At 38.4% G+C, this 72,089-nt stretch overlaps 2 protein-coding genes across 2 annotated transcripts; one reads left to right on the top strand and one right to left on the bottom strand.

Moving 5' to 3' along the window:
• Positions 1-13,239: 13,239 nt before the first annotated feature.
• On the top strand, positions 13,240-27,072 carry Pus10 (Pseudouridine synthase 10). Its single transcript, XM_083121056.1, has 8 exons — positions 13,240-13,620; positions 14,564-14,683; positions 15,507-15,811; positions 17,890-18,101; positions 19,467-19,592; positions 20,072-20,261; positions 21,360-21,720; positions 26,921-27,072. The coding sequence occupies exons 1-8, from the start codon at positions 13,483-13,485 to the stop codon at positions 26,966-26,968; spliced, it is 1,500 nt and encodes a 499-aa protein (XP_082977182.1). The 5' UTR covers positions 13,240-13,482; the 3' UTR covers positions 26,969-27,072.
• A 135-nt stretch (positions 27,073-27,207) lies between these two features.
• Positions 27,208-61,352, bottom strand: LOC145986724 (lysocardiolipin acyltransferase 1-like). Its single transcript, XM_083121057.1, has 6 exons — positions 60,848-61,352; positions 42,201-42,405; positions 39,224-39,336; positions 38,012-38,162; positions 37,006-37,123; positions 27,208-36,175 (listed from the first exon to the last, which is right to left on the bottom strand). The coding sequence occupies exons 1-6, from the start codon at positions 61,019-61,021 to the stop codon at positions 35,806-35,808; spliced, it is 1,131 nt and encodes a 376-aa protein (XP_082977183.1). The 5' UTR covers positions 61,022-61,352; the 3' UTR covers positions 27,208-35,805.
• Positions 61,353-72,089: the final 10,737 nt, after the last annotated feature.

Below are 72,089 nucleotides of genomic sequence, written 5' to 3'. Positions count from 1 at the left end.
GGAGTGACCACCCCCTGTCCCCGGGGGTCCCCCCCTGTCCCCGGGCTCGTGTTCCCGGTTAAGTTAGGTTAAGTTGTCTAATGTCTATGTCTATGTGTAATGTCTATGTCTATATGTAATGTCTATGTCCATGTCTCTGTCTTTGTAGTTTTTTTTGTCCTAAGTTTTTTTTTTAACGCAGGACTTGGAAAAAATTTTCGATTGATGAAAAAAAAATGGTTCCATGACGACCTATGTTTATTTTGGTATAGGTGGACAGTAGGGTGTTTCATTTTGTAAGGCAAAAAATAAAATGTAAAATTTTTGCAGACTTTGATTACGCCCCGAGTCTCAGTGATGTAAAAGATATATATGCCAAATTTCAAGAAGATTGGATAATATTTAGAGGTTGCACACTTTGATCAGTTTTGTAAAAGTAGGCAAAAAATACGATTTTTCAATGTTAATTACTTTTATTGGGGAAACTAGAAATCACAAACTTAAAATAATATTAAAACTAGACACTAAGATTAATAGGTAGTATGATAGGCAATACATGTGTTATATTAATCAACTTTGAACGATGCAATCCCTTCTTTTGTTCGCTTGGTGACGACTTTTCTGTGATGCTCGACTGCCCTCAACAAGAATTGTTTTTCTTGTTCGTCCCTGACCGATTCGTTAAACATTTTTAATCAGAGCAATTCCTCTTTCTGCGGTATCATTGGCCACCTTAAGAGCGTTCCCATGGCTTCTTAGAGAATCACTGCAGTATTCTGTCACGTCGTGGATCCCAAACAATTCAAAGAACTTTTGTTTTATTAGTAACGAAATGGCTCAGGTCTTTTCCTTCAAAAATTAGGTTTTTACCCTCTAATCGTTTCATTTCCTTTTTCTTTGCAGGTTTGGTTTCTAAATTTTTAGTCATATTTTCCTTATCAGCCTGAGTAATACGTTCGTCCAAAAAAGCCAATCCTACGTTTGTTTCTGACGGATACCAAAGGTGTCTCTTAGCAACTGTGAGAGCACTTTTTTGACGTCTGCATCTGGGTAAGTGCTCAGAAGCTGTAGCATATCCAAATCATTCTTTGGAGCCCATCGACTTACAATTGCTTCGTGCCAAAAGCGAACATATATGAGGCTGACAAAATGTGTAACCCGTTTCATTCCTTTCAATTCTCGTTGAGGAATATTCAACTATTTAGTGAGGAGGACAATTTTAAGTGCATATATTGCCTTTGCCATCCACCTTGCTTGATGCAGAGCCCCTGGGATCCTGAAACTGAAGTCGTTTTGAGACCAACTTCCTAGGTACAGGAGTGAGAGTTGTAATAACTCTTTGTAGTCTTCTCTTGGATGATTTTCGTCTTTTAGGACATTTTGGATGTAGTTAACCATTTTCACTTGTTTGTTCTTCTAGAAAGCCTTGAACGGAACTTTCTTCATCCATTCTACTATCCCAATGCAAGACCAAATGAGGAGGATTTTCAAAGAGTGACTCTTCGATTTTCTTTGCCATTTTACTTCTATTGATCACCCGAGCTCGGTAAACGGTAGCTGGAGATACGGAAATTTTTTAAACATCGTGGCCAAGGATCTTTGCAGTTGCTATAAATGAAGTACTTGCTTGTCGAATAGAGAGCTGTTCTCGATCCCAAGTATACGTGAGTGTCTGATCAAGAGGTTTTAATCTAGGACTTGAACGTAATTTTTTCGTTGCTGGAGGCGAAAACTCGGCCTCGTCACTAGGTGCTGATGATGATGGAGATGAGTCTTCCAGTATAACTGTCTTATTGATGTCAGCGATAGCTTTGTAATGTTTTTTCTTATATGAATCATTTTTGTCTTCTTTTGTACACTTAGTTCTTATTTTCGAGGCGAAAACCTTGTCTACTCCACTCATTGACGAACTCATACGATCTTCTCTTTGTGACCTAAGAAATTCTTTATCTTCTTGTGATACGCTAGTCATGTCCATCACATTTTGCCGGGAAATGTCAAATAACTAGACGAGGTCACCTTTCCAAATCTGCCGTTTCACATTTGCTTATCCGTGTTTCTCGATTTCTCTTTACCCAGATTTTGGTATTCTTTGTACAGCTTCTGTATACCAGCATGGATATTCTCCTCCGTCTTAACAGAGATATTAGCTTTCCTCCACACTTCCTGTAGTTTAGTACTGGTAGATTTAGCAGAATCCGAAAGTGTTTCTTTCATTTCCTTGTGATGGTAAATAAAAACTAAAAGTACTTGTTCCTTTGAAGGGAGCCGAGCTACTAAAAACTCTCCACTAGGCACCTTTTCTAGCAGTCAAATTCCTCTTTCAGTTCCCATTTTAAAGTTCAATTACCTGCACAAGATGAAAGAAATACATGAGAAGCCCATTAGTTCAAAGCACTTCAATATTAGCAATTTCACTAGTTTGAGATAAAAGTGATCAATGTGTGCAACCCCTAAATATTATCCAATCTTCTTGAAATTTGGCATATATATCTTTTACATCACTCAGACTCGGGGCGTAAGCAAAGTCATATGAATATCACATCTTTGGAAAAATGAAACACCCTAGTGGACAGAGGACACCGAGACTCGACCGACACACTAAACCCGACCTCTCTACTATTCGTTCAAAAGTTACGAGTGATCAAAGTTTTTGGGAGGGGGTGGGCTAACTTCTTACCCCTTGACCCCAGGACCACCAAAACTTGGTATACGTATTCTACACCTCCAAAATCGACAGGGGGCATCTAACGATGCTGTATGGGGGTGTTTTTCGATATATTTTTTCGATAACTCTTACCATTTTCGAGATATTTGCAATTTAAGATTTTTTTAACGCTGGACTTAGAAAATTTTCGGAACATTTTTTTTTTGTTCCATGACGACCTATGTTTATTTTGGTATGGGAGGACAGAGGACACCGAGACTCGACCGACACACTAAACCCAACCTCTCTACGCGTACTCTACGTCACCAAAAAAGGTTAAAGGTTCCAAATAACAATAGTTAGAGTTTCCCCAATCTAGTAAAGTGGATTGGTTGAAATCTCCAAGGCGTATTTTGCATTATTTTTTTCAAATATGAACACGTTAAAACTGAACTGTCTCGGATTTTTGAGTTTTGTATTCGCCCTGAGAAAATTCTATATAAAATAACATACCTGAAAATTGTATTCACAGTAGATTGAATTCTTGAGTTTTTGTATTCGCACACAAGAAATTCTATATAAATAACATACCTGAAATTCTATTTACAGTAGATTGAATTTTTGAGTTTTGTAATCACTCCAAGAAATTCTATATAAAATAACATACCTGAAAATTGTATCGCTATATACTAGACTTTTTGATTTCTGTGATTTTGGAGAAAGCAATGGCATCCACCACCAGTTTCAATCGTAAAAATGATAAAACTGAATGTGTTACTTGTGGGAAGCTAATCTCAAGAAACAATTTATCGGTACACAGGGCAAGATGTAGCGAAACAGGTTCGAGAATTAATCGTTCGTTACCTTCTAAGTCTTGTGCTCGATGCGGAAAGATGATCAGCATTGCACATTTAAGTAAACACCTCAAAATTTGCAAACCATCGACCGGACAAGCATCGAAAAGGAAAATCGATAATTCAGAAACGGAAGCTTCCACTTCCAAGCAAATTAAATTATCCAATGAACCCAAACCAATTAGATCTGCATTCAACGACCAACTCCAGGATTTTTCAATTAAGTCAGAACCAGGCCGTGACATCCTTAGTTTCTTGGATGAAACGAAAACATCTGTACTAAATATTTTAAAAGATAAACTTGAAAACAACTCTATAAAAGTATACGTTGTTCTGTTTTCTGAATACGAGAAAGTTGATGGCACAACGAGAATTTTTTATCATCGTACAAAAAACCAGACACTTTATTTTGCTGACGTCGAAAATTTGGACAACTTCTATTATAAAGTTACCAATGAGCTGGTTAAGAAACATGACGATTTCGAGGCTAAAGGGTCGGGATGGTCTCTATGTGGAAGTCCTCACACGTTAACTGTTTACGTGAACCAATTCTCGCCTCTTCGTGCATCCAGCTACGTTCCTCTTCCACCGAACATTCAACACAAGAGGGCTGTGTTAAATATACAGAACAGCGATAAAAAGTGTTTTCTCTGGTGTGTGTTGGCAGAACTTCACCCGATTCATTGGTCAAATCATCCAGAACGGGTTTATCATTACAAGCAATACGAGACCGAGTTTGAAAGTGTAATGTCTGGCATTGAATACCCGGTGACATTGTCGGTTATAACAAAGTTCGAAAATCGTGCAGGAAAACGTATCGCTATTAATGTATATTCCTTCACGTCAGATAAATATCTCGTGCATCCCGTCAGGATAAGCGATATCGACGATGACGATGCTTGTGTAATAAATCTCCTTCTCATTTCCAACGAGGATGTCTATCATTACACGCTAATTCGTTCAATGTCTCGATTACTAGGAAGCCAAACAACCAAGCATGAACATTGCATCGAAGTTTGCCCGAGATGCCTAACCACGTTCGACGATCAAAAACAACTCAATTATCGAAAATACACCGGACGTCAAACTGCTGTCGATAAACTTGCCGAACATAAAATTTATTGCGGTGACAACAGACCGGCTAGAATGTTGATGCCCGAAACGAACGAAGTCGAAGAATTCAAAATGCACAAGGCATTGTTAGAACATCCCGCAATCATCGTCGCAGATTTCGAGTCTTTCCTGAAACCACTCTCCTACTGCGAACCGGATCCTGAAATTTCCTCCACAACGCCGTACCAGCTTCATCAACCTAATAGTTTCGGCTATGTTGTTGTGCGACGTGATAAAATAAATGAAGCATATATATACCGCGGACCAAATGTAATCGAACACTTCCTGGAAAAAATGGTGGAGGAGGTTGAGGTAATTGGTAGCGTACTGCTTACATCAAAACCGATGGCACCTTTAACTGAAAATGAACTTCAAAATTACAATTCCACTGAGGTGTGTCCGGTATGTGATCAAAGTTTCACTGATGAGAACAAAAAAATATTCCACCACGATCATTTCAGCGGAAACTAAATAGGTGGAATTTGCAACACGTGCAACCTCAAAATCCAAAAACCAAAATTCGTCCCCATATTCTTTCACAATGGCTCTAATTACGACTTTCATCCCTTAATCAGGAAACTCGGATACGACGCTCAAAAAATAGATATTCTTGCTCAAAACGAAGAACGATACATCTCCATAAGTAAGAAAGTTATGATTCCCGAGACTAAAAATACCATCGAGATGAGGTTTCTGGATTCGTACAGATTTCTCTCTGCCAGCCTGGACGCTCTTGCCAGCAAACTTTTAGACGAACAATTCAAAATTACAAAAGCTAGTTTTCCCAACGTAGACATAGAACTCGTTAGACGTAAAGGGATTTATCCTTACGAATATGTTAGTGATAATTCTAAATTTAACGACGACGCTCTTCCACCTCCAAGAGAATTTTACAGCAGACTCAGAGAGAAAGGAATCACGGACGAAGAATACCAACACGCGCAACTCATGTGGGAGAAATTAGAATGTAGGACACTCGGAGACTACCACGATGCATACTTAAAATTAGACGTGACGATACTCGCGGATGTTTTTCAAGCGTTCAGGAAAACGGCAACGAATATTTACAAATTAGATCCAGCGTATTTCTACAGCCTACCGGGATTAGCGTGGTCGGCAATGTTATTCCAGACAAAGGTCAAGCTGGAACTGATATCGGACGTTGACATGTTGCTATTTATCGAAAGAGGGATACGAGGTGGAATGGTGCAATGCGTACAGAGACATGCAAAAGCAAATAACGTTCACATGAAAGAAGATTACGATTCAAATCGAGCATCGAATTACATCTTCTACGCCGACGTTAATAATCTCTACGGACATGCCATGGTTCAGAAACTTCCTTACGGGGGATTCGAATGGTTAGATCCCACTTCGATATACATTATTCATTTCGACGATAGCGAGTGTGGTTTCTTCGCAGAGGTAGATCTCCAATTCTCCGACCACCTGCACGACACGTTTTCGGATTTGCCTCCGACTCCCGAAATCAAATGTCCACCCGACTCGGTTCAAGACAAGCTTTTGTTAACATTGGACCCTAAACAGAGATACGTCGTCCACTACAAGAATCTCCGGTTTTTGATTGGGAAGGGTGTTCAGATAGTAAATGTTAGAAGAATACTAAAGTTTAAACATTCCACGTGGTTAAGACCTTACATAGAAACTAACACACAACATAGAACAGCTGCCACTTCCGATTTAGACAAGGACTTTTTTAAATTAATGAACAATGCGGTGTACGGAAAGACCATGGAGAATGTTAGAAAGCACGTAGACGTGAAATTAATTTCCGATAAGAATAAATGTCGGAAGTGGATAGCCGATCCTAGATTCAAGTCGAGAAAAATTTACAACGAGAATTTGGCACTTTTCAATCTAGATATAAAATTGATGAAATTCAGAAAACCAATTTACGTTGGCGCAACGGTTCTCGACTTGTCGAAACTTTACATGTTCGAATTTCATTATGACGTGATGAAACCCTTCTACAATGATAAAATATCACTTTTGTACACGGACACCGACAGCTTTATTTACAGCATACAAACACCTAACCTATACGAAGACATAAAAAATCCTTCCATGCTTGAGTATTTCGATACTTCTGCGTATCTTCAACCCAACAGATTTGGAATTCCATCTCGTAACAAAAAAGTCCTAGGTAAACTGAAAGATGAATGTAACGGTGATATTATTGTCGAGTTCGCGGGTTTGCGTTCGAAGATGTATGCCATGAGAACAGAGAGTAGCGTCACAAAGAAAGCAAAAGGTGTGGGCAAAAATTCGGTGGAGAACAAACTCACCTTCAACGATTACATCGATTGCCTTTACTCACAATCGACGATACTAAGTATAGAACAAAGAATCCAAAGCGTAGACCACGTGATTACAACAAACAAAGTTAGGAAAGTAGCATTAGATCCGCATGACGATAAAAGATGCATTTTGTCTTGTGGAATCCACACGTTGCCTTGGGGACACTATCGTTTAGAAATTAGTAAAAATTGTAGGCAATGCAAATGAAAAAATAAACTTAAATAACTATAAATAAAATAAAAAAATCTTTAACTGTCTCAAATTATCACATACTCAATAAATAACTAGCAAGGACAATGAATCTCTTTGGTTTCCGAAAGCAAACAATGGAGACTGTACACCGCACGGCAGATCATGAATTTCTACCTTCCATGTTATCTAAACTCAACGGCCTGTTGATCAATCAATTTTCGGAACGCTGCTCTTCTTGCTGGAACAGTGACGATTTCGGATTCGCGACGATCGACATGACGAGGAAACCCAACGACGGAAAATACAGAAACAAAATCAACGACTTTCTAAACGTTGCAACGTTGTGAGAAACGTCTGCTGTAAAATTCTCTTGGAGGTGGAAGAGCGTCGTCGTTAAATTTAGAATTATCACTAACATATTCGTAAGGATAAATCCCTTTACGTCTAACGAGTTCTATGTCTACGTTGGGAAAACTAGCTTTTGTAATTTTGAATTGTTCGTCTAAAAGTTTGCTGGCAAGAGCGTCCAGGCTGGCAGAGAGAAATCTGTACGAATCCAGAAACCTCATCTCGATGGTATTTTTAGTCTCGGGAATCATAACTTTCTTACTTATGGAGATGTATCGTTCTTCGTTTTGAGCAAGAATATCTATTTTTTGAGCGTCGTATCCGAGTTTCCTGATTAAGGGATGAAAGTCGTAATTAGAGCCATTGTGAAAGAATATGGGGACGAATTTTGGTTTTTGGATTTTGAGGTTGCATGCATTACAGATTCCGCTTATGAAGCGACCGTCCGTATGCGAATGGTGAAACACTTTACGATTGTCGTCCGTGAAGTGGTTATCGCACACAGGACACTTGACGGTGTCATAGTAATTTTGAAGTTCGATAGCAGATAACGGAAGCATCGGTTTCGATGTTTGCAGCATGCATCCAATTTTCCCAACCTCCTCGATCATCTTTTCGAAGAAGCGTTCGATTGCATCGGGTCCTCGGTATACGTACGGTTCGTCTATTTTATCCTGTCGCACGACAACGTAACCGAAGCTGGTAAGGTGTGGTGGAAGAAACTTCGGGATCCGGATCGCAGTACGAGAGTGGTTTGAGGAACGCCTCGAAATCAGCAACGATGATGGCCGGATGTTCCAACAACGCCTTGTGCATCCTGAATTCTTCCACTTCGTTCTTTTCGGGCATCAACATTCGAACCGGTCTGTTGTTGCCGCAATAAATTTTATGTTGAGCAAGTTTATCGATAGCAATCTGACGTCCGGTGTATTTTCGATAATCGGATTGTTGTCGATCGTTGAACGTGGTTAGACATCTCGGGCAAACTTCGATGTTGTTTGCATACTTGGTTGATTGACTTCTGACCAAGCGTGATAGTGAACGAATTAGTGTGTAGTGATGAACACTGTCGTTTGAAATAAGAAGAAGATTAATCACACGAGCATCGTCATCGTCGACATCGCTTATCCTGACGGGATGCACGACATGTTTATCCAACGTATAGGAATACACGTTGATGATTAAGCGTTTTCCTTCTGCATCTCGTGCTCGTGTTTCGAATTTTGATATATCAGAAATGGTCACCGGGTATTCGATGCCAGACATTGCATTTTCCAGTTCAGGTTCATGCTGCTTGTAATGATAAACCTGTTCTGGATTATTTGACCAATGAATCGGGTGAAGTTCCGCCAACACACACCAGAGAAAACACTTGTTATCGCTGTTCTGTATATTTAACACAGCCCTCTTGTGTTGAATGTTCGGTGGAAGAGGAACGTAGCTGGAAGCTCGAAGAGGCGAGAATCGGTTCACGTAAACGGTTAACGTGTGAGGACTTCCACACAGAGACCATCCCGACCCTTTAGCCTCGAAATCGTCGTGTTTCTTAACCAGTTCATTTGAAAGATCGGAATAAAATTCGTCCAAATTATCGACGTCTGCCAAATGAAGAGCCTGGTTTTTTGTTCGATGATAAAAGACTCTTGTTGTACCATCGACTTTTTCGTATTCGGAAAATAGATCAACGTATACTTTTATGGAATTATTTTCCAATTTATTTTTTAGAATATTTATCACGGATGTTTTCGTTTCACGCAAGAAACTAAGAATGTCGCAGCCTGGTTCCGAAGTAAAAGAGAAATCCTGAATATGACGGTTAAATGCAGATCTAATTGGTTTGCGTTCATCCGATAATTTAATTTGCTTGGAAGTGGAAGCTTCGGTTCCTGGATCATCGATTTTTCTTTTCAATGTTCCTTGTTCGGTCGATGGTTTGCAAATTTTTAGGTGTTTACTTAAATTTGGAATGCTGATCATCTTTCCGCATCGAGCACAAGGCTTAGAAGGTAAGGAACGATTAATTCTCGAACCTGTTTCGCTACATCTTGCCCTGTGCTTGCTAATATTAGTTTTAGATATTAATTTTTCGCAAGTAACACATTCGATCAAACTGGTGGATTCCATTATGCTTTCTCAGATCACACAAACCAAAAAAATAATTTCCAGGTATGTTATTTTATATGGAATTTCTCGGGGTGATTACAAAACTCAAAAATTCAATGTACTGTGAATACAATTTTCAGGTATGTTATTTTATATAGAATTTCTTGGGGTGATTACAAAACTCAAAAAAAATTCAATCTATACTGTGAATAGAATTTCAGGTATGTTATTTTATATAGAATTTCTCGGGGGAATACAAAAATCAGATCGTCACGAGCATCGTGTGGCCCACGGCGAAGGCTTACTTGGAGTTCGTGGAAAGGCACGCGACTCAATTCGATCTGGGGAGGAAGCTGGATCTCTCTGCTCCCAGCTGGCTAGTTTCAAAAGCGACTGCATCAACGCTCTGGCTTGGCGTCACGTTTTCGAGAAAGTTTTCGGAAAGGATCCGGCCAAGTACCTGCGAACGATTTTTCCGAACACCGTCTGCGACGGCCACGTTCTCAACGAATTCACGTGGACGACCCAGCATCGTTTCCACACGCATTACTTTCTCGGCTGGGGTCTGATCTATCGATTCTGCTGCATCATCCCGACGTTCTTCATCATACACTGCAACATCAATTACCTGGTGTTGCATTATACTGTTTTGGAAAACAAGTTGAACGTCCTGAAAGATTTGTACCAGGACGTCACCGAAACTGACGCGTTCAAAACTCAATTTCTGCGCCTCCTGAGGACGGAAAAGAGAATATCGAATCAGTACAAAACCTTCGAACGGACGATCCTGCCCGATAATTTTCGTTTCCACCAGATCGTGGAGGGTGGCAGCGAGCAGCAGCAGCAGCACCACCAAGTGTGGTCGTGGGCCGCGTACATCGATTCTCTCAACCTGGACGCGAGCAAAGAACGCTATTTTCCCAAAAAGGATTCCGCGTTCGTTCGGGAGCGTATCGAGCGCGTGAACTGGGTGAAGGTCCCCGCACCGTGGGTCGAAGTCGTGCGAACGCTTTTTTCTTATTTTCACATGAAAGATCGCAATTTCGGAGCCAGGCAATTATTTGGAACCGAGGCGAACAACAACACCGTGAAAGCGGTCGTTTCCCCGAAGTTGGGATTCAGCTTGATCCTCGACCAGATCGACCCGCAGGAGAACGAAGCGTGCCTGCTCCATTTCATCCCGGGCAACAACATTCGCATCGAATTCTCCTGCTGCGACGTACCGGACTCGTGCTGCGAATTTTGCCACACGATGTGTTTCCTGCAAACGCTGACCAACACAACCCCGACGCTCATTTCTTCGGATTTGAAAGTTATACTCGTAGGCACCGAACCTTCCTCGTTGCAACCCATCACGAACAATTACAGAGTATGCCAAAAATGCCGCGCCTGGTTTAGGTCGTCGTCCGACGTCGATGCTGCAAATAAAAGAAAATGATAGGTCACTGAAGATCGTAAAAAAAAAAATCGTAAGATAGGTTAAGTTATATCACGTAAGATCGTGATCGAGTAAGATGTTGGCAACATTGCGAGAAAATAAGGCTTGTGTCTTACAAGAGCAAACCATTAAGTCGAGCCCCACTTTCGGTTGGTGAACTCTCTCTCCATTTGGGTCTACTACAGTTCGGTGTGCAAATAAAAGGAATACATGATAGGTTAAGTTATATCACTGAAGATCGTAAAAAAAAATCGTAAGATAGGTTAAGTTATATCACATAAGATCGTGATCGAGTGAGGTGTTGGCAACACTGCGAGAAAATGAGGCTTATGCCTTACAAGAAAAAAACCATTAAGGCGAGCCTCACCGAGCCTCACTTTCGGTTGGTGAACTCTCTCTCCATTTGGGTCTACTAAAAAAACAATTATTATTTTTGTTTGTTTGCTTGCATCACACAATACAGGCACGCGCGCATATGTGTGTGTGCGACAGAGAGAGGTTTACAAAAGGTCACGATATATAAACATGGCCCCGGACTTGGAAAAAAATTACGATAAGGTGCATTCATCCTTCAAGGATGAGAGAGTGCATTTACTCATCACGCTGTGTCAGCGCAATAAATGAGGCGCGGAACGTGGAAAGAAAATGAGTTTTTTTTAAGTTTTTTGATGCTGTTTTCATCGCTGTGAAACATCGTCAGCGCAATAAATGAGGCGCGGAACGTGGAGAGAAGGCGAGTTTTTTTTTTTTTTTGAGGTTTTGGTGAACCCCAAATGAGTAAAGTGAGTTTTTGATATTTGGTGCTGTTTTCTACGCTGTGAAACATCGTCAGCGCAATAAATGAGGCGTGGAACGTGGAGAGAAAGTGAGTTTTTTATTTTTTTTGAACCCCAATTAATGTTGGTCAACCGGCTTGATTACACTACTAGTAGGTCAAAGCATGTAGAGGCTCTCGTGTAGTTTAGCACGTAATAATAAAAAAAAAGGATAGGTTAAGTTATATCACGTAAGATCGTGATATACCTACCAAGTGTGAGTGGGAAAAAAAGGGAAATTTTACTAAAACATAGCTAAACGCTAAAACATCGACAAAAAATTGTCAAAATATGTTAAAAACTGATATTCGATTGATAAAAAAAAAGGCTACAAATGCACTCGTACCAAGTATGAGGTGGGAAAAAAGGGAAATTTCACTAAAACATCGCTAAACGCTAAAACATCGACAAAAAATTGTCAAAATATGTCAAAAACTGATATTCGATTGGTAAAAAACAGAGGCTACAAATGCACTCGTACCAAGTATTACTTTGAAACAATACACTTACACTACTTTTGGAAGTCTGGTTTTCCCCTTAAACTGAACGCAGAGAAACGCGAAAAATTGCAGGGGTCATTTTCTCAGGGTGTAGTTTTTAAAATTGATTTAAAAAAATTGAGTGGAAATGTCCATTTTCGAAAGACGTAAAATGTTTTCATTTGATTTGATGAAGTGCCGACTGCAGAGCATACTCCCTCGTGTTTGTGTCCAATCCTTTCGCTTTACTTCCTAAATCCACTGATTTTTCCGTATCGGGTCTGTCTGAAAACGATGCATAGATAGATACCTGAGAACATAGTTTGTTTCCAATCTCATGTTGAAACCAAAAGTCACACAAATATTGTCGCCTTTTCCGAAGACACTGCCTTTACACCTTTGAAATCAATGTCATTCTTTTCAAAACCGGAAGTGTAGTCCCCGCCAGCGCCAAGCAAGCTCAGAAATGTAAATATCAGGTGAATAGCGCCCATATGACTCAAAAATTTCAAGCGATCCGTTTTGTATCCGAAGCTCGGTGACGATCGGTATTCCACTTGTTTACATTGGAAAATTGCCCAAACCGGAAGTTTTTGCCCGCCATCTATAATCGAATTGCCTGATCGATTATTTTTCCGTGACGTCACAGTGTCCGTTTTCCCGGTGACCTCGGACCGTAAGGTTGCTCCGGTATTGTGCGATAAATGAGACAATTTTCTCAGAACTTAGATTCTTCACCTGACTATGTTAATTGTCCTTTACCGGGCGGTAACAACAATGAAGAGGAAGTTAATCTCCGAAGAAGAAATAAACATATTATTTTCAAGAAAGACTAAACACAGTCGTTTAACATAAATTAAGAAGGAATTATTTACTATGTATGATGTGGTACTACCATTGGGACGATTCGTAACGTTTTTGCATTGATTATAACTTAGAGGTTTGACGATATGTCATTTTGTGCACCTATAATGTAATTACTACACATGGAATAATTTTCGGTTTTTTATTAGATTATATTTGATTCAGGTTACATACATACGATAATGCTCACGTTAGTGAATGGTTTTAATCACCTTTAAATATATTTTGTTGTTACTTTTTGCCTCTCACAGGAACTCGCTTGCTTTCGACGCTGGACTGGACAATTATTTAAGCCATGTATTTGCTGTTCTATGTATTTATTTAACTGAATATGACAGCTTTAAAAACAAGGAATAACTCTGTATTTGACACTTTGAATGCAGAAGGGTGCTGTCCAAGATGTTGTTTGAGATACTTGGCTGAAAGAGATTCACATGTATATAGGAATTTGAATCAATGTTTAAATGAGGTAATGCAAACCATAGGTTAGGTAGTCGTGATACTAGTGGGAAAATATATTATTGTAAATATATATGTAAATACTTTAAGGTGTTAGAATGTAATAATATACCTTTCGTGCATGTAAAGCCGTGGTAGAAGTTCCATTAACTTGCAAATATCGCCTAGCAAAATACAGGAGGCTGACATGTAGCCTTGCACTTGAAGCAAGGCAAAGTTCCATGATTTATATAATTGTATTTAAAATATGGACGGTCTGAATATATATTATGGAGATTACGTGCCTTCATTAGTGTTTATTATATCTAATTAGATGGGATGTATAACAAATATACACAATAAATAAGAGTTTTTCGGTAATCCAGGTCAAATTTTCAGAATACACCACTGCCTGTAACACAAAACAAATAAAAATATTGGCCACTGTACTTTCAGCTGTATAATTTAACAATACAGGGAATTTGTCCAATTTGTTTGAAATTTGGGATACTTAAAATTTGGCGCTCACGTATAAATTTGGCGCTTATTTGGGGGCAGGTGAATCTGGCCAATTTCTAACATGCCTTTAATAGGGACTGTATTGAGAAAGCCAGGGAGCCGGAGCGGAGTGGAGGCGGGGCCGCGTTAGCAGTTGGGGGTGGTAGGTCAATTGCCCCAGGGGTGGAGACCGGAATCGGTGGGAAATTTGGAAATCGAGGATGTAGAAATAAGAACTTAATTTAGATTATTTTACTATTTCCACATGTGAGCACCAAATTTTAACTGTAGATTCGTGATTAGGGGGCCAAAATTAATGAGTATGATGAATTTCAAACAAAATGGAGACATTCCCGGTATTGTAAAATCGATCCCTTTCAGCAATAATATTATTTATTTTCATTGCCAAACCATTCTGTACTGTATGCAAATTTACAATTTTAATGTGTGATATTCATTCATTACATTTCTTTCAGAGAGGTTGGATATGTGAGAGGGACGAAGAGTTTCCACCAACCAAGCTACAGAAAAGCAATCCATGCATACTTTGCTTAGGATTATTACAAGATCATTCACAAGAAGATGCCATACAAAAGGTACTAGCAGGTTATTTTAAGTAACATATTTGGTAAAATTTTGATCTCCGGGAAACTTATTTCTTCAATTTTACAGGAGAAAGTACTTACTGAACTGAGTTTCTGTAGACTTTTGAAAGGTCGTGGAAGTGTTTTTTCCCATCGTTTAATTTATTTGGCCGGTAAATCATGTATTTTTCAAGATTAATGTCTCTCCAATGCACAAAAGCTGTTACCTCTATGTCCTTCCACTATGTCAACCAAATGTTGCGTGTGTGTGATAATGTATCCCCCGGTCAGTGTTTCCAACCATGCCGTTCTTTTGCAAGAACATGACAATTTTAACTATGTTTGCGTAACCTAACCTAACCTTGCCGTGCATGATTCGTGGGGCTACCCATGCTTGGTTTGTGGGGTTTTCGAACCCGGACAAAAATACGAAATCAGGAACATGAAAGTAGGTATTTTTCTGTGAAGAAGGTTGGAAACACTGCATGCCCACTAATGATAGACAACGCTAGTCAAGATTTGCCCACCATATTGTGTATAACGCAAGCGAAAATGAACGAACAATAATTACTCGATATGTGGAAAATTGAATTTTTTTTCGTGAAAAGCGAAATCCCACCTTCAAGAATCCTTAGCAATGCAGAATATGTAAGTAGAAATGTGAAAATAACAAAATTAACGAATTTGAGACGTTTCCCGGAGATTGGAATTTTTAATACAATTTTATGTAATTTTTTGAGTAGCTGTTGTACTAATAGCCTAGTATACAACTTTAATGTGTGAACTTTTGTAGTTTGTGTAATAATAATTGAATATTTTCATTCATTTAATACAGATTGGTGAAGATGTTTTGGAATGTGGATATGATTGTGATAGCTTTACCTGTGCTGTATCTTTGCCCATTGCCATCCAGTTGCGAGAACACTCAGTTTGGCTGTACCTTGTCGATACATTCCCAGATGAATATTCTGAACTGAAGGCAGAGGAGCATGTGGTCTCCATAAAAGAAGTGTGGAAGTGGGTTGTGGCACCAAAAATTTCACGAGTTTTCAAGAAGGAATTTGACTCCGGGGTGGGAAGTGACTTATTTGTTAACATAAATGTGTTGTATGAGGACGATGAAAAGGAGTGTTCCTGCCTGTAAGTGTGAGTATTTTTCATGCCTTTTGGTATGATCGATACTGAATTCTTTCTTGGACTTTGCTTTTTGTAGAGTTTGTGATTTGTTTGTAAGAGCACTGTATTACACAGGAATTTGAGCAAAATTAATTTCCAATTATATTTTATGCTCTTTGGAAATGTGTAAATTTTTTTTGTTCTTGCCTTGGAAAATCTGTTATACTTGTCCCAAGAACCGTAATGAGTTTTAAAAAATCTTGGATATATAAATCACCTATAGCTTTTCTTGTATGTACGCATTGCTTGCATTATAGAATTATTTTCCTGTAGTTTACGGTTATAAATTTTTTCCTGAGAGCATAAAGACTATGTTCTAATAATGAGAATATCAAAAATGAAGAAGAAAGGCTTTTTAATATAGCAAAAGAAAATGGCTTTCACACTAACAGAATAAACCAAATCAAAAAAACAAGTCGCAAGAAAACTAAAGGAAAAGAGAAATACAGACAAAAATGAAAAATCTGTTGAAAAGAAATTTGTGCATTCCATTCCACAAGGGATTCTCACATAAAATTGCCAAAATTTTTAGAAGCTTTAATTTCAAAATTGTTTTTAGATCACCAAGAAGTTTGGAATGTACATTTAATGAATTCAAAATGAGAAACTCTCTACCAGATGTGGAAACCACAGGAATATATAATATAAGTTGTTCATGTTCAAAGGATTATGTGGGACAAACAGCAAGGAAAATGGCAATAAGATGGCAGGAACACGATTTGGACATTATAAATCTAAACCCAAGAACAGGTTTGTCAACTTATATCATCGAAGAGAAGCATTTGATTAAAAAGAGAAGGGTTTTAAAAAGATTAACGGGAAACACAGAGTTGAATGTCTGGGAAGCTTCGTTCATTGCAGAAGAACACTGGAATAAATTAAATAATGAAAGTGGTAACATAGATCCAGTATGGAGTTTTCTTTTTCACAAATGGAGTAAGCCACCATCTTTAAAATTTAATGTAACAGAAAACATCAAGAGACTTTGTGAAAACAATGACGAATTTGAATTACCTGATGATATTTGGGATTCATAATTAAAAAAATCTGAAATAAAAATAAAACAAACTGCTTTTATCACAGTTAAGTTGCTATATTACAACAATGTAACATTGACAACATCCATTATATAAGGGATTCTTTTTGTTTAAAAAATTAGTAACCATTGTTATAACTGTATCTTTAGTCAAAATGAAAATAAATGTCTGATGAAAGGAGCGTGTGTTCTCCTGAAACGTCACAAAGAAAACTGTTTTCTTATGCTTGTAATAACCGTAAACTACAGGAAAATAAATATAAATCACCTGTTTTGTTTCAAGATGTAGGCTACCCATTCTCTTATATATTTTTAAAACAATGTTAAAGGAATATTTTTCGTTTCAAATACTTTGGCGGGACACTCACATAAAATATCCATGCCCAGGTTGGGATTTGAACCCAGGACCCCTGTCATCATAGCTGTGCTAACAACATTGGAGCTGGTGCAGAGGCGTTTAGCTGCTTGATGTGCATTGTGTTTCAATTATTGCATATCATATTGCGTAAAACAAAGTGAACAAATTGTGATGGACAATTTGCATGGTAATATTCATTTGATTTTGATTTGATTTGATTAAGTTTATTTTACTTCGCGTTTTGTGCCTCTTGGCTACTTTGCGAAGATGGGAATGAGTGATGAAATGATGAAATTGATGAATGGACATTCACAAACAACCAAGCCCGACCGGGATTCGAACCCGGGACCCTTGGCGTCGCAGCGCGATGTGCTAACCACTCGGCCACAGGGTCGGGCGGTAATATTCATGTATCCCACCCTATGGCAAATATGATATAAGGCAAATTGTCCATCATGTTTATGGACTTTGTTTTATACAATTGAAAGAAAAGTGTTAAAAAGTAATAGAATGAAAATAGTAGTGTACAATTACCTATTAATACCTTTACCAACTAGTGTGCAAGGCACAGTCGCACTTCCATTTTCATGAAATGTTTTCCAAGTCTATCATATGTGTACTTCAAGAATCTTCTTATGTGTTTTGCAGACTGGAAATGCATGCTGAAATATTCCAGATACGGAAACAACAGAAAAGGAAGTACAGTGGAGGATTGTATACCAGAAAGGCTGTGGAGACGGTGCTTCAATCGACCAAAGCCGATAAGTTCAAGAAGCATTATGCATCTCCACCCGTGGTTCCAAATTTGGGAATTGTGTATGACAAGGTCACCTGCAATCACAACTCCATATTTGTGGCAGGTAGGAAGCTAATGTACAAGGTTATTACAAATGATCTTTCCGATTACAAACTTGAATAACTCACGTTTAATAACACTCAGATACATGAAAGTGGTACCAATGGAAAGGGAAACTCAAAAAGTTTTGTATTACATTTGGTTCACAACATCACATCACATGTGCTCAATGTAAGCTCCCTGTGTCACGCGACACATCCTGCCATACACATTGTAACATGGGATGATCTCTTGTGATGCGAACACGAAGACCCTGGATGATAGGTGGTAAAGGTGGCTGATGCACGTGTTGTTTGACAAAACCCCAGAGAAAAAAGTCACAGGGTGTAAGGTCGGAAGAACGTGGAGGCCAACCCAAACGTTCACTATCATCACGACCAGCAAGCCCATCCATCTCTTTGGTAGTCGCCTATTCAGTTCACGTCTGACATCTAAGTGGAAATGGGGTGGTGCCCCATCCTGTTGAAAAATTAAACCTTCGATATCCTGTTCCAGTTGTGTAAGAAGCTATGTCCGTAACATTTGTACGTACGAAATCCCCGTGATTGTGTTCTCGTCGAAAAAGAAAGGGCCATACACCTTTTCATGGCTGATAGCGAAAAAAACATTCAGCTTGGGAGAGTCGCGTACATGCTCCACATATCCTCTAGGATTTTCCAGACCCCAGTTCCTGACATTATTTTTGTGTACTTTGCCCGACAAGTGAAGGTGGCTTGGCTTCATCACTGAACACCAATGATTCCGTGAAACCATAAGTTTCCATTTCGATTTGCATGTCCTCTCAGAAAGACAGTCTCTTGGCTTTGTTGACCGGTTTCAGTGCCTGCAGCAATTGCAGACGGTAAGGATGGAACCTCAAACGTTTGCCTAAAATCTTCCACAGAGTGGTTGCGAGATGTCTAATTCTCTGCTGGCTGTGGTGGTGGATTTCTGTGAACTTCGTACTAAACTCTCTCTCACATGCTCCACAGTGCCTCGCTTACTGGTGGACAGCGAGTTGACTTTCGCTTGCAGATGCTTTAAGTCATGCACAGTGATAACAGATTGGCAGACGTGAAAATCCAGCACGAAAAAAGCCTACCTGTCTTCGTTGGCAGCCATTTTCTCTCCTATCTCCCCTAACGACGAAATCAATAACGATGTGACAGTTGTACCAACCACTGAAACTTTTTGAGTTTCCCTTTCCATTGATACAACTTTCATGTATCTGAGTGTTATTAACTTGTTGTACTTACGTTTAGATGAGTATCATTCTCACAATCCTAGTCTCCCTAGAGAGTTGCAAAAGCAACATAACATTTCCAAAATATCTTATCCTTTCCCTGTAATAAAATCCATTTTTGTCTGATAGTCGTATTCTCTTTTTCAGGTCGATACAATAAGTACTCCCGCTTCCTAAGTCAAACTCCTTGGGTGATAGATGGAGAGCGACGAATGGAAACATCTGTTCAAGACCTTATATTCGACAAGATTGTTCCTTTTAGCAGAGCAGATGGTGAGTAATTTGAATAAGTATGCAGGATGTATTGTTTTTCGTAAGTAACAATAATAAGTAATTTCCCTTCCCTTCCCTGCAACTAAGTTAGAAATGTGACAGTTCCTTACGCCACATGCCGCAGACATTTTATTGAACCACAATGCAAAACACATTAAAAATCTGTCCAAGCTTTTGACTCCATCTCTGAATCATCATCAGGCTGGTCGACTAGAGTCAAAAGCTTGGACAGATTTTTAATGTGTTCTTTATTATGATGTTTATATGTTTTGTGTTTTGGTTCACCTAAAAATGATTAAGAATGTTGATGCAATACCGTTAAGATTCATCCTTCCTTGTGTGTCTTGTAACAAAGGACAGTAACTTGCATTAAAAAATCCAGTATCTTTTGATTAGTGTTGACAATACAGTGTGTAAATATTTCGATAAAATGTACATTTTATTCCACTTGCACAGTTATTTATAATCTTTCTCCCCAGGTGCGAAATTTTCTGCTTCCGGAAGAGAAGATGTGGATGTAAGAACTCTTGGTAAAGGCCGGCCATTCGTTGTTGAATTGCTCAATCCACATAAGACAAAAATGAGTAAGGAAGAAATCCAAAATTTACAACAAACTATTAATGAAAGTACAGAGGATATTGAAGTAAGACATCTTCAGAAAGTGCCAAGGTAGGTTTGTTTATTTGGCTGAAACTGTAGATTGTTTCCTGAAATTTTGGGAAAGACTCGGCTGCTTTTAAACCTTTTAGCTGCATTTCCTTCCTTTGCTCCTTAACAATGTGCATGGAACCTCTTAATTTCTATGTTATTTTTTCCAGCATATTAATTTGCTACCACCTTTTTACATTCCCTGAAACATGAATAGAAATTTATATCATGGATTTTTTTATATTTTGGAGCACAATTATGGAAATTTCAGGTCACAAGTGAATTTGTTATTTTGATGATTTTAGGCCATAAAAATCCTAGGGCTAGTAACTAACTAACTAACTCTCTAGCCTTCTTAAACCTGAAGGTTCATGGCTGCAGCAACACAGGCCTTCCATCTGTCCCTATCTTGAGCAAGATCTATATACTCGTTTCCATCCCTACCAATTTCATTTAGGTCCATCTCAACATTGTCCCTCCATCTTCATCTTGGCCTTCCTAGTGGTCTCTTACCATCAGGTTTCCCAACAAGAATCCTGTGAACTCCTCTTTCCTCTCCCATTCGTGCCACATGGCCTGCCCACGTAAGTCTTCTTGATTTAATTATTCTAATAATATCTGGACATGAATACAAATTATGTAGTTCTAAATTATGTAACCTTCTCCACTCACCTGTCTCCTCATCCCTTTTAGGTCCAAATATTTTCCTAAGGATCTTATTTTCAAATACTCTCAATTTATGATCCTCTTTCAATGTAAGGGACCAAGGACCTAGGGCTAGTAATAATTAATAATCATGACATTCGCTTTTACCACATAATATTGGCATAAAAGTAATGAAATGTGTGTATTAAATATTAACCAAAATATTTTAACTTTGCAAAAGTGCTAACTTTGGTGGGGAGCACAGTCAAAAAGTTTCCATCCCATAAAAATAACTTCAAGGATTATTTCGTAAATAATTATTACATTTGTGAAATCACAAATACTTGGCTTCTCAGGTTTCAGGAGGTTAACAAGAGCACTTAACTTGTAAATATTAACAAACCCACCATGATTGAACTGATGTCACTTTATTTCTAGTTTGTATTCCCATGCTTGTATATTAATCCCTTGCAGAGAAGATCTCTGTAATTTGAAAGCCGGAGAAGCACTGAAGACCAAAACCTACACAGCCCTCTGTGTATCCATGACTCCCGTGCCTCATGAAAAGTTAAGCAAACTTGAGCAAGTGAAAGACCTGGTGCTCCAACAGAAAACACCAATCCGTGTACTCCACAGGCGACCCCTGGCTGTCCGGGAAAGGGTCATACACAATATGTGTGCGGAGAAAGTGGATGTTGTGCATTTCAAGCTGCGCGTGAACACTCAAGCTGGCACTTACGTCAAGGAGTTTGTTCATGGTGATTTTGGACGCACAAGACCAAATTTAGGAGAGCTGCTTGAAGCAGAAGTCGATATTGTAGCCTTGGATGTTGAAGTAAGTTGATGTTTACAAATCAATTATAGTTTTACTTACATAATGCAGGTTTCTATTTTAAGTAATTCTTTTTCTGGTTAAAATACATTCAAACCCATACACAGTGAACTGTCGATTTCTTTTTTAGACAAATAATTAGTTTACATTTAGGTTATCACGTTCCAATATAAGTATTATTATATTATTATAGGGCTCATATTTAGGACATATTCTGGTGGAACCGGAAGTTGGGGCCCTGCAGAGTTGCCAGGTCCCCATCGAAGAAGAAGCGGTGCGTAGAACGAAAAAAATACTGTTTCGTCACCAGGCTCGTCGTAAACTGTGAGTGTGTAGGATGACTTGGGAGGGGGGGGCGGGAGGGTGGGTGAGGGTTGGGCATTAAGGCTCGTCGTAAACTGTGTGTGTAGGATGAAGTGGGAGGGGGGGCGGGAGCTGGGTGAGGGTTGGGCATTACTGGGTGGCCTTGTTCAGGCCAGGTGGAGTGGTTGCACTCATGGCCGATATATAGGCCCTCTCCCATCTTTTGCGAACAGAGGTGTTGGCTGGTTGGGGTAGGAGATGGATGATCGCTACCCGGAAGCAGTCGTTGAAACTGATGTTGTGGTGGTTGGTGTGGACGGCGACAGTGAAGTCCAGGTTGTGGGTGGAGGAGCGGTGGTTATTGATGCGGAGGTTGAGGGCCGTTGATGTTTCCCCCAGGTAAAAATCACCACAGATGTTGCAGGTGAGGATGTAGATAAGGTTTGAGGCATGGCAGGTCCCTTTGGGATGGAGGGTAAATTTGCCAGTGACCGTGTGCACCTGGAGGGTGTGAGAAGTGATGAGGATGGGGCAGGTCTTGCACCTGGGGCGGTTGCATTGATGGGCAGGGGGGTGTTGGATGTGTGGTGAAGGAGTGTTGTGGACCAGGATGTTTTGGAGGTTGGGGGGGCGTTTGAAAACTACTCTGGGTTTGTCGGGAAATATGTTTTTGGTTTCGGGATCACTGTGGAGAATTGGGAGAAGAGAGTGCAGTGTGTGCCTGATTTTGTTGAGGTGGGGATGGTATTGGGTGATGAGTGCAGGTGGGTTGGTGGCAGCAGGTTTCTTGGTGGTGGTGGTATGTGAGGCAGCTCGCGATATTTGCTTGGTGACCAGGATGGAGGGATATCCACGGTTAACCAGGGCCTGGTGTAGGCGGAGGTTATAATTCTGGCGGGAGGTGGGTGAAGTGTTCAGGCACTGTCCCCTGAGGGCCAGAGAGAATGGAATGGCTTTTTTGGTGTGGACGCCCAAAAGCTACACCGCCCATTCCATTGCCAGTGACCTTAACACTAAACACCTCCAAAAACTCTTCAATCTCTGCCGTCAAGCTTTTCAGACTGGCTGCACCCTTCCCCTTCCACTGCTGCCCAATTTCAGTCCCACACCAACATGCCCGCTATTACCCGACCCCCCTCTACCATTGCCCACCCCTCCCACACCACCACAGACCCCCCCCTGAAAACCAAAACTGCACTCCCACACATCGCACCTTGGAAAACAACCAGTCCACGGACAAACCCACCCCTACCAGATCCATGACCACCAATGACCCTAACCCACTCAAAAACAACCAGACTGTACTCAATTTATCCAGCCATAAACTGAGCACGGATGAAATAGCTGTTTTATCCAAAGGCCTCACCTTCTCCCCCACAACTCCCCCCAACCAATTCCGTCTACTTTTTGACATACACACATTTGCTCGCAACCTCCGATGGCAACATTTCTGGGCCAAAAATCCCTCACTCCAAACTACTACCAGTGAAACCCATCCGAGCCTCCTTCAATTTAGCCCCCCCTCCTCCCAAGATCCACCCCCCCTGCCCACCAACCACCCCTTGGAAAGATACATCACTGCCGTCATTTCCACCACCTCTGACAGCTCATTCTTAAATAACTTTCACAACCAACCGAACCTCAACCCTCCCCAACAGAAAGCTCTCAGAGACCTCCGCAACAACCACAACATCAAAATCCTCCCAGCCGACAAGGGGTCCACCACGGTGGTCTTGAACTCTCAAGACTACCTGGCGGAAGCCAACCGCCAGCTGGCTGACCCCTCCACCTACAAACCCACCACAGTTGACCTATCCGCCGAACACCTCACCAAAATCCGGGACTTCATCCACACCCGCGGCCCCCCTGAGGGCCTAACAGCTCGTACCACCGCCATGTTAATACCCGACAATCCCCGCACCCCCACCTTCTATCTATTGCCCAAAATCCACAAACCTGGCAACCCTGGTAGACCCATTGTGTCCAGCTACAACTCACCTACAGAACGAATCTCAGCCTTTGTTGACTCCCATCTCCAGCCTCTTGTGAAAGCTCTGCCCTCCTACCTCCGTGACACCAACCACTTCCTCCAGAAAATCAGCACCCTCCCACCATTGCCCCCAAATACCATCCTTGCCACCATTGATGTCACTTCCCTCTACACAAACATACCTCACTCCCATGGCCTCCGCTCCATAGAATTCTATCTCAATAGCAGACCCAAACCTCACAACCCCAGCACCAACTTCCTGACCCACCTAGCCCACCTTGTCCTCACTTGTAACAACTTCACCTTTGAAAACCAAAATTTCCTACAGATCCGAGGTACAGCCATGGGTACCAGAATGGCCCCATCCTATGCAAACCTCTTCATGGGCAAACTTGAGCAAGAGTTTTTGGCTACCCAACCCCTCCAACCCCTCCTCTGGCTCCGCTTCATCGACGACATCTTCATGCTCTGGACACATGGAGAACCATCCTTGTCAGCTTTCCTGGTCCAACTTAACCACTTCCATTCCCTCAAATTCACCTGGAGGCACTCCCCCAACCAGATCACCTTCCTGGATGTGGACGTGGACATCGAGGGAGGACACCTGACTACCTCCATCCACATAAAACCCACCAACCACATGCAATACCTACACTTCTCCAGCTCCCACCCGTTCCACACCAAAAAAGCAATTCCATTCTCTCTGGCCCTCAGGGGACAGCGCCTGAACACTTCACCCACCTCCTGCCAGAATTATAACCTCCGCCTACACCAGGCCCTGGTTAACCGTGGATATCCCTCCATCCTGGTCACCAAGCAAATATCGCGAGCTGCCTCACATACCACCACCACCAAGAAACCTGCTGCCACCAACCCACCTGCACTCATCACCCAATACCATCCCCACCTCAACAAAATCAGGCACACACTGCACTCTCTTCTCCCAATTCTCCACAGTGATCCCGAAACCAAAAACATATTTCCCGACAAACCCAGAGTAGTTTTCAAATGCCCCCCCAACCTCCAAAACATCCTGGTCCACAACACTCCTTCACCACACATCCAACACCCCCCTGCCCATAAATGCAACCGCCCCAGGTGCAAGACCTGCCCCATCCTCATCACTTCTCACACCCTCCAGGTGCACACGGCCACTGGCAAATTTACCCTCCATCCCAAAGGGACCTGCCATGCCTCAAACCTTATCTACATCCTCACCTGCAACATCTGTGGTGATTTTTACCTGGGGGAAACATCAACGGCCCTCAACCTCCACATCAATAACCACCGCTCCTCCACCCACAACCTGGACTTCACTGTCGCCGTCCACACCAACCACCACAACATCAGTTTCAACGACTGCTTCCGGGTAGCGATCATCCATCTCCTACCCCAACCAGCCAACACCTCTGTTCGCAAAAGATGGGAGAGGGCCTATATATCGGCCATGAGTGCAACCACTCCACCTGGCCTGAACAAGGCCACCTAGTAATGCCCAACCCTCACCCAGCTCCCGCCCCCCCTCCCACTTCATCCTACACACACAGTTTACGACGAGCCTTAATGCCCAACCCTCACCCACCCTTCCGCCCCCCCTCCCAAGTCATCCTACACACTCACAGTTTACGACGAGCCTTAATGCCCAACCCTCACCCACCCTCCCACCCCCCCTCCCAAGTCATCCTACACACTCACAGTTTACGACGAGCCTGGTGACGAAACAGTGTTTTTTTCGTTCTACGCACCGCTTCTTCTTCGATGGGGACCTGGCAACTCTGCAGGGCCCCAACTTCCGGTTCCGTCTATTTCTCCTCACACCGATGATGCTATGAAATTAGCGAAAATTTTGAATTTTTCTACTGTCCGGTGAGTGTTTCCTTTTACCTTCTTTGATTTATATATATCCACCCCTCCCCCCCACTATATTTTTTTTATAAGGACAAATACTTTATTTACTTTTTAATATATATATATATATATATATATATATGCATATTTTTTCTAGTTTAGCTTTGGGTCATATTTATGGTGTTTTTAACAGTACACCAGATATTGTACTGCCTGCACCAGTATTGCAAAGAAATTTTGTTTGTCCTTTTTTTACTCCAAAAATACGAATTTGCATTATATTTATCACTTTATAGTTTTCAGCAATATATTGTAAAGAGCACTTTCCTTCAAAATAGTAATAATAATATGTAGTAATGGTTTTGTAAGATGCTTAATAAAAGGCACAGTTAGTGATTTTTAGAAATGTTTATATATAATTTTTCAGATTTTAGTTCTTAAAAATCTGAGCCATAATTTTTGTAATAAACAAGACACAGTACGTGTTTATATAAATTTATTATTTTGAATGCTCACACATACACAACAAACAGTGCTCAAAATGAGGGGGGAATGGTATCTCCCAGTCAGCAAGATTTTTGCAAGGCATCCCCCCAGTTGTCTCATTGTCGCCTTGTTAAACTATAGGAGTCCCCCCCCCTCTTTCAACTTACTGCAAGGCATAACCAAGCATCCCCCAGTTAGTGTGTTTTCCACTACAAGCACTAGAAACAAAGATACACACATATGGACATATTTACTACTTTTTATTTTGGGAGGGGATGGGACCTATTATTGGTAGATAGTGGACGTTGATCAATTGTAACATATCACTTTATTCCTAAAATTGCTGATAATTTTACCAATCCTAAAGTAATTCACATTCCTGTTTTTTTAAAAACAAATATATAAATCTCATTTGAGCCATCTGGTCATTTACATTATTCATTATTAAATTTTCTCAGCAAATGTACGATATATTAGCAGTAAATTTTATATTGGTCCACCCCTCCCCCCACTATATTTTTTTTATAAGGACAAATACTTTATTTACTTTTTAATTTCACGTTTCATTTTTTATAGGAAATAAAGCTTGATTGGCCTCCAGAAGTTGACTGTGACCAGACGTGACAAGATCAGAAGCTTCTAAATCACGTAGACTCTGCAGGTGTATTTTGCTTGTAAATTTAAGGAATAAACACATGTCTGAAAGGAAATAAAATTTTTACAAAAATTTAAAATGGTGGTTAGTTTTCTTGATCATTAATTTTAGCTGTATGGTGTTGTAGTAGTACCAGAGATAACAATTACACAATTATCTGCTTGTTGGAGACAATAATAATCTCAGATTTGTGATGTGGCTGGGGGATATTGGAGGGGGGAGGGATTGATGGGACTTAGTCTTAAAATTTTTGATAACACCAGTTGTGTTAAGAAGGGACTACCTTAAAACATCACTGTTAAAATGTTCTAAACAGAAAGGATGAAGGAACAGGTTGTCTGCCGCATGGCTGCCAATCGACTGACAAAGCACTTGTTCTTCCTTTTCTTTCTTAGTATTTGTTTTAACCCTGTCTTTTTAATGTAACAAAAGAGTTTAAATATGTTTCTGCTGTGTAAACAACACTGTTGTTGAAAACTGGAAGCCTCCAAAAAATTCAGGTGCATGTCTGATTTTTAAGACTTTAAAAAAAGATATAATAGTATGAAAAATATACACTGGATTTAACATTGTAGTGTCAATCATAACATATCATTACACAGATTTCATGAAAGATATTTAATTTTACCAAGAAAAATACATTAATTCAGATTTCTAAAATTACATGGGTAAGCAAAATTCATGGACAGAAATGATTTGGAATATTATACAGAAACATTGGTCATGAGAGCAAAATCTCGTGTATTGAAATACTTTTCTTTCTTTATTTGGAAATCATGCATTCCTCCCTCATATCTTTAGTTATATTTCATATTAAGTCAACATTTTTGCCTTACAGTTAATTTTTCATTTTTTGTAGATTTGTCTCTGAAAAAATTATATAAATGACATTATTGGAATGACTGGAAATATCTAAAAGTATGGTACAGTTCACATTAATTATGAGATTCTGTGTCCTCCCGTTTGAACATGTAATTACAACACTTTACAGTAATTGCACTAAAACATAACAATTATATTGTAAACCTTTTAAGTGTTATGTACAACATTTTACACAACTGAAATGGCGAGTACTGGAACACACATTTCTTATTTTTTAAATACATCCAATGAATAAAAATTAAACATCACCATGGTAGTGAGGTTAGAAAAGTTCTGATACTAACTAATATGCTTCAAGTACGTGAAACACACCCATCCATTTACCTGTATATATTATTTTCTTTTTATTGTCTGTGAATGAAATGCAACTTTGAAAGTAATGTTTATTTGGAACCATCCAACTGCTATAACTTGCTATACCTGTGTACATGAAAGTAAAAGCAAAAATGCACTGGTGCCACATGTCATAAAAGCAACTAAGTCGGGGCTAATAACTGGTTCCTTGTCATGTAATCATGAAAGCCGATTTTCCATCCCATAGCATACTGCAACGGAAGAGCATTTACCTGCATTGATATTAGCTCAATGTTAATATTATTTCTTTGTCATCATGTTTCTGTCCATATGTATCCTGATATGAAATTTAATTTAAAGAATAAAAATATTTTTTTGTTCTCCAACCTTACTATCATTGTGTTGTGTTTTATTTTTGCTGAATGCACAATAGATAAGAACATTTTAAAATACATGCCTTTTAAATTTATATTGAACCATTAATCTGGTATTATTAACACACATTACACACACATGAAGTTTTCCAGTTTGAATTCTAACACACTCTTAATTGCACATTTATATTTACAATTGCACAATAATATTTTACACTTGGAAAAATTGTGTTTTAGGTAAAACAACTTTCACACAGATCTATCATACACTATATCAAAATCTCTATTATACATATATATGCTATGTACATATATGATCTCGTAGATAATTTGGCACATGAATTCACATGAACTTCAGTTTGGCAATTGCCTGGAAGTTACAGTACATGTCACATTGAAATATGAGGCACGATAGACCAGTTAGAGAGCTAAAACTACTGCTCCTAAAATTTAATCTGAATAGACGAATATGAAACAATTACTAATTGAGGATTGTTTTTGCAAATAGATAATTTGCAAAAGCAGACTTGTATATCTCGGATAGTACTTTTCATCCTGTTATCACATTAGAAGATGTCGGAGGATGTAAAACTAAATACATTGTTGATTTTACGTGTTACAGTAATGGATGTCATTTGGAAATAATTTATAATCAAATTATTATACAGGATGGGGCAGAAACAATTAGACGATTGAAATTTGGTGTCATACCGACATCAGACCTCCCTGATGGTGCAGTGGTAGAGTCGTCACCTTGTAATCAAAGGGTCCCAGGTTCAATACCAGGTGGAGGCACAAGTGCTTCGGATCCCACTTTAAAACTGTAGGTCCAGTCGCGAGTAGCCTTACTGTGCATAAAGTGGACTTAAAACACCAAATCAATCAAAAACCATACCGACATCTTGGTAGGTGGCATGATGAAACACACATCCCTAGGTAGAGTGGTTTAAAGCCTTCAGTTGTCATGCAGCACAGGTCGGAAGAGTGTCAAGTATGTGCTGTGGAACGTTCTTTAGAAACAGTTACTCCGCTATTATAACGCAGCATGTTTTTCGACAATATTTTGATATCAGAAGGAGTGAAAGGTTCCAACATGCCAAACAATATTGTGTTACACAATTCAGAACTACTGCATCCGTTGTCAGCAAGAGAGACCTCCTGGTCTCCACTCCTTCCAGGTCAAAATGTACTTGAAAAAGACAGTAATAAAGTCATTGTTTCTAAAGAACATTCCACAGCAAATGCTTGATGCTCTTCTGACCAACGCTGCATGATGACTGAAGGCTTTAAACCAATCTATAGAGTGACCACAAGGAAGAAAACCTTCTCCGAAAAGTGTCCGCGCAGCTTTCCCTTCTTCCGTTCAGCTCGGGCCATAAGAAAGCATGCCTTACTCTGCCCCTCCCCTCCACATGGAAGTACGGTGCACGGAAGCCGCGGGTCTGCACAGGTTTCTTTGCTTGTGGTTCCACTATACCTAAGGATAAGTGTTTCACCATGCCACCTACAAAGATGTCGGTATGGCACCAAATTTCAATTGTCAAGTTGTTTCTACCCCACACTGTATATTGAGCACATATCAGTTGCAATTGATAATTTGTAGGGCTGAGATGATGCCAATATTTTGCACCAGTATTACAGAGAAGAATCGATTTTGCGATTACCTAACTATTTTAATATTCTGTTGTAATTCTTGAATTATTTTATTCTTATTTTGCAACAAATCTCTGTTGTATTGATGCTTATAATTGGAGTTTGAGTCTTACACAATAATTTGAACAACTTTTAATTGTTAAAATTTTAAAAATTGTTATTGGTGGGAAACTGTACGAGTGTCAGTATGGATATCAGCTGTGCCCTAATGTTTTTTTAATCATTTTCCTTTATGTAATGTTAGGGACTTAATACATATAATGGATTGTTTCAAATGTTTCTATGTGGCTGTCAAAGTCAAATGAATGTAAACCAGCGGCAGCTAGTGGCTCTGAATCAGATGTAGGGCTAGTGGACTAAAATCGGATAATGGAGAAATTAGATCAATAGTTACACATACTTATTACGAAATGTGGTTTCTAATAACTATTGATCTAATTTGAACTATTATCCATTTTTTCCTACTAGCTCATCGCCAAATTCAGAGCCACCAGCTGCCGTTGATGTAAGCAAGAAATATCCCAATATTGTTTTTATCAAAACAGTGAAATTGAGTCCTTGCATTATTTTCGCCAAAATGAGTGGATACCCTTTCTGGTAAAGTGTGATTGTTTTCATAACATCTGTGGTTGTTTTACATTAGCAGCCAGAGAATAAGTGAACATCCTAAGCGTTCAGTTCCTTCACTTGGTTCATGGTGAATTGCTGACATCATCTCGTCCAGCACTGACCTCTTGCAGTTGTATTTGTGCTCTACAATCAGCTAGAGACTGTGTGAAGATAATTTGAATATGTAATTTGTTGTTGAATATTATTATTATTATTATTATTATTTTTTTTTGCAAAAACTACCCTCAAATTGTCTAACCGTATACAACCATTCTAAACAAACACAGTCGACATTTTATAAAGTTAGTTTCATATAGATATATATACACATTCCATGAGCAGTATCTTACAGATAAATGAACTTAGAAGCAATGATACAATTATCATGTACAGTGTGGATAAGCAGTGACCACACGGTCTCTATTTTTTCATATTTTATTGCTATGATTAGCTTGGGAACCACAAATTCAATATTTGTGACACTGTTATAGTACAGCATTACTTCTTTTTTTTCACTTTGTGACATAGTATGTTCAATTAATAACAATAGTAACTAATAACAAATTTTCCTTAATATATTCAAAACAAGTGAAGCTTATATTAGAATCACAAATAACTAAACCACAATTAACAATTAGTACAACAAGGAATGCTAATAAGCTAATTTTATATGTATATGAATTGATGAATTTTTATTTCTAAATATGCAAAATCTTTCTATTTTTAATGTCAATTTATGGGATAGGTATACAGTATAACTAATTATATTTGGTACAGAGTCTGAAGAAGACCTTGCTAGAAGGTTGAAACGTAACATTTAGTTTTATGTTTTATAATAAAATAAATTCTGTCTTGGTCAGCATATTGAGTTTTTGATGAAATAATCCTCCATATTTCTATTGTTAACAAATTCGCTGGAGCTAGACTTGATTATATAACAACATATTCTGATATTCTATAAATATTATATTGCTTAATATTATAGTCAAAAAGAGGACGAGTTTTTAATTTTCAAAGTAATAGAGAATACAAATTGTGTTCATGAAGCATATACACGACAAATAGAATTATGATACATTTAGCCTCATGGATGGAAAGCTATGGTTGAACTAGGAATAAATAAATTGGTGAACATACTGCGAAAGAGAAGTGAAAACCTATTTTCTAGTCATCTTTCAAGAAGAAAAAGGTGCATATTGGATATATAACGAGTGGAACGTAATAAATTGGAGGTTAGACTGAAAGATTTCTACCTGCGTATGTGCCCATCTTTATTGCATCATTATTTCTTCTTATAAATTTGTTAAGAGCTTGGTACAATGAGGAGAAATTTAGCAATGGTACAGAAAAATTGAAATATACGCTAAAATTGTTACTATTTATACCATTTACTAAAAAACAGTACCGTTATTTGTGTTGTCTTCCAGAAAAGGGTACAGGCCATAAGAATTTTGGGTTGTGTTTCAAATGATTCCCTAACAATGCTAAATTTCCAGTACAGTTTAAAGATGTAACTCTCAGCACAAGAACTTTCTACTTTGAGGATGGAGTTATGGGTAACGTAAATAGTTTATATTTAAAAAAATGTACCAGACAGAACACAGGGTTTTCCACTGTAACAAGGAGAAAGAACTTAAATTTACTGAGGACAATAACTTATTACTAAAACTAATATATAACTCCTGTAATTATAACTAATTAGTTGAATAATTACTCCATTATACTGTAGAAACTTTAAGATTCAAAACTATGTAAATACAACACAGTTTTAAAATGTTTAATACTATTGTCTAGACATGTACCTCGATTTTTTCAAATTTTCAAACCCATCTAAGTACTTCAGGGAGGGGAGAGGTTTAAACGAGTGTAGGTTAAAGCTTAAAGGTTAAAAGTTACGGATAAAAATACTTGATGACCGGAGATCATGGAAGCTTCTTCATCCTGTCTCTTCACGAACATATGGGAAGGAGATGATGATGATCTCTGTCATTAGTACGTGTATCCTTAACTTTTAACTGTGTTTTAACCCATGCACATTTAATCCTGTCCATCTTTGATGAAAAACCTATACAGGTTTGGATATTTTAAATGTTTATGGTGTTAATGACAAACGACATGAAATTTTATTTTTTTATGACAACTTCGTTTTTCTATCAGCTAAAGAAACCCATGTAAATGCATTACTAACAACAAATATATGTGGGAATTATTTTTTAGGTGCCAGTTTTATAAAGCTACAAACTCATTGTATCCTGTGGGAAGGAAGGTATCAAATATCTCCCTTGCCTTAAAAGTACTAAGACACGATACAAATATTATTTTATATCTTAATTTTGCTTGACTCATTTTGCACCTGTATTTATTACATTTTTAAACAATCACAATGGTATTGGAGAATCTGGTGGCTTTTGTTTCTCTACTGCACTGTGTGTAACAAATAATAATTCGACACCAGCGTTCGAGAATCAAGTTCCCCACCACAGAGCTGAAAATGGTTTATACAATTAACATTTCCACAAAAGGAATCATGCTGTAGCTTACTCTTACAATCATTAATATATGTAGCATTTATGTTGTTTTTACAGTGACCCACATGATAAAGTTAACTTTGTATCTTCAAGAATCAAATTGAGTACATTCATATAACTAAACAGAACTCTAATAAAAATAAATATAAAAGAATACAGCACTTGAACAATTGTTTTAAGATACATTGACGGAAAACTATCTTTTATGGGCGATTTTAGTTTCTATGCATATTTAGTTGCTACTTTGATCTACTAAGCGTTTCACAGTCACTTACTTCATATAATGTTGGATATTTATTATCTTCTCTCTAGGATGATAATGTTTTTGCTGTGAAAAACTCTTGAATTGCTGTTTTAAGTCCACTTTATGCACAGATAGGCTAATCGGGACTGGACCTACAGTTTAAAGTGGGATCTGAACCACTGTGCAATGTGCTTGTGGTGAAACACGTATGATAGGTTTTCTACTGTGATAGGTATTCATAAAATGTGTTGCTCAAAATAGATAAACACATGCCACAAGTTTTCCAAATTAGTTGAATTAGTACCAACTATACAAAAATATGTCTATGAAGTGGCAATACATTACAAAATTCAAAATACACGTAAAAATTATTAGAAAGAATCCACCGAAACTGCAATCATATGTGAAGAACATACAAAACATTCTTGCAGGCTAACATAAGCAAATATACAAGTTTTTTCACTCATTGTTTGCAAAATTTTTGATTTAACGTTATGAGGACATTTGTACATGAATATAGTTGAGACTTGCAGAACATTGATGGAAAGTTCAATCATACGGTAGTATACAAGCATGTAGAAAACACACACATCCGCACATATAGTAGGTATAGAATTACAAATTCAAATTTTCCTATTAGCATATATAACCTCCAATCCCTTTTTTTTCTTCAGGTAGGCCATGAATATCACATTTTTGTCATTATTGTAAGAAAATAATAAATTTCATGCATTATAGTATATTTTTTTTCAGTTGGGTACAAAGATTTTAAATTACACTGAATAGGTATATAGATATTCATCAAAGTTTAAGATATAGGGTGTGAACATCAACAGATTATTTGTTTGTGGAAGAACACTGTATTATAAGTACTTTTTACATTAATTCTAATACAAAACAAAAGTCATACAAGTATGTTTGAACATTTAGCAACAATTACAGACACTTGATTTTGTGTGGAACGTTTTAAAGAAAACCTGACTATAATGTAGAATGTTAAGAATCCCTCTATGTAATCCTCAAATCATTATCATTTTATGAAACAGTATATCAGTATATAGTGTGGCATTCTTTTTTCTTTCAGAAACAAGAAATTCAATACAATGGAATATTGTAATATCTGGTATAATTCTCAATTTTGTAATATTGAGTTGAACATCAGTTGAAGAATGAAAAAATAGAAATTTATGTTTATATAATACATAGATTATTTATTCTAGGTAATAAATAATGTTTTGATCCATAATTTTGTACATGACTAGAAACTCATAAATCAAACAGAACCTAATAAATTGTCCATTTTTGAAAAAGAAAGAAAGTAATGGAATGAATGTAGAGAAATTTTTAATATTGTGAATTTTCCCGTGATTTTTCAGTTTGGAATTTAAGAATTTACATGCAGGACTCTTTAACAGTGTTAATATTATGTCCACTATAACAATAATTAAGTAACAGAAACATAAAATTTAAGTATCACCCAGGAAGTAATGCTCTGTCTCCTTGTGTCTTTCCCAGTAATGTCTGCAGAACAAATATTGTGATTAGTGGTATCCATCAAGAGTGATTTCTCATTAACACCAGTCCAAGGCAGCAAAGATATACAAATAGAAGTGATTATTATTTATGTGGGCACATTAAGTACTAATGTTTTAAGAAGATACTGCTCTCCTTTTGTATATATTTAATTGGTTTGTGGTGAAACATTCTTCAAGGAAAATAATTGCTAGTTGAATAAATTTGCACACTAAATTCTTTGGCTTGAATAAAACATTAAAATATTATTACACTCAACATGTATTCTATTTTATTTTAGAACATTAATTTTGATGTTCAAATAAAACAAAATCAATTTCTAAATTAGTTTAGTATTGAGAAGATTTTTTTATTACTGAACAGTCACCTCTTAATTCCCCTTTAATTATGTCTTGCAAAAGGTAATGTTCCTAATAATGCCCTGAAACCAATATAAAATGTAATTAAAGCAATACTTAATGGGTGACACACTATTAGTAAAATTGAAAAATATTTATATTCAAATATACATATATGTAGGTACTTACTAGTCTAAGGAAGTACTGTTTTTAAAATAATCTATAATTATTTAACATTTAAAACCAAAATATTTTCTTCAACATGCAAATATATAAATTTTGGTTTTTTCCTAGCTTGTCAATATTTATTCTTATTGTGGATTTATGGTGCCAACTTTGACATTTCTCCTGTCATATTTGTTTCCTTTTGGCATTTATGGAAATCATTTCTCGCAGATGAATCTCAACGTGGTGTATTCCCTCTGAGCAAAACGAAAGAACAATAAAAATCAATGAATGTATTGCAATCCATATTTGCATTGTTAACGAAGTGGCCAGGCCGTACAAGCCTGCCACTGTAAGTATTGTCCATGAAATGAGCGCCAAGTACAAAGCATTATTTGGTGGCGTTGGTAAGTCCACAAGGGTGTCTGAGGATAGCACGTGCACGAATCGACCAGCCGAATAGAACTGGTGGAGAATTTCTTCCTTGTCACTCCAAAGTTCGGACAGCCAATGCTGAAGTTCGACATCTGTGTCAGGCAGCGTCGAAACAGCATGTCTGTAAATGTATTTAATAAAACTGCTATTAGTAGTAGCTGCATTTGGACAGATTGGTTTATGCAATTAGAAACTTAATATAACTTCCCAAGTAACCAAACAGTGGATGGCCATCACTCTTTTCAAGGTTTGTTCAAGTGGCACAAAAACTTTCAAGAGAGTTTACTTACTATCACACATTTCAGGAAATTTAGTCTGCATGTAGCATTGTTTATTTTATATATATAGGAAATCACTTCCACAACAATACTTGTAAGAATGTCCTTTTTCTGCTACAGCTAAACGGACAAACCACAAGCAATTCCCAACACAGAAATATATTTCATCCATGGCATCTAAAAATGGACTGGCGAGTGACTCGAAGTTACGAATAACTTCTACTTTCATTAACAAAATATATTTTATTTTCAATGTATGCTGTGACTTAAAGGTTCAGAAAGAAACAGTGTCACATGTTATTTATTTTACTTACTAGAACTTAACAGCGTACTCTTGAATGTGGTCTTAACAGAAGAAGGTTGTTAAAATTTATTTTGACTCGCTTTTCCATGGTTGGACAAGAGTTGGCAAAAAATGTTGCCAGAACATAAGACCAACTTCAATTTAACAACCAACATAAACCCAACCTAGTTGGCCCAATGGTTCTGGTTACTTGGATAATAATATCATAACATCCAGCAATGTTTCCATTGCAAGACTTTCAAAAATTACAAACAAGCAAATATGAGGAAATCTTTGTGTTCATAATAAATAATTTGATCCAATACACACACACACACTCGCTCACTCACTTGCTCTTTCTTTACATTGCACACATATACGTATATTTACCTTTTGATGTGGAAATGAACTTCTTCGGGTATGTTTCCCCTCAATATATCCATCTCATTCTGTGGTAATGTTCGTGGATAGCCAACTGTTATATCGTATATTGCATCCAACTGTTTATCTAGAAATATAAGAGTGCAAAGGATTCAAACATGTCATCTACTTGAACCTTACTGTATTGACTTTATCATTACTAATTGACACATGGATGGAATTCCTGTGCAGATGTCAACCTTCAGCATGTATTATTATGTTGTAGCATCCAGTGATAGCTGACACCTCACTATTTTTCCCCCACACTATGGCCTCTTAATGCTAAGCCTTGTCTATCAAGAGAAAGTAAACTTTCCTTGCTCCTTTCCCCCTCAATGTTGGCACCTAATCACTGTCACTGGTAGCATCCATTGTATCTTTAACAACAAATGAAATGTCCAATATCAAGGCAAGTAAAAGCAAACATGTGATTTATGGAAGAAAATGAATCTTATGTTAAATGGAACATGGAGGTAGGGGGGCTCAGTGCTGAAAGTTAACTAACTCTCTAGATTTCTTAAACCCGAAGGTTTATGGCTGCAGCAACACAGACCTTCCATCTGGCCCTATCCTGAGCAAGATCTATCCACTCTTTTCCATCCCTACCGATTTCCTTTAGGTCCATCTCAACGTTATCTCTCTGTCTCCGTCTTGGCCTTCCTAGTGGTCTCTTACCATCAGATTTCTCAACAAGAATCCTGTAAACTCTTCTTTGCTCTCCCATTTGTGCCACATGGCCTGCCTATATAAGTCTTCTTGATTTAATCATTCTAATAATATCTGGAAAGAACAATCAATAATATGAAAATGGATGAAATTAATTCAATTTTCCCATCCAAGAAAGCAGGTTCTGACGCCTCCATACCGCCCCCTTCCGCACTTCGATCTGAACTTTTCACCCATTAAACTCCATGGTCCCAGACACTATTTTAACATGTTGTTTTAATGTAAAGCATCCTTTAAACTCATAACTTACTTTGACGCATTCTCTGTGTTAGAAAAACAAATCCTGTGGTTTTCGGATGAAGGACATGTTCATAACGCTCCAGGTGTTTGCTAGCTGCATAATCATTGCTCCTCTTTTTGCTTTGTGGTGTTAAGTCTGTGCCTTCAGGGAATATAAGAATCTGAAAAGAGAAAATGGCTTCAGGTTCATTACAGAATCAAAAAGGATCATCCACAACATATTGTAATGTAAGTATAAGCTAAATGTAGCATGTAGAAAGAGCATATGCAAACATAGGAAATATTAGGAATATTGAATTTATGAAACAAGAAGTCCAAAATCTCAAAAATAAAAATTTAGAGCAGAGTTATAAGTTGTTGAACTCCAGGGCTTGTTTCTACCATCTCAGAACTATTCCTGGGTCTTTCTTAAAGAATATAATAATAATAGTAGTAGCAGTAGTAGTGGTGGTTGCTGTTGTTGTTGTTGTTCATCCTCCTCTTCTTCCTCGCCCCAGCTGGAAATGCCCGTTAGTTCAAATTGGTTTGAATTGGTTTCAACTGGAATGAACTGGATTTGGTTGGATGCCCAATATAGGTATTGGAATGAATTGGATTCAATCTGAATCTCAACCGAAACAAATTGGAATTCCAATTGCTGAATTGTATCCAATTGGAATCAATTGTTTTCAATTGGAAAGTATATTACTACTTACAGTGTACAAATTCTTCTGTTTTGAACTATATTCTACTGTGAAGATAGAAACCCAATTGTAGACCTACTGTACAGCTACTGTACGTCAACAATAGGCTACTGTAGAGGAACAACAATGTTTGCTATAATATTATTATCATCATCATCATCCCTTTGAGGATATGATTCAAAATATGTAAAATATTCCACCTCAATTTTTGTCTACATATTTGTATGATTGGAGTATGGATTTACAGCACACTAAAGCAAATGTCTAAGTTTACATCATAGCTGTTTGAGGGCGATTCTCGATCTATCAAATCAGTTCTCCTGGCCAGTACATTAGTTGTAATCTATTAACAGAGTTCCTGAAAGTATCTTCCACACTGTAATTAATCTAGAGAGGTAAAAGTAGATGTAAATAAAGCCAAAATATACATCCACTGGAAAAAAATACTCCATTCATGAAGAAAATTTAAGGTCATTGAAGATTGGCAAGTGTATATGGTTTCTTTGCATCTGCTAATCTACTGTTACAAGAATCATTACCTGGCAGGTGTGGTCGATGTCCCGGAAATAATCCAGCACTCTTGCCAGGAGCTTCTGATCTTGCTCCCAATGTCTATGGATGTAAAGGAAGCAGGCCATTTGCATCACCCATCCTGGAAGATGAAGGAAAGTCAGTTATAAGAACTAAATAGTGCACATGTCCAGACTTCAGTTAGAGATAATAAAGCAGACTTTATATTCGGTTATTTGTGGTTGTCTGATTTGCAAAATGAAAGATCAGCAAAAATAAGACTCTCAGTGAGTAGATAAGTTATCCACCATCTAAGTCTAGGGATTCGGAATCTCAGTGCAGACAAAATCCCACAGTAGATCTCTACAGTTTGTCTAAATGTAATCATTCAAATACATTCACCACAAACCCCCTTCAAATATATTTTGTTATTGTGGACTTCCAGGACAACCTAATATTGAAAGTTATATTTTTCCAAAGTTGCTCATCATGTGTATTTTATTACAATTATACATTACAATGTATTTCAATTATCATACTTTATTAGAATAGTTATAAATTTCTGGTGGCCTATTGGAGACTTGAAAATATGGATTTTGCATTAAGAAGTGTTATATTATAAACAGTCTCTAATAGAAATAGTTAAGAAATAAATAGCAAGTTATGGTACACATTTAACTTTTAAACATGTGTATTTAAAAATTCAGTCTATTTTCTTCAATAATTCTCAACAAGTATAAACGTTTGTAACATTTCTTCAATCCTCTGCGGATCCTCCTCCTCCCTCTCCTTAGGTCCACAGACCACAATCACTATGTGATTCATAATGACAAATCATTATAATGTTGAACTAAAACTAAACCTCGACGGTGCAAGAGCCCTTTGAGGATCAAGGCCTGCTAAACTTTTATTTCCACTTGGAGACGTGTGGTCAGCATATTGAGTTCCATCGCTTCTTTTGTTTTCGTAAGCATGTTTTCTATTCAAGTAGTGACATGATCAATGAAGGCATAAGAAGGAAAGGGATTGCATGGAGGGTAGAATGTTGCTGCAGCTGCCAGACATTTGCAGCAGTGCATACTTCTTCATTCTGCCCACTCACTTTCTCCCCTTCTGTAACGTTAACTGCAGCGTTGCTTCACAAACTCCTGGGATGTAGTTTAGTTGTTTTCAAGTAGCTCCCCAATTGACCTCATTTCAATTTTGGAGCTCTCACCAAGGACAAAAGGGCTAAACATTTGACTATGCTGGAGTTTGACAAATTATGATTAATATAAGTAGATAACAATTTAATTATTCAGTACTAAAATGATAAGATGCATATTTTTTTATCCTGTAGACAATGGCGTAGCGCAGTTCTCTGGGGCCCCCTGCAAGTATAATATTGGGGCCCCTTAGTGAAAAAAAAATATATCGAGACCCCCACCCTCGACCCAGTATAAATCAAATTGACTTTTATCGTAAATACCCTGCCTTCCAATTTTTTGTCATCGACATAGGCTATATTTCAGTGTAGTAGTTTCTCGAAACTAAATCAGAATGGTCTGAATCTCTGATCAATAACTGGAAGAGGAAATTAGAAATATTTTCTCTTGCTTCATCGCAGTAGCACAGACAGGAGTATTTGTTGGAGGAGGTTATTTACACAGTCAAATATTTTGTTAGTGATCATTTGTATTTTTTGCTCGAAACATTATACACATATATAAATACTCTTTGGGGAAATTGATTAAAGGGTAGTAAGCACTCCTCTTTTGGGCTTTGAGGTGGATGCGCCTTCAGCCCCCAAAGCCTGGCTACGCCAGGCTAATATTCTACGTGAGAGCTGCTCACATTACGCTTCTTATACTAATAGTGAGTTATGTACTCAATCAAACTTATCATTTCAGTTTTGGGGGTTGAACCGGATCTCTAGATTATCTATGGTGACCTAGCATCACAAGGTCAATTGCAGTCTGCTACGAGAAAATAGCAACGGACTCCAGTCTTGAGAGATAGATAATAAAGCGGCGATGGGACTTTATTCACTGAAAATTTGTCATTCAATGAAATGCCGATTGGAAGGACTCGACCCCCACAAAAAAAAAAAGTTGTTGCCGCACGGGCACGTTGTTTAATTTCGATGTTAATGGACCTGAATATTATTATTCATAGTATTATAGATGCCATTTCTTTTCAGTAGACCATTCGTATTTCTTGACTATTTCATGAAATAACCATTTTGTTAATAGATCATCGTTCTATCCCCCTAACTCGAACAAGCAAATTCACAGCTAGTAATTTTCACTTCGAGCACTGCATACGTCCATGGCGGAATAAGGGCAACTGGGCCTAAGGGCAAAAGGGATAATTGCTCCTGGGCTCCACTTCCTGAGTTTTTGCACCCCTTTGAAGTAAAACAAAAGAGGTGTGGACAATATGGAATATTTTTCTCTGATCTTATTTCAATTTCATATTGATTGATTGATTTAGTTTATTTTACTTCGCGTTTTGTGCCTCTTGGCTAATTTGCGAAGATGAGGATGAGTGATGAAATGATGAAATTGATGAATGGACATTCACAAACAACCAAGCCCGACCGGGATTCGAACCCGGGACCCTTGGCGTCGCAGCGCGATGTGCTAACCACTCGGCCACAGGGTCGGGCAATTTCATATTGAGGCTACGTTTACGATAAACTGCGTAGCTATAAAGGCATGAGATGAGAATTTTCCTATGGTTTGCCATCTCTGAGTAAGTTAATTCTGTACTTCGGAGGAGACCCATGTGTCAAGTTGGCCGGGCCCCTCTGGCTCAGACAATACGCCACTGCTTATTATCGCAGACGTCGTCATATACTATTACTGGAAAACAGATTTCTGTTTCGAAAATCTTTTTTTTTTTTTTTTTTTTTTTTCAAATAAGCGACAGTATCTGTTGAATTTCTGGGACTGGCTTCGGAGTAACCTAACCTGACCTACCGTGTGATTCGGTAACAAGAAATATTGAGTATGAGCTGATACTTGCCTGGCCCTGGAAAGTGCCGAATGCCTGACTTGAGCACGATCTTGAGCCTGTGGGCAGCTGGTCGAGTCCCATGGAACATACCCGCCCACAGAAAATTCCAATCAAGCCTCGTCCTGTGGTTCATCACAATGAGCGATTTGTCCCATGGACGTATCACATCACCCGACACAACCACTCTTGTCCCAAACAGCAACTCCATTAGGGCCTTAAAGAGAACAGTAGTTAACATATTACAGACAACTTTCACAATTAATTTAACTTTATTTCGAAATGTTATTAATGGTGCAACAATAACACGCACCCTTCAATTCAGAGTGGATCAAGGGCAAGGTTGGAGAGGGTGTTGGCCCCCTCATATCTTAATCTATGTGTGAGAAATCCTTTGCACCACATTTCTTTCTCTGCGTAAAATACAGTGTGGCTGGCGGACAATCCAAACATATTACATATTACTAGTTACTCAACAAATGTGATTTAAGTAGAAGTGAGTTTAAACTGTTGCTGAATACCAGTAGAAGGCCGCTTTTCCTTGTAGGATAAATCAGAGTGCACTACGAGGGTCACTATTTATATTTTGAGCCTAACAATGAAAAAACAGGAATTTGGCATTGAAAACTGCTTTATTGTTTTTCGAAGTATTCTCCTTTATGGTCAATACACTTTTGCATTCGTTCGAACCATTTGTCAAAGCAGTTTTTCCAATCTTCTTGAGACACCTCCATAATATGGTTTTCGAACGCATCAACGGCGTCTTCCGCCGACGAAAATCGTTGTCCACGCAATTTATTCTTGACATTCGGGAACCAGAAGAAGTCATTGGGTGCCAAATCAGGACTGTACGGCGGATGACCCATCAATTGACATTTCCACTTTGACATGAAAAACGTTTTAAATCCATTCATTTTACAGATAATGACACAAACATGAGATGTGCAAAATATCTCGGCGTTATTTGTTTCGGTTCTCGAGAAACACGCCTTCAAACACCGCTGAAATTCACCTACTACGTCACGGATTTCAAAACGTCCTCTCCACAGACAGGAGGTCCTCTGACGTCATCACTTAGAAATGCGTGCAGGCGGAGCTTCTGCTCGTCCCGTCAACTTAGCATGAGCCGCGGAAGCGACAGAAAATTCACTTGTTACTGTGTAAAACAAGTATCTTACAACTTCCAGTGCAAAAATCTGTGCTCCATTTCTTGGAGATGAATTATGCCCTAGCAGTATAGTAGTATTTACTATAATTCAGCCACTCAGGAAGGGGTTTTCCCATTAGGGTGACAAAGCAAACCTTGTAACAATCAATGGCTGAACACGTGAACAGCCTTGTTCATTGCGAATACATAGGTTAGTTCTGACTGGCAAGAACTTAATGTTATCAGAATGCCTTTTCTAGAATTACAATTATTTTCGTCATAATATTTTCTTCACAAATTTTAAGATAATACTTTTACGGTAGAACACACTGGTTTACACGCCAATTTCTGCAATATAAGAGGTGATACGGTATAAAAAGGTACGGCGAGTTTTTAAATTTCCTGCAGTAAATGACAGTTTTCTTCAGTTAATATATATATTTCAATTTTTTGTATTTAGCCTACTCTTACGTCGCTTTTCCGTTCACTTTGTTTAACCGCAACGATGAAAACGCATAGTTAATTTATTATGTATCATCTCTAACATCACATTTCTTACTACTTTTGGCTAATCCCTACAATGAAGATGAATAACTACAAGCAGTATTCGAAGTCGGGGTGCAGGACTACCCCCCCCCCCCCACACACACTACCCCAACTGCACAATCTAAGTATCACCCAACGTGCCATGATAAGAGACGAACTTTTTCTTCTGTCCCATCTCATTTCGAAAACATTCACTTGTCCCATCTCCTTTTATGAGACGAGACGGAACATGCCTCGTCTCGTGAGCAACACTAACATTAACAATAGAAGCATCCCCCTAGCTGTCCCCAAAGTCTCGAGCAAACATCCTCCCATGTAACAATTTTCAGTTCAATGAAATGTCACTCACAAGGAAACAGTCATGCCCAGGTCGAGTGAAACCTGGAACATGCGACTTCCTCAGATAAATCATGAATTTGTGTATAATAATTACAACGCCAGTTCATTCCTGGTAATTCTGAATCTGCAGTTTGGTTTGCATATATAAGCAGGATAATATTTAGTTTTCGAGGGCTGTACTGTCGAAACGAGGAGTCAAAAAAAAAAATAATAAAAAAATATTAAGAAAGGTTTTTTTGTATTTATAATGATTAGCCTTTGTATACGTTGTTAATTCTATATTTTTCTAGACTTGAGACGAGAACGAGAATTGCCCTCCCAAACCGAGACGGATGTTTATAAATTGAGACGAGACTGTCAATGAGACATTTACAAATAAACACGAGACAGACATTTACAACTCTCAACGAGAACAAGACCAAGGCTGCCATGTCTCGTCTCGATAGGATCCTTAGTGGTGAAGTTGTGAACCAACCAATTAATGCGTTCGGGGTAACGAGATGAGGCGGCTTTGTTTCGCAGTACAAAATTCAAATTAATTATATCGTACCATTTCAGTATGGGATGTTGTTATATACATGGGCGTATATATAGTTTACGGGGAGGAGGGATGGATCAACTTTTGGTATGATTAGGGTTGCTTTATTTCGTAAGTGAAAATCCAGGACACTGCTAGCCGGAAGCTTGTTGGGGAGCATGGGGGGAGGGGATGTTGGACCCCACAAAGTTGTGTGTTTGTAGTCACGAAGTATTGATACTTTTCTGTTCATCTTGTGTCACTACGTTTTTAAGAACCAAATTTCTTTAATATGATTCGAGGGGGAAAAAATAACTGATTTGACAATCTCAATGCAGTTTCTTATCGCAGAAATTCCGAAACTATCAGGAAATTGCAGATATTGGTCTGCAGTCCCATCTGGTGTGTGGAATTACGAAATTTCCTTCCCATCCGTATCCCGTCCTATACGTCTCTAATTTAAGAGAATGAAATAAGTCCAAATGAATTTTTTATGAACAAGCGGATAGAACAAGGAAACTGGTAATTTTAGTGAACCAAAAAAAGAAGGGGGTTGGACCCTTTCAATCATCCTTAAATACGCCCATGGTTATACACATTATTTCCTTGTAATAATTATACATAAACTAAGTATAGATATGTACTGTGCAACTAATGTAATCTTCTCAGTGTATTTTTTCTTATCTGCACAAAAATATTTGATCATAATTTGCGCAACAGAAATGGAACACAAACTGAAATTGCATTATGGAAAAGAAAGTTAAATAGGCTTTATAAATAAAGTGAAGAATGTGAAAATTCCTATTTTGCACTACATAGGTTACGGTAAATATCGATAAATATAAGTTTAAAAAATATTTTTGAGTGTCTGGTCAGCAACCAATTTTATAAGCAATATTTTTCGCATGGCCCGAGAACACACACGCAGCTGAACCCTTTCATTTATCTTGCACGTGAGCAGCACGGATATTTCATAGAAGAATGATCATTACAAAGCATAGCTTTCCTTTCTCCTATCGCTCCTTCTTCCATTATTTAAATCGGTACAGATTTGTAAAACTGCTGGACGTGTTCGCTCACCGTGGGCTACCCATCCGGAACTGGACGCTCGAAGCAGACGACAAACGAGCTCTCCCTAAGGAGTGACGTAGTAACATGGCGGCGGCGCGTTTTCAGCGCAACGCTAGCCTCGCAACTTTGGAAGTCTCGTTTCTGCCTTAAACTGGACGCAGAGAAACGCGAGAACTTGCAGCGGTCATTTTTCCAGGGTGTAGTTTTTAAAATTGTTGTAAAAAAAATTGAGTGGAAATGTCCATTCGATTTTTTGACTGTTCATAAAGTCGGTTGTTAGACGAGATGTGTGACAGCTGGCATTGTCTTGATGAAGAATGATCCGACGGCGTTGGTTTGTTTTCCGTATTTGACCGAAGACCTCTGGCAAACAAATTGTTGTGTACCATTCAGAGTTGACCGTTCTACGTTCCTCTAAAGGCACAGTTGCCACATGACCAGTTTTCCCGAAAAAGCAGGCGACCATTTGTTTCGATGTGCTCCGAGCGCGAACAACTTTTGTTGGATTGGGTTCATCTTGAAACACCCATACAGTCGACTGCTGTTTACGTTCCTGCTCATATGCATATATCCATGATTCGTCACCTGTTACAATCTTATATACGTCTTTTGAAGCACCACGATTGTATTTATTGAGCATTTGTTTGCACCAATTGACGCGAGCGTCTTTTTGAGTTTTTGTCAAATTGTGTGGGATCCAACGAGAACATACCTTTCTCACAGCTAAATGATCATGTAATATTTTATATATGCTGGTGGAACTAATGCCTATGGTTGCCTCAATCTCACAGTATGTCACATGACGATCTTGCAGTATTAGGTTTTGCACAGCATCAATGTTTTCTTGAACAACAACTGATTTTGGACGACCTTCGCGAATCTCGTCGGTGAGCGAATGGGGGCCACGATTAAATTCGTTATACCAGCGTTTCACAGTGGCAAAGGATGGGGCTTCATCGCCAAATGTGGAAGTAAGTTGATCGATGCACTCTTGTCTTGATAATCCACGTCGAAAATCGTAAAAAATCATCGCTCGAAAATGTTCACGAGTTAATTCCATTTTATTGTTGTCGCGCAATCTCCAAGGCAACATAAACAACGCAAATGAAGCTATTGACAAAACATTTGAAGTACGTTATGGTCAATAATGCCAGACGATTCCGTGCAAACGTCAAATCGCGATCGTAAATAATACACTGAGGGCATCTGTGAGAATTAAAGTTTGCGTGTAGTGTGCTTCACGAGCGTGGAGCAAAGCCTGATATATTATTTACGATCGCTCGTTGTGGTAAGGCAGCTTATCGTTTGCAACTCTTTTCCACCTTAATTTTACAGGAGTACTTTCACCTCCACCACAACGACCAACGAGTACAGTTCACTTATGTCAAAGCGCATAGCAATCTTAATCCTTATCAAGACCTAGTGGATATTTATGCCAAAACAGCTGTGGACGTTCCTTCCCCCTCTCCTATCCGACTTGCCTATACTGATCTTTTACCTCGGGTCAAAAAAAAAATTCATTCCCAGTGGGAAAATTGGGCTCATGCCGCAGTGGCAAAAACCACTACTTATAAATGGTTCAACGATAAACTCCTTATTCGACCCTGGTTTCATCACCTAAAAATGCCTCGTGAAGTGATCACTTGTATCCTACGCCTTAGAACGGGACACGTGACCACAAACGATCATCTGGCAAGAATTCACCAAACTCCCTCTCCCAATTGTACCTGTGGAGAACATAAACAAACCCCCACCCATTTATTTTTTCAATGCCCGCTATGGAATACACAACGTCAGGCACTCTTTCACAGACTCCTTCGAAAAAAGGTTCCATTTCCTCTCTCCTTGCCCTCTTTACTTTCATCACCTTCCCCCTCTATTATGTGGATTCTCTATGGATTTGCTCGACAGTGTGAACTTCGCTTTTGATATCATCCCTCATCATTGCAGTGTTATAGTGACAGTGAAGTGAAGTGGAACAAAATATTGTGCTGTTTATACTAGTGCGCGAATTTCCAGCCCTCAATGTTTTCAGACCGTTGCCCAAGACTGCTACCATACAAGCGGTAAGGGGCATGAAGAAGAAGAAGAAGAAGAAGAAGTCAAATCGCGCCTAACTTCAATCAGTGTTGCCAAGGCTGAAAATATAAATAGTGGCCCACGTATTTTCCTTAATTGTATCATATTGAATGGAATGATTTTCAATGGTTTCCCAAGAAAATTGTGAGAAAAAAAGAAAGATTGAAAATATATCGAATTTAATTTATTTTGTAAATAAACGGAGGTCGTTGATTGTTTAGGAATGATTGATTTGGTTTGTTTAATTTTGCTTTTCTGCCGCTTTTGGCTAATCGCGAAGATGAGGATGAGTGATGTGATGAAATTGATGAAGAGACAGTCACAAGGAACACCCATGCCCAGGCCGGGATTCGAATTCGGGACCCCTGGCGTCGTAGTGTGCTGTGATAACCAGTCGGCTAAAGGGACACATTTATCAAACACAGAATTAAAATATCATAAAATTTTTCACACCGCATCATTTATATCTTCATATTTTTTTTATTTTTTTTTGTTGCTTGAAATTTTAAAAGATTTTTAAATTCTGCTATTTTGAAATTACATCTTTTGTTAATATTTTATTGCATGTGAAACATAAAAATAGTTAGTAGTGGGCGAATCATGCCTTCGGGTGCTAGCGGTTGTTTGTTCTTTTTAATTGATACGTAATTCTTATTAGTTATAAATAAATTGCCGTACACATTTACATAATTATGATTAGTTAGGGAAAATGTTCAAGAAGGTTTTGTAATTGTAAATAAGTGTTCCCGGAGTTTGATGAATCAAAATTTGAACCAGATATTTCTGGGATGTAGCCTATTAAAAGTAATTGACACCCATTTTGGAAATACTCAGGTACATGACAAAACAATGTATCTTACGGTATAGGTGTGAACCAAGAGAGATACACAAAATTAAACATAAATTAGTGTCCTCTTTCGTTTTAACCTTGGTAATTAAACATTCAATATCCAATAACACACCTCTGGCTACCGACTTCCCTGTGTCAGTTGTGTCACAGCCTGTCTGTCATCTTCATTGGTGTGTGAAAACGCTATCCAAATTTCGAAACATATCCCCACATCATATTATCTTTACCTACTCTGAGTCGTAATCATTAGATAATACAGCCAACTTCTGTGGCGGAATGGTTAGCACAGCGCGCTACGACGCCAGGAGCCCCGGGTTCGAATCCCGGCATGGGCATGGGTATTCTTTGCAAGTGTCCCTTCACCAATTTCATCATTTCATCACTCATCCTCATCGTCGCAATTAGTCAAAAGTGGCAGAAAAGCGACGTGACGTAACAAAAAAATAAATCAAATCATTAGAATGCACTTAGATAAAACTGTTTTGTTTTATTCTTAACCCGCTTACATTCTGATATGTAATACTGAATTGATTCTTATGACAAGGATTTGACTCAGGAAAAAGAGTCTCCTTGTGTTGTTATTTACCGAGTTGCAGGTTAAAGGATGACTTTTATTGCTTTCCGGAAAAGAGGGAAAACTCACAGTATCGTCACTAGGCAAGACGCTCGGTGCCAGCGTGCGGATTTGTGAAGGTCCTCAAGGAAGGTGGTGATCCATTCCCGGTGAGAGAAAGCGGGATTCGGACGTTGACCTGTCGTGGAATGTCCCTACAGTTATTTTCCTCTTGACTCTGAGCATCTGGAAACGCTTGCAGGTTCTGAAACATATTTGCGATTGTCGATCACCAAGTGACGGAAACTGCAAAGAGAACGATGACACTTTCTCCTTGCGTCGTGCATGAAAGGGAGAGGCTTCTGACGTTTCTTTCCTCTCGCTGAATTTGAAATCTTCATCAATCAAAATTTTATATCCTTTCATTTCGATTTTTTAACACTCAATCCTTCTTCTTGTAGCGAAGAAATCTACATGCTATTTGGGCAGGTCCTTGCTGAGAGAGTTAGATGTCATCTTTATCTAAATGCACTCGCAGCTTCGTTTCCATGAGATCCTCACTTTCTTCACTCTCCTAATCTTCCCAACCGTCTTTCTGGGGCATGCCAAAATACACCACACTTTCAGACCTCAGTGGCGTGCCCAGAATTTTTGTAAGGGAGGGGAGGTTAAGTATACTTTTTTTTTGGTAGTCGGTCCTCATTGTACCATCTTTTCCTGCCTTTGACGTTCTTTTTTATAGAAATACTGGGCTTGGTGGGGGGTTATGCTCCCCCTACCTCCCCCCATGGACACGCTACTATCAGACCTGGTCCTGTTTTCTTGGTCATTTAGACGATTTTATAACCAGTTACAATATCCTGGTATTTCCCTGACCTCACTCAAACATATTAATATCAATTTCGTCACTCTTTTGCTCAATTATCTCATTTCTTTAACTTTTGAATTTGAATTAAATTTTTTTGGGTGCGTCAGCACTGAGGCTATTTTGCACCCGTCACACTATACGGGGTCCAGTTCCTTATCATAACAAAAATAAAAGCGTGTCTGAAAACTAAAATTTCCTTACCTTGGTTAAAAGCTGAGGCTAGAAAGGGCGCTCAGCACAAATAAGGACAAAACACAGGACGACACAGAATTATACTGGCCATGTGGCCAGTCGCCAGAGCCTCGTTAGTCTGCAGTCCAGGGTGTACTACGTGGAAGTGAGATTGACTATTGGGTGCACTACGTGGAAGGAGCACCCCTTACACCCCTCATTTCTTTAACTGTCGCCCCTCTAGTCATACGTTCATTAACGATGTGGATTTCCCTCCCTCCCCACCCACACGTACAATCTGTCAAAGGTCTCTGGGCCTTTAAGTGAGATTTGGGAGTTGTTGAGAGAACTGCAAAACTCCAATGACACAACTGCAACTGTCATTTGGCCCCTGTGAGAGGATATCGCTAATTAATGTGGTGCAAAGTGATGGCTTTGCATTAGTTTCCTTCGGGACATTTCTCCTACCTCTTCTTGTTTCTTTGCGGAGTTGTTAGCATGGTACTACGCCAGGGGCCTCGAGTTAGGATGTTCTTTGTGATTGTCCCTTCATCAATTTCATTACATAATCACACATCTTCTTCGTCGCGATTAGCCAAATGTGGCAGAACATTGACGCTAAATAACAAAACTCAACAACCTTGGGACATTTTTAAATTTCAGTTAAATGTGCTTAAAATTAGTAGCACGCTTAAAATAAATTTATGTGGGGTGGGAGATCCACATAAAAAAATATAACACTTTTGAAAAATTTGAGCAGGCTTTAACGGGGGGGAGTCACTTGATATCTCTCTCTCTCTCTCTCTCTCTCTCTCTCTCTCTCTCTCTCTCTCTCTCTCTCTCTCTCTCTCTTTTATGATCACATTTTGCTTCCAGTTTTGTCTCTGATTTTCTTCCTTCTGCCTCTATCCATTCTTGTTATTTTCTCTTCCTTCTCCTCTCTATTCTGTGTTGCTTCCTTCTGTCCCTCCCTCTAGTTTTGCTTCTTTTTTACTTCTTCTAACTTTTTCTTTATTTATCTTTGTTTTGCTTGTTCTCTCCTTGTCCTTTTCACCTTTACCTTCCTTCCTGTTTCTCTTTCTTTCGCTTCTTTTCTTCTTTTTCCTTTCTATCTTCCTTTGTTTCTTGCTTTCTTATCTTTCTTTCTCTCATTCTCTACCACTTCTTGCATTATTTCCTTTACCCTCTCTTCAAAATGTTTCTTTCGTGTGTAGACCCGTGAATGTGACATGAAAATACGTATTCAACTTATAACAACAAATTTTCAACTTTCTGCTGGCGCCTGAATTTAAACATATGTGCCTAAAACTTCCCCTCACCATGTTTACAATACATGTATCATCTGTCTGATTAACACAGCCCGCTACGACGCCAAGGGTCGCGGCTCGAATGCCGGCCTGGGCATGGGTGTCCTTTGTGAGTGTCTCTTCATCAATTTCACATGATCACTCATCCTCATTTTCGCGATTAACCAAAGAGGCAGAAAATCGAAGCAAAATAAACCAAATTAATCAATTATCATGTGCATTAAACTGGGATAAACAAAGAAGAACGTAGCAATTGAAATATTCTTGAATAGAAGAAGATTAAACCAAAAGTTTTAGAAAGTCGTCCGTATGTATAAATGTATATAATACTTCAGTACTTAGAGTTTTCCAGCTGTTTGCCGTTTTCTATTAACAATAATAAATGTGAAAATCTTAACATATTTCTTGCGGAGTTCACAGCACCCTCGCCTTTTCGTTACTTTCGTATTTTTTTCCGTTTTGCTGAAACGTCCTGGTTGGTCAGCACAACGAGCCATGGTTCGAATCCCCACTAAACCATTGCCATTTGATTCTCTCTCATCTGTCTCATCTTCTTCGATATCTCTTTTTGCGTTTGCAGTTAATATAGTAGTATGAGTAGGCACGTACTCAAGTACAGGTGGAGGTTATATCCCGCAATCAAAACAATTATGCGGGACACACGCACACACACAAAAAAAATGCAAACACTATTATTTTTTTAAAGGGCTACATTCCCATTTACGGAATGGGCATATACAGTACAGAAGGTCAAAAATTCCGCTAAATTGCATTACAAATCACACTAGTTATTTTATGAGTAACCAGATGACATTTCTTTACACTGAGTTTGCAACGGTACAGTGGGATCCATGAGTATTACCGTGCAAATTGTCCATCACTATGTTCGTGCACTTTATTTGACCCAATAAGAACTTCAAGAATTAAAAATTTTAAAAAAAAACTCAAAACAAGCTGTTGACAACTTCTGCACCAGCATACATAAAAATCCATCGCTTAAAAAACTTAGGATGTAAGAGGAAAATGAATGGAAATAGTCATGGACAATTTGCACAGTAATACTCATGGATCCCACTGTACAAGCAAATAATATCAACAAAGAAACAATAAACATGCAGCTTGTATTCTTGTATGTTCCTTGACACGTGCTGTTATCAGTAAAAAAAATTGCTTTTATCAAATAAAAGATGAGCCAAGCTATTTAATAAAAATGGCATTCGAACTTTGGTCACTGATTAAAAGTTCATATTACTTAATGTTTCTTCGCTTTTAGATTTTATCACACAAGGTCAATACACTTGGCGCTAATAGATAGTAACCTATGTATGAACTAGGAAAATATTCACTCATGGTCAAAAGTTTAGAAAATTTGAACTTTCGGACTTAAATGAACCACCCATTCTTTACTAGTTACAGAAAGTAGCTCTACTAGTATATTGGAAACGTGAAATTATTAGTTAGTAGCTCCAAAGCCGGTATTGAGGAGCAGGGAGGCTGTTAGGAATGTGTGTTCGGGCATGAATAAGGTTCTTTATTTAGGAATTTGAAAATAACCTTTTTGTTTTACGGAACATGAACTTGATAGAGTTACTTTTAGGAAGAAACTTAATTTGGAGTCAGTTCTTACTGTAGTAATTTTTCAAGCTGCAAATAAGATTTAATGTTTGATGTGAAGTGCCCGTACGTCCTTGGCACTGCATAAGCAGGATTTTTTTTTCGGAGGAAGCTGGAATTGAAAAGGTGGATATTAATTAACTCAGTTCTAGGCGGTGTGCGTTACATGCTATAAAATATTTCGTGATTACCATTTTTAACCTTTGTTTTAAAAGTTTTTCAAGGACAAAACTGCTAATCGGGGTCATTTTAAGGTGAGTTTGCATTTGTCATTTACCCGAGTTCTTTATTGCTTTCATTTACAAATTGATTTTCTGAAAACTTCGGGACAGGCTGTAGTCCCATCAGCTCTACCCTACGTACGCCAGTGGTCCTTATACGTCAGTTAGTAATACTAACTTAGTATCCGTGAATGCAGCTTAAAATTATTTTTGATCCCAATTTCCTTCCATTCTCCAGAAGGCCATCCGGTACATTCCCACCGAATGCGAAATCTAAAAATAAAAGCTTACTTTTGCCTCAGAGAATTAAAACTTGACGTTTCAGCACTTAACTCATGCTTCCTGCATTCTGTAATAGCATGACCATTGCTTAACTCTTGTCCAAGCTATGCGGAAACTTCGATTCGCAATTCGACTAATTTTATCATCCAGCCCGATCGCAGCGCCAGCGTGCAGCAATAACTGAAGCACATTTTACTCTCCCCCCGTGTTGACTCTATTGTAGTTAAACCTCTTTGGTTCTGGAAATCCACGGCCTACACCCACGCTGTTCTGCTATTTAAACATCTCTAGCCGGTGGAAAAAAATAGCAATAACAAACAAAACTAGGCTCCATTGAAACATCAAAGAAACTCCTTCTTCTCGAAACCAACATTCAAGATTGATGTTTCCGTTGTTACCTTGCGCTCAGATTGAGAACGTCAGTCAAGGTTCGGCGTGCTCAGATATGGAAACAAACGATTATATTGAGCTTATTTGTTGTTATATTTCACAGTTTATTTCTGTACTTGAAGTAGCCGGTTATTCTACACAAATATATCATTGCACGTTGTCTTTTTAAAGCACTTTCAGTAAGCTTCATCCATATGTGGTTCCAGTCCGACTTGAATACCCCTTGTTTGTGATTCTACACCCCCAATTTTCATCTCAGTAGTGATAATCTTATCAGAGAAAACATGAACGCAAGTGATTCGCTTTCAATAGTAATACTGTAGTCATGTGTGCCATGGGCGGGTTTGAAGGCACTACTGAAGGTGGTGCGACGCTTTATGCAGATATATTGTTGGGAAACTCCCACACGAAATCAATCAACTCGGGAATCGAACCCGAGTCTCCTGAACCATCATGGTTTCTACATATGTATGTGTGTGTGTTGTTTTCGCTATATATAAATATACACGTCGCACTGCCCCTCTTCTCCCAGATTCAAAATTCTATCCTAGTCAGACGAATCAGATCTATCCAAATAATTTATGTCGTGATAAAGTAGTTTTTACAAAAACTTCATTCGCATAGAACTCTGGACTTTCGAGATATCAACAGGTAACCTTTGATCTGTTGTTGTGATTGATTGATTGATGAATTTTGGTTATTCTTCTTCGCTTTTGTGCCACTTTGGCTAATCGCTAAGAAGAAAATGAGTGAAAATATGATGAAAATTGATGAAGGGATAGCCTACTCACAAAGAACAGACATGTCCAGTCCGGGATTCGAACTCGGGATCCCCTGACGGCGTAACGCGCTGTGCTTACCACTCTGCCACGGAGGTCGGTTAATTAGCGATGTGTTAAAGTAACATTTACTAGAAAAAAAAGTCGTTTTCACGTTCAGAAGACACAACGGCGCTTATGGAGAAACCGCACAGTGTTGCCAATACAGCGCTAGCTCATGTCACCGGGAAATGATGACCTTCCTTCACAATGAAGGTGTTACATATTTTGTATATATAATGATAATTATATGTAATTATTAATATTAATATTATACTGTGAACGTTACAGTTACCCTTTTTACTATGATCCATTGCGATCACTACACACGCGAGTGTAATGCACGAATATGACACTTCAGAAATCACTTAAAAAAGTAAAAATCACTGAGAGCTCACACAACTGAAAACACTTTATCGGGAGAGGGAAAAAGTCTAAACAGACCAAAGTAGATCTCTCACTCAAGTAAGGGGAACCTGGCACATGGGTTAAATTCAAGTTGCAACCCAAACAAACAAATGAGTTATGGCCCACGTGAACTGATAAGACGTGAATGACTCAAGCAAGGCATGTCATATTTCTATCTTGAAGCCCCATATTTTGTCAACTGAAAGGTGATCTTCATTTCAGTATTAATGTCGACAGTAATGTAAACGAAAACAACGTGTATTTGCGACAGCACTAATGTTGCTCACAACAGCAGCATTGGAAATAATTGTCAATTATTAAATTTAAGTAATTTCAATTCTATTATAACAAACTGCATGAAGTTCATATTTTTACTGAATGGAAATAAAATGCTGCGGTGAGTCGGCTCAAGATGGCCAGACAACGTCTCCTTACTTCGCGCGCGGTTCGGGTTAAAAAGAAACTCCAAATGCATGGAAGTAATATTTCTGGGAACCTTTGAGTGGTTATAAAAAATAATTTCATTATTTTCTCCACAACTTTGTCGCTGGAAGTTTTTACTTGGAATTACAGAACAAAAAATGGCCAGCGACGACATTTTCTACTGCACGAATATAAAAAATCTCCACATACTTTATTTGAATATTTTTTAATGCGAATATGCTTTAAAGTATTGATAAATTCTGAGTACCACCATCACCTATGACAATTAAAAAACAGTGTCAATTTTTTTAATAATGAATGCTTCAATTTTACGGCATGTTTCAACGTTAGGAATGAAAACAATGTAAAAATTGTGTTTTCACGGAAAATTTGCGTTTTTAATTTATCTAAAATCATGTAAGCAAGTTACCAGTTTTTTGTGTTCACCATCGTATTCTCTACAAAATTTCCTGCAAAACTGCAGGTACCGATTTTACTTAAGCTAAATTTGTAAATCCAGAAATTTCACAACAGCGCGCTCGTATTTCCCATAAGAAAAGCATTGCCCATAAGAGCCCATTGTGTCTTCTGAACGTGAAAACGACTCTAGAACTACATTTGTATAAAATTCAGGATCTTCACTTTTCCTGGTTTTCGACATATCAACAGGTCAGGTCACTTTTGAGCAATTGTCGCTCTCAGTGAGATCGTAAGATCGAGGTTTTTTTTTTGTTGTTGATGTGTTCAGTTATGTTTACCAGCCTACAAAATGTTATATTATACCTCTTGTGGTTTCTGAGACACAGATATCTGACATGAACAGACGGGCGGACACGACGCAAAGAGTATTTTCGCCTGTTTTGGTTGATTCAAAGCATAAACAAATTCCCTGGTTGCGAGATGCGACTGCGAAATCCTTGGCAAGTACAATACCCTAAGCCTTATCAGATCATTCGATCCTAAAGAAGGTCACATGCACTGGTGGAAACTGTCAGCGTCACGTGACAATATTTTGCCAGGCTCACAGATAACTGCGCGCTCCTTCCGTCCCGACATTGATACGAAAACTAAAGACTCGTTCTCTTCGTTGATTGGAGGTCATCATTTGTTCCTTGTCGGACGCTCGTGCCGACTGCCGACCGACGTGCATAGCGTGACGTGCTGTTAAGCCAGGGGGGGTCTGATTAGAATACTTCGATTAATTTGATTTTTGTTATTTAGAGTCGCTTTTCTTCCACTTTTGGCTAATCGTGACAATGAGAATGAGTGATGATATGATGTAATTGATAAAAAGAGACACTCACAATCCCCAGGCCGGGATTCGAACCCGGGAGGCCTGATGTCGTAGCGCGCTGTGAAAACCGCTCCGCCACAGGATGTCGTCCTAATTGCGAACACTTGCTGCCTAAACAGGATTAACCTCGAAGCGCAGTGTCCTAGTTGCGAACACAATTTCTGCTTTTTGATCTACAACTTTCTCTTTCACTTCCAGTGTCATTTTAACGATCTTTAAAGGGACTTTGAGACTGGTCAGTGCCTTGTTGTAACATAGATAATTCGACATGATTAAAGTCGTTGCCGAAGTATAAATAATTTAATAATAAAAGTGTGGCGTATTTTCTATATACGACTACATACTGCACACTTCTTACCTGAAAAGAGCTTCGTCATTTAATAATATAATTATGAATTTAAAATTCAAATTTCAAAACATATGACACTGTACTTACACCTTCGAGCAGTTCCACATCTCTTTTGGCACTGAGGGGTTTTCCAGAAATTTAGACACGGAAGTTAGTTAGATTGAAAGGGTGAATTTACTATAGAAGGCTTTACAAAGTAGAATACCATGATAAGTCAATTGGCTATTGTTGCTAGTCAAACCAGCTGTCTCTCTGGGTCACTAACCCTATTAAATTTTGAAAACAGGCTTTTCTGTTACATGTGTTCGCAATTAGAACATGAAGTATTTCCTCATTTTTATGTGTTCGCAATTAGGACGATGTAGGTACTGTTCGCAATTAGGACACAACCCGCCACGGACGGGGGCTTTGCGTAAATTGCATAGCCACCTTGATGACAAAGAGCATTGAGAGCTTGACTAATGAATGATCTCGTCTCCGAAGGTGTTGGATTCGAATCCCGGTCAGGGCTTCTATCTTATCTGATATACATATGCAGCGTCGAGATTAACATAAAACGTTAGAAAAGTGGCAGTGAATAGGCAAGATACAAACAATACAACTCCCCATCTTATAACATTCATGGAGAGCTACAAAACATTGTTGGAGGTGGCACCAGTGAGAGGCCATGGGATTGTCACCTAGACGACCAGTCTGCCTCCAACCCCCTTCCCCCAAGCAAACAAACGGAACTAGACAACTAAGCCAAACGAATATGTTTGTATGGTATTTATGTGCGACTCCCATAAAGTATCTTCCCTCTGCCTTCCTGCTCATTTTTCTTGTGGTGTCATTGCAGATCGTCCGTTCTGGCTACGCATTATTTCGGTCTGGGTGATATAGCGTGCTGCTAAACCAGTGATCCTGAGCTCAGATCCTTTGCTTTTGCCCTCCCACGTCATGGCCGGACGAACAGAACTGCAAAAGATAGCTAACAGTCAATGTAGTCTCTTATCTGCATATTTAATTCATTATAGAGAGATAAAATATGCTGAGAATCCTCAAATCCTTATAGCCTCACAAATCTTGCTTGCAGCTGTGCGTAAGCAAGTTAGCAGCTGATAAGCAATTGTCACAAGGCGCAAATGTAATGTTGCAACCCCTCTTCCTTTCCTTTCCCCTTTAGTTTTTGGCCGACAACATTCCATGGATATCACTTAGCAAACATAGCAACATTTCCTGTCCGTGTGTACATAAAGGAAGTTTTATCATCATCATCTTGCATGTTATGCATCCTTAAAGCATTACCCACAAATTCAGCGATTACTGAAACCGAATTATCACTGTACATATTAACTATGTTCAACTCCAAAGTGTACACTCAACGGCGAAAGAAACAGTAGGCGAATTGTCCACCACCATTTTCATTCGATCTGAATTACACAATGTGATGACTACACCTCGGATTTCTAGGTTCCTAAAATGGGCTCTAAAAATCCTAAAATAGGTTCTAAAAACCCTAAGATAGGTTCTAAAAATCCTAAAATAGGTCGTAAAAATCTGAAGTTAGGCTCGAAAAATCCTGAAGTAGTTTAAAAAAAACTAAAATAGTTCAAAATTCCTGAGAAAGACTGATTAGGTACAGTCACCGGCAATAAAAATGGGACATCTATATCCTGAAATACGCACTATCTTGCATAACGTTGTGTGTGTTGCCTAGCCCTATGGCGATTGCAGAACTTACCATTGGAAATTTGCTATTAAAATCCACTCTTCGTCTTATAGTTAGGCAAAATCCTTTTTCATATTATCCACAGTCAAACTCCGCATTTTGTCTGCGAGGATCATCTAATATGCTGAAAATAATCTTTCAACAGAAACATAGTCAGTGCTGCAAACATCAATGCTGAAATGTTAGTTTGCAAGGGGTGAATGCCACAAAGCACCGAAGTGACGTGAAAGTGAGCAAGACCACACACATCAGACCACTTTGGATTGTACAGGTAACACTGGCACTAGATATTTTGTTTTGTTTAAAGCTTTAAAAATTAACCTTGGACTTGGAGGAAGGGAAATCGACAGAGAGTACGTTTGAAACACGTTGGTCGTTCAATTTTTTCGCGATCAAACAAAGCAAGAGTCTCGGTGTGACATAAAAATCCTGTAAAACCTTTAAAAACATATAGAAACCTAAAAAAAAGGCTTGATTTAGGCGCATAAACCTAAAATAGGTTCTAACAAGCAAAATATATTATTTAGGCACTATAAAACTTCATCAGTTGTTGCGTTTTTTTAACGAAACTCTGACATAACTTATTATTTCTTACACACCTGTAAAGAAAAAATAGGTTAAAAACTCTGAGGTCTAGTGAAGACATTGAATTGAAATAAAGACGTCAATAAGCAGAGAACAATGCCTGCTTCGAACCAACATAGTTTCATTCCTTAAAACAACACAGGATGTAGAATAAAAAGTAATGACAATAGCGGTGGACAATTTGCTTACCATTATACTTGCCGTTGACTGTACCATGCATATGTTCAATCAGCAAAAATAGCTCCAGAATGAAATAAAACATTACTTTCTTTGGGGGCGTTTAAATGGGAAATTGAAAAGGGGAAAGCCCCGTTTAAACAAAATCTTTGCTTCCCTTCTTTGATGTAAATCTGTTAAAACTATTCATAAACAGTGGCATGTTTTAGGGGGAGTTTTTGGACTTTAGCGCCCCCCAACACACACAAAAATATTCTGAAACAAAAAATATATGGTTATTGTCACTATCTGTTTTTATAAATTCTTATTTTTGAATTCACCGATTTAATACGAAGGCTCTGAAACGCAACTTACAAATTCGTACAAAAAATACCAACTCCTCTTGTGGTCGGAAAACATATGCCATTACTATTAAGTTTTCGAATTACAATTTTATCTTCAAAAAGAACTTATCGTGGATAATTATCTTCTGAATATACGACTAATATTTATGAGATATTACTTAGATTGCTTTACGCAGTTTTGGACGCGTACTCAGCCAGCTACGTTAACGTTTCTGATTGGTTGAGTTGATTGTCCTGAAATGCATAAAAGCACAATCACAAAATACAGGATTCGAACCCAGGTCCCACGGCTTGTCAGCGTGATACGTTAACTGAAACACGAAGTCTACTAGCATCGGTACAAGTCGATGAGGGATGATTAGAACAGGCACATTAACACATTCTAGCAATTTTAGTAAATAACAATTTTAGAGATGTGGTGGAAATATCGATTACGGTGTCCATTTTGACATTATCTCGTAACGCCTGTCGTGCAGTCATAATTTTTACATTTTTAAGAGTTAATCTATTGGACCCTATTATGATTTCTGTGGTTGCACAGTGCAAAACTGTTAATATAAGCATGCGTAATGTAATTTAAATGATGAAGACTTACCACTGGATACATCTCCCAGACAGCGAAGATAACATCGAGAATTCGCCGATACCAAACGTTGTGAAGAAACATGAGAGGAAGAAGTGGACAGCAGAGGAAAAAGAAGCCGATCAAAATACTGAAGTACCATAAGAAAACGAAGGTAAGGCCCCTCATCCAACCACTAAGTGACATCGTTTGCGGAAAAAAATAGAATTAAAAAAACTAAGCTTGCAACACTGAACTATGTTTCTTTCCCCATCTTCATCTTCACATTCTTGAGTTTTGCGTCATTTTCATAGCTTACTGCTGGTTATTAAACGTCATCAATGTGATTATTATTAGCTCGGTACGTTCATCGCGGTCTGTGAGCCTTTTTTTCTCGTCTTTCGCGTTCTTTCACATCTCCGGAAGCGGTATCTGTCGGTTAGTTTCACAGGTGAGAGTCTGTTGGTTGGGTGCCAATTGCAAACGAATTCGCGCTCATCTCTCTCGTGCGTATGGAACCCGGCAAACTGTCTCGTTCCATGCCCCCTCGCTCCAGACGGATCCTACAAGCAAAGCCACCTAACGGGCGAACACGGAACTACAAGCGGGGCGGCTACGATGCGAACGGGACCGTGCTGAATCCACGTTTGCGAGACCCGGTAGATTGCTCGCATTCCGTGATTTCCACACACTAGTCTATCACCTCGATTTCCAGCGGGCGATCCCATGCTAGAGGGCAGTTTAGTGATCCCCCACACGACCTTGACCCCTCCTCCCTTACCGACGAGATGCAGAAGTATTGATCTATACTCCTCTCTCTCTCTCGTAGTCCCCAGCATCCCGGCTCGGTCCAGAGCAAAACCCGGCCTGGCCGAGACATGATCGTTACAAGTCCTTCGATCTGGCACTCCAGATTGCAATCTCCAAACCCTGTACACAACGCTTGGAACGAGGCGATATTTCACATACTCTGATTTACGACAAAACTGTCCAGAACCATTGAACTCTCTGATACATATCCCTTTTTCCAGGGTGCGTAATGTCAAGATCAATAATAGACACGTGTTACAACTTATAATGGAGGAATGTGAACATTCTGAAATGCATTATATGTACGTATAATGAATTTATACTACCTCGTTGTCCAATGCCACAGTCGCATAATCTCAATGCAGATAAAGTATTCGGTTTGCTACAGCATTACACTATCTTGCAAATATATTTATTGTTATTCATAGAAGCCTAATTTTTTCCCTAAATTTAACCTTCGTGGTTTGTTATTCTTTTCAGTTTTCATGTAGTTCTATTGTATTTATATTATTTCCATTTATTGCTCTTTAATTTTCTTGTCCTTTCCCATATTTTCTCTTTGCTTCAGTCTCTCTATTTTACATTCTTATTGTATTCCCTTCTACATAATCCTTTCTCACATTTTGTTTCATTAAACTATTTTCCTACTAGTACTAACAATTTCTTTCTTCCTTTCCTGTGATTATATACGATTTCATTCTTCATGTTTCACCTTCGTAGTTTCTCATGTTTTCTTTAATTTACCTTCATATTATATAATTCTAATTCTGTTGAGTTATATCAATTTTCTCTTTTATGTTATTTCCTTCATTGCTTTCTTAGTTTCATTCGATTTTTACTTGTGTTGTGTAAATCTAAGGTTGACAATGGCTGGTTTATAAGTATCTGCATTTTACTGAAGTAATTAGTTGTTAGTCTTCGTTCGTGTACAACAGCAATGGATTATTATTGTATTATTATTATACATTGAAGAAGATATATTGCACTTAATCTTATACATAAAATTATGATGTAACGTGCAAGGTGAAATCGTAATTGCATACCTTACACTATAAACTTATATCGGAAGAAACTCCACACCGTCGTCCTCGCTTTGTAATCAATGGGTCCCGGGTTCGATACCCGGTGGAGGCACATAGTGGTTCGGATCCCACTTTAAACTGTAGGTCCAGTCCCGATTAGCCTTACTGTGCATAAAGTGGACTTAAAACACCAACTCAATCAATAAAAAAAAACCTCCACATCGTGCCATGAAAAGTCAATCAAAAGGCTATTTTTCAAGGAATCAGGATACCATTTGAGAAACATAATATTACATACTTGAGCCTAATATATCTTCATTTTGAATTAACTTTGCTATTTGGTTGGTTCATGCCCTCCTATTCATTCATTATAAATAACACATTTTATTCACCGCTGTCGATATTGCATGGTTTTTGTCATACCTTGCTAACTTAGAGTAGTAATTAGTTTTGCTTTTTGTACGATGGCGGCGCCACTTAACTGTTGCTATGCCTGTTATGCCTAATGGATGCTGTTAACTCCTATGCTTACATCGACAAATACGTAGATACTTGAAATGATTTTTTACATGCAGGAAATAACTAAATTATTATTTCCATGAAGCTTGGAATTTTTCGAACACGCTTACACCACAGATAAAAGTATTACACGTTTATCTGTGCTTACGCTGCAATACAATCTCACTCACTCTGTAGTACGAGCAGCCAGGCGAATACCCTACAGGTTCGCAACCAACAATGCATAATGGTTGAGCAGGGAAGCGGCAGAAAAGGATAATGCATACTCGAAATACAAACCCGAGAGCCTGCAGCTCGGATTTCACGGTTAGTCGCAGTTCGCCTGCCAATTTGATCTGCTGAATAAATACGCATATCTTTCGGCCCGAGAGAGGTGAAATCCTAACCGACCGTTGCAAATGACCGACGAATTATACACGTACTAGGTTTCCCCCTTCCTCAGCTCGGGGTTCAATGGGGGAGGGGAGGGGAGAGGGAGAGTAACCGGCGGAGAGCGGTAGGTGTTCAACCTAAAAGGGTTGTTAGGGGAAAAGATAATGTATTCCGATTTTAAAGTATAATCAACTGAAACATGAAACTACTACTGGAGTGTGCGCCTCACGGGAATAATGAACGGGACGGTACCGATATTTTGGTACAGTCTCGTCTCGATCTAATGTAGCATTGCCAAGGGCTGTCTCATTCTCGTCTTGTCTTGAGTTAAGAACACCTGTTTCGTTTTCGTCTGGATTTCTAAACCCCATATCGTTCTTCTCATTTGGACATAATATATAGGCTGGCCTACAACACGTAGTGGTAAAAGTTTGAGTTTTGCTTTAAGTCAACTTGATGCACAGATAGGCTAATCGGGACTGACTCTCCGGTTTCAAGTCGAATCCGAACCACCATGTACCTGCACTAGGTATCGAGCCTGGGACCCCTTGATTACAAGGCGACGACGTTACCACTACGCCATCGGGGAAGCCCAATGTTATAAAGCAATTACTGATTAAAAGAAACCAAGAATGTACATCTATTTGTGTAGATTAAGCATACACAAAGAACATAATCACGAAGCCCTTCTACCACCACAAGGATGTCTGAAAAATGACATAGTAACAAAATTTTGGTTTACATATAAAAACATTTACATTGTGCTTTACTAAAGTCTCGAACAAGAGGGCTCTCTCGCAGACAGCAAGTCTCATTCTCGTCTCGATTTTACAGACAACTGTCTCGTTCACGATCTCGTCTGAACATGTCTCGAGAGTTGTCATAAGCTTGTTTGGGGTTTTGTTTCAATTCTTGAAGCTCTCATTTTGTAAAAACAAATAGAATATACGGTGATATACAGGATGCTTGGTAATACTTATTCATCCCACTGTACCATCCCTACAAACTATATACAAGAGGAAAATAAAAATGCATTTCTTGTAAAATAAAAAAAGTGCCGATATCTTCGACGAACATCTACAAAAGCTTGTATTTTCAATATTTTGATTTCTTCCATTCATACATAGTCTCCCACACTTTCACGAGCGTCGGGATGGGGAAGGGGGTGGAACCAGTCCGTTGACCTCCCCGTGGAAATTTGCATCGTTCATTTCAAGTTAGAAAGCACGTTGTTTTTATTGTTAAGTTCAATTAATTAGTATTCAAACAGAATAACGAAGAAAAATGCGTTATATCGAAACAATTGAGTGTAAAATACTGGAACCAGATTGTTTTCATATTCTACTATTTAAGCCAAGGAACAAGTGGTTATACAGTAAAAACTGCATATCCCGGAACCTCTATAAGAAGGAAACCTGTAAATACGGAGAAAGAAAGTCCCCAGAACGGACCGATTTCATACCTGAAAATGACCTGCTTAAGGCGGAAACCTCCTTAACGCGGAAACGGAACACCATTTAAAGACCAACGAGATGTTTTTATTCTCAGTAAGACGGAAATGTCTTCCTTTATTTTTTTCGCTCGCAAGAAAACAATGCAGTACTTTAAGTGGAACACGCCTCTGTTGCCACTCGCTTATCGGTAACATTGTCGATATGAAAGATTGCGTTACAATACTCATAGCTGTTACGATTCCGTTTCTTTCTTTCATCTCTTACCCTCTTTCTCCACCTTTCTCTGTCTATTTCTCCTCTGCTCTTTCGTCATCTTTCTATTTTTCTTGTTATCTCTCTTTGTTTCTTTCTTTTTCTTCACTTTTATCTCAATCTTTCTTCACCTCTCTTATTCCATCTTTCAATCTTTCTCTTTCCCTCTATGCACATCGCGCTACGATGCCAGGGGTCCCGGGTTCGAAAAGATACATAAGTACGTACTGTACGTTCTTACAATACTGTAAAAAGTGTACCAACATGTTGTGTAGTTACATAATTGTAATCTCTGCTATGCTTATTGCGACTGTATCGCATTTTTATTCATGTACGTACATGCATTAGTACTCTACATTATAAGTAATGCGAAATGTAAATCTGTCTTTCCATTGTTTCCTGCAGCGTTCTACACTGTATTTAAAGTCAACCCTGTATAAGAAGGAAAACTGTTAAGGCGGAAAAGTTTGCTCGGAACCATCATGTTCCGGGATAGACAGGTTTTACTGTACAATTTTCAAAATTTAAAAAATTAAAGTTTTATGTGAGATTTCACATAAAACATACAATACGATTACAATTTTCCCCTAACTTTTAAAGCTTTTCTAAAACGGAGCGTGTTAAAGTTAGTAACAAAATAGAATAACTATGCATTTCAGTATAATTGTATGAATGTAAACAAAATAATAACACAACAGATATTTTATAATAACAATCATAAGCATATAATAATTAAATTTATTGTTGTAATTTTCACTATGCAAATTTTATCATTAGCCTACCCCCCGCCCTACATATTATATATTTCCTTTCGGTTCCTTCCCTCTTCTGGGTTTAACTTGATTTGGTTTATGAGAAGCAAATGCGTATCAATAGTGATGGTTATATAAAGTAGGGATGGCGTAGAGATTAAAACCGTAATAAATTTTGGAGCATATATGTTCTTTTTCTAAACGTAAACGGAGTTTAGTTTCTGAACAGCCCGATAAATCTACTTCAAATATATGTAAATAACGTACTTTAGTGTCACCAGCCATGAATGCATGCATTCTCAAGGAAAACCTAACCTGATTTTCGAAGACATTTTTTTAGTTCCCAGATAAGTTGATGCCCCGAAAATAAGCCATCCTCATGCACGGAGAAGCTGAACATCTTGCGAGGAGAATAAACTAAGACGAGATAACGTCTTTTCTCCGCATCTCGCGAATCGAACGCATCGTCCGTGGGAATTCGAGGCCTGTTTAGTTGGAAAAGCGAACATAAACAAAAGCGCTGAACTCTCGTCTCGTCACTTCTCAAACAAGCTTAAACAAGAGGGAAGCCCTTCCTCTTGCCGTAATCCTTCCGTTCCTTAGGAAGCTGCACGGCTTCGGTCGATATTCAAGCCCAACAAAAAAAGAGGGAAAGACAGAACTTTAAAGCCAAGAGGAAAAAAAGAATCTCTGAAAAGGTTTCGAAGTCCATTTCCGTGGCTTAACTGGATTATCTGAGCCCCTGATGGCTAAGTGGAAATCTCGGTTGTCCAGTAACTGAGGTATCTTTGATCAGTAGGGCAAGAGACAGCCCTAAGGGAAACCTGCAGACAAGTCACGCTTTATACCATGGACGCCGCCAGAATTTTTTGTAGATGGGGTCATATAATTCATACAATTTGAATAGCAGAAACAATAATTATTATTTCTACTATTATCATATCATCATGGTTAAACTAATTTTATTTCAAATGTACGAGGCGCATCCAGAAAGTAAGTTTCCCTATTTTTTTAAAAAAACAACGACATAGTTTCAGGAAACCATTTATTGGCAACAGGTACAGCAAAGGTTCAGCTATTTTTCAACATAGCAACCGCCAGAATTGAGACACTTGTCGTTTCGTGGTATCAACTTTTGGATCCCACTGTCGTAGAACTCTGCCGCCTGTGAATGGAACCAGCGTGTGACAGACGTTTTCAGCTCTTCGTCGTTGCCAAAACGCTCACCGGAGGACAGGAATTTCTTGAGGTGCAAGAAAACGTGAAAATCGCTGGGGCCAGATCAGGACTGTAAGGTGGATGATCAAACAACTCCCGCCAAATTCCGTCAAAACAGCTGCTGTGCGCCGAGCATTGTCATGGAGGAGCACAGCACCTGCAGTAAGCATGCCACGCCTCTTGTTTTGAATGGCACGTCGCAATTTCCTTAGTGTTTCACAGTAATGGTTAGCGTTCACCGTTTCACCTCTGGGGAGGAAGTCAATGATCAAAATGCCCTTCCTGTCCTTCGTATTATTATATCATCCTCGGGCAGACTTTTTTACCCGGCCCACCAGATGAGTGAATATGCAGTAAAACTGTTTTTCATTATATTTTTACATTTCACAGTTAGTGTACTGAAATGCATACAGTGGCGTAGCAGCCGCCCCGCAACCCCGTGATACGGGGGGGGCGAGGTGTAGGGACCCCGCATCGGTCTCTCTCTATGCTCCTGAAATGTTATATAATTTCACAAATCCAACATGTCAGTTATTTAAAAAAAAAAATACGAAGACAAAACGGACGTCAACAATGACAAAATTTGATCTCGAAATTCAATGACGTGAGCACTAAATAGAAACACCCCATCTATTTTTTTTTCTTGTCGGTGAACTTAGAATATGTATCAAGAGAGTTACTGTATTGTACTACTAGTCAAAGGGCACCACAAAAAACTTCGACTGTTTTATTTTTTTGTGTGGGATGTGGTCGAGTAAGTTCCCAGTATCATATCATAAGATGATGTCTGCGATAATAAGCAGGGGCGTACTGGCTCAATAACTTAACCTGTTGGCCCTCAGAAATACGTGCAGATCGCTTCAAATAGGAAATAAATCCCTCATTTCCCACCTTTATAGATATGCCGTTTGTCGGGATCTTTAGAGTATAAATTGTCTACAGTTAGTCTATTAATGCAGTAGGAAGATTCAGTTGCTCGACCAGTCTGTTTTTTATTGCCGCACAATACGAGTGTCGACGATTAGGGGGGGCAGTTGCCCCCCTTTTGCCTCCGCACTATGCTAAACCTTATCTACCAAGGGATAGTAAATTGCCCTTGCCCCCCCCACCCATTTTGGAACCCAATCGCCGCCACTGCGACACAATAACCAATAAAACTTGGTAATTCATGAACTTTTACCACTAATGTTAGTTTTGTGTGTGGTATTTAAAATGTAACTTCCCATCGCACCAAATTTTCAAAGGAGGCGAAACATTTTCATGTTCGAATAAGAACAGAGACAAATTTCCCACATAGTCCACACCTGTTACGTGTTTCAGATTAATTTAGATATTTTTAGCTATAGTGTGACAAGGTACTTCAATTTTCTGCAGGGGCCCCAAATGTTTTAGTTTCAGGGGGGCAGGAAACTGTGCTATGACACTGAATACATAGTTATTGTCTTTGTCATTAAATTTTACACACCTCGCTCAAGCAAAAGCTTTGAGAGTTATGGCAAAAAATTGTATTCATGAATTTCATATTGTGACCTCTCAAATAAAGCTAATTACTTAAGACAACCAAATGTAAACCTTTCTTTCATCATATTATACGGATTTTATTATGCATAGTCACAAAATATTTTATTGCTTACCTCTCTGTACTTTCAACTGTTCTATCAGGAAAAGAGCTTTGTTGTAACAGTTAATTTCTTTCTTTGTTGAATCGCATAATAATTAAACATAAAAAATGTAAATATTCTTTGGATTTGCAACATGATAAACTCATTGATGGAAGGAATGCAGTGTCAAAAGTGTCTGGAAACAAGTGAACTGACTGCTGAAAAGTACAAAATAGTTGTGTAATTTTTTTACTGATGCCCAGCAACAAGTGAAATACTTTTGTTAAAATGAGTGTTTATGAAAGAATAAAATTGTAGTAATTATGTTTATGTAAAAAAAAAAAAAACTCTTTTCTACCTTCCCATTAAAAGGATGCTAATGATGAACTAGGAAGATGCAGCCTAAAACAGGTGCCAGGCCCACAGTACTGAAGCCAAAACTTAATAAATAAATAAGTAAATAAATAAATAAATGCATACATAAAATAAAATAATGTGAATTTTATGGTATTGGCCCTTTGCTTCCTTTTTTAGGCTCTCGTTGTTAGGTCTAACAAGATAACAAGACCGCCAGTGACTCTTGAAATGTAAATTAGCCCTCAAACCAGAAAAGTTTGGCCACCACTATAGTATACCCTGTACTGCATTTTGCAGACTAACAATGGTCTGGCTTATGTGTTGTACATTTGTGATTGTCCTTTTATCCATTTCATCTTATCACCCTTCATCTTCCTCATCGCAATTAGCCAAGAGTGGCAGAAAAGCAAAGTAAAATCAATCAATATAATTTAATTTTTTAAATTTTGAAAACTGTGGAACAATTCATTTTTTGCATTAAATTGTAGAATATGAAAACATAACCTAGTTCATGTATTTTATGCTCACTTTTTTCGATCTAACGAAGTTTTCACTGTCTGTCCGAATACTAACTAAACTTTATTTCAGTTACAACAATAAAAATAAATAACTACAATTCTGACAAAAACTTTTTTTCTAACTTGGAACAAATTATGACAATTTCTAGGATGGAGGAATTCAACCTCCCCTCCAGATGCATGCTTTATACTTGAAATAGAAGTAAAAAACAAAAAAGATGGAATATAGATCTCTCAAATCCACAAGGAACATCCCAGTGGTAGCTAATAATAATATTTAGTGCTATTCCACGGGAGAGGGGTGAGGAAAAATATCCTCTGGTTACTGCTTCCCTGTATCTAGTTTAATACTTTTAGCCTTAACAGATATGAAAAAAAAAACGTTAAAAACTGTACTTACGTATGCGAGTATGTTGTTAATATTTTTATTTTCGTAGAACGACGTTTCGGAGATTAATTATCCCCTTCTTCAGGTTCGTATGAAAAAACTAGGTACTTAGCATAGTACCACGTCGGCCGAACCTGCAAGTTGTATAGTGATACATGCAGTTTTTTTTAGTTTTTTAACTTGATTTTTTGATTTGATTTGTTGTTTTAAGTCCACTTTATGCACAATAAGGCTAATCGGGACTGGACCTACAGTTTAAAGTGGGATCGTTCGCCTCCACCGGGTATCGAACCCAGGACCCCTTGATTACAAGGCGACAACGCTACCACTGCGCCATCGGGAAGGCCCTTTTAGTTTTTTTTTAACATTTTTAACACGAGAATAGGTTTCTTGTGCAAGTTTTTTTTTAGTGAACGACGAGCTTTTTATATACCTCTAGGGCGAGGATATAATATTTTAAATGTATCCACACCAACCCTTGTTTACAATCCTTATATTACATTTCGACGTGGTACTATGCTAAGTACCTAGTTTTTTCATACAAACCTGAAGAAGGGGATAGTTAATCTCCGAAACGTCGTTCTACGAAAAGAAAAATAGGAACAACATACTCGCATACATAAGTATAGTTTTTAACGTATTTTTTATATTCTGGAATTGTGAGTAATACGCACCAAACCTACAAAATGCTACTTAACAGATATGTATGTATTTGTGTATTATACGATATATTTTTCAATGCAAATGCTTACAAAGAAGTTACCGAAATTTTCCCCTTCACCGGAAATTCTTCAAATACAACATTGATTCTTGTCAGTACTCTAGCAAGTATTTTGTCTATAAAGTTCAAATAAAAAATAAGTGGTCTCGCAATGCAATGATGAAACATGAAATTTTAATAAGAGAAAATTTAACTTAAAATTTCATACAAATACACCTTATCTTTTGGAAAGGTACTCTACTTATCTTTTGGTAGTCACGTAGCACTGACAAGACACAATTTCAGACAGGTAAAAGAGTGATAAAAAATCAGGTCAAGCCAGGAGTATTTCAGCAGCTCAGTTCGTAGCGCCATGACATGACATGCCAGAGACTCAGGTTTGAGTCCTGGTCGATTCTGCATTTCTCGCTGAAGATTAGGTACATATTCTGTGTGGGCCAAGCTAAGAATAGAGAATATTACATAATACTGATCTAAAAAATCAGGATAGGATCTTTTCCAATCCCACCAGTGCTCGAATTTGGGGAATGCTCTCCCCCCGTAAAGAAAATGTTGATAGAGTACCCCTCCAATCTCAGAATTTTCATAAGCATCCCTCTTCACACTGGGAGCAAACTGTATCTATGTTGATCCAAACTCTCAAACTTTACCAAGCATCCCCCCCCCCCCTGGCTACAAACTTCCATTTTGAGCACTAAATCCTGCACACCCCTGTAGTCAGAGCACAATACAGTGCTGCCACATAGCTGAGATATATAAACTGTTCTTTACACAAAGCTAAAATGAGTTTAGGCAACAATTCAAAGGAAGTAGTAACATTAGATGTGAAATATATAATGGGCAGTTTTTATTTACTTTTGTACATATATTTTCCATGTCTAAAGGAGCATTCCCAGTAAATATACATGTCTATCACAGGATTTATTTTCAGTTCTAAACACTGTACCTGTATTATATAATTCGTGCAAGTTTCCATTCTACTTAATTCATATATACAATAATATACCACCAAAACTAATGTCAGGTTGTTAAAACTCCTAACATCTACAGATATCTAATTTCTACAGTGGTCAAATAAAATCTTATACAAAATATACCAATTTATATTGTGACTATACTCATTCTTGTGTAGGAACCCATATGATTGATTCTATTCACAACGATGGAACTTTATATTTTATAGAATAATCATTTTTAACATTTTCTACTTATTTTTTAAGAAGGTACAACAAGAGTGGTAACATGAATTGAGTAAATTTGGAGAATGCTTGCCATCAGGTATACACTTAAG

This window comes from Lepisma saccharinum, chromosome 4, assembly GCF_977018435.1.
Source record: "Lepisma saccharinum chromosome 4, izLepSacc3.1, whole genome shotgun sequence".
Classification (NCBI taxonomy): domain Eukaryota; kingdom Metazoa; phylum Arthropoda; class Insecta; order Zygentoma; family Lepismatidae; genus Lepisma; species Lepisma saccharinum.
Note: the sequence above shows the minus strand (reverse complement) of the source record. Positions and strands in the feature narration are given on the sequence as shown.

What these genes read in the sequence shown, in the direction of transcription:
- Pus10 (XM_083121056.1), top strand. Translation starts at nt 13,483, where the DNA reads ATGACAGCTTTAAAAACAAGGAATAACTCTGTATTTGACACTTTGAAT. An exon ending in AAGAAGATGCCATACAAAAG is followed by an intron (nt 14,684 to 15,506) that starts GTACTAGCAGGT and finishes CATTTAATACAG; the next exon opens with ATTGGTGAAGATGTTTTGGA. An exon ending in GAAAAGGAGTGTTCCTGCCT is followed by an intron (nt 15,812 to 17,889) that starts GTAAGTGTGAGT and finishes TGTGTTTTGCAG; the next exon opens with ACTGGAAATGCATGCTGAAA.
- LOC145986724 (XM_083121057.1), bottom strand. Translation starts at nt 61,021, where the DNA reads ATGTCACTTAGTGGTTGGATGAGGGGCCTTACCTTCGTTTTCTTATGG. An exon ending in ACATCGACCACACCTGCCAG is followed by an intron (nt 38,163 to 39,223) that starts GTAATGATTCTT and finishes TTCTCTTTTCAG; the next exon opens with ATTCTTATATTCCCTGAAGG. An exon ending in AACACAGAGAATGCGTCAAA is followed by an intron (nt 37,124 to 38,011) that starts GTAAGTTATGAG and finishes TTATATTTCTAG; the next exon opens with ATAAACAGTTGGATGCAATA.